Source organism: Apium graveolens, chromosome 1 (genome assembly GCF_009905375.1).
Source record: "Apium graveolens cultivar Ventura chromosome 1, ASM990537v1, whole genome shotgun sequence".
NCBI classification, from domain to species: domain Eukaryota; kingdom Viridiplantae; phylum Streptophyta; class Magnoliopsida; order Apiales; family Apiaceae; genus Apium; species Apium graveolens.
Genome location: NC_133647.1, coordinates 43,696,797 through 43,768,885, shown reverse-complemented (window position 1 = coordinate 43,768,885; position 72,089 = coordinate 43,696,797). Strand labels below are relative to the sequence as shown.

The 72,089-nt window shown below is 37.6% G+C and overlaps 2 protein-coding genes and 1 non-coding gene across 3 annotated transcripts in view; all 3 read right to left on the bottom strand.

Annotated features, from left to right (window-relative positions):
- Positions 1-26,927: 26,927 nt before the first annotated feature.
- On the bottom strand, positions 26,928-27,034 carry LOC141679869 (small nucleolar RNA R71). Its single transcript, XR_012558199.1, has one exon. It is a non-coding gene; the product is annotated as a small nucleolar RNA R71 (small nucleolar RNA).
- A 10,283-nt stretch (positions 27,035-37,317) lies between these two features.
- On the bottom strand, positions 37,318-39,510 carry LOC141663455 (uncharacterized). The gene is made up of 4 exons (XM_074469288.1): positions 39,133-39,510; positions 38,526-38,628; positions 37,780-37,941; positions 37,318-37,667 (listed from the first exon to the last, which is right to left on the bottom strand). The coding sequence occupies exons 1-4, from the start codon at positions 39,333-39,335 to the stop codon at positions 37,503-37,505; spliced, it is 633 nt and encodes a 210-aa protein (XP_074325389.1). The 5' UTR covers positions 39,336-39,510; the 3' UTR covers positions 37,318-37,502.
- A 15,641-nt stretch (positions 39,511-55,151) lies between these two features.
- Positions 55,152-72,089, bottom strand: part of LOC141663439 (mediator of RNA polymerase II transcription subunit 13) — a 20,861-nt gene continuing 3,923 nt past the window's right edge. Inside the window, exons 8-23 of the mRNA XM_074469287.1 lie at positions 71,044-71,121; positions 70,880-70,959; positions 68,565-68,643; positions 68,105-68,428; positions 67,612-67,668; positions 67,285-67,522; positions 66,191-66,436; positions 64,459-65,820; positions 63,299-63,566; positions 63,084-63,216; positions 61,299-61,386; positions 61,068-61,146; positions 59,696-59,991; positions 57,779-58,850; positions 57,008-57,379; positions 55,152-56,226 (exon numbers count right to left, since the gene is read on the bottom strand). Coding sequence (XP_074325388.1) covers positions 55,610-56,226; positions 57,008-57,379; positions 57,779-58,850; positions 59,696-59,991; positions 61,068-61,146; positions 61,299-61,386; positions 63,084-63,216; positions 63,299-63,566; positions 64,459-65,820; positions 66,191-66,436; positions 67,285-67,522; positions 67,612-67,668; positions 68,105-68,428; positions 68,565-68,643; positions 70,880-70,959; positions 71,044-71,121 — 5,389 coding nt within the window. The 3' untranslated portion in view covers positions 55,152-55,609. The remainder of the gene's footprint in view (positions 56,227-57,007; positions 57,380-57,778; positions 58,851-59,695; positions 59,992-61,067; positions 61,147-61,298; positions 61,387-63,083; positions 63,217-63,298; positions 63,567-64,458; positions 65,821-66,190; positions 66,437-67,284; positions 67,523-67,611; positions 67,669-68,104; positions 68,429-68,564; positions 68,644-70,879; positions 70,960-71,043; positions 71,122-72,089) is intronic.

The window sequence follows — 72,089 nt, the reverse complement described above, 5'->3', positions numbered from 1 at the left end:
GAACTGGTTAGAGAGATATCACCAGTATGAGTCAAAGATGATGTATTACCATTTGGCAGGTGTTATTCATATTGCAACCGTTATTCCCAAACAATCTAAACAAGAATTACAGAAGGGGGGTTGAATGTAATACTGGCTTCTTTTTAATTTTAAGAATAGTTCGTCAATAAATATATAACTGTGTTTGATTTAGCAGTGATTCGGAATGAAAGAAGTATAGAAATCAAAACACAAAGTATTTAAATACAAGTACTTAAAAACTTTCTGGTGGATTAAACTTTTCCACCAGAGATATATATTAATATGAGAACTCTGTAGTGCAATATTTGCACACAGCTGCTTAAAAGTTGAATACATAAAGAACAGAGAAATTCTTTACAGATGTAGCCTTTTCTATTTCTCTGGTAATTGCTTACTCGCTTGGATATCTTTCAACTTGTTACTCTTGGTTTATATATCACCAAGTTACATGAAAAGAAGACAAACAAATAAGACAAAATGTTTCTAGTCTAACTTTATGCTGCTTCACTTCTCTTTCCAGCATCTTTAAATATCTTCAGTTTAACATGGAAATGGAAATGCTTCTTTGTTCTCTAAAACCTGCAGATAGGCTGCCACATTCCATTTGCATACAACCAACGCATGTGACTGTCAAGTCACTATCAACTGCTCTTTTGAATTTGATCATCCGTTAAAACTCAGGTTGATCATCCGTTGAAACTCTGGTTGATCATCCGTTGAAACTTTGTTTGATCATCCGTCGAGACTTAAGTTGATCATCCGTTAAAGCTTTGTGAATCATTCGTTGAGACTGTCTTCTTGGCAGTTGACTCCATTTCATTTATACAAGATTACAAGGCATCTAATTTATACAATTAACCAACCTATCTTGCATATCAATCTAGTAGTCAACATGACTTAAACATTCTACAACATCTAGTTTACTAAGATATTTAAGTATGCAGAAATGTGCTACTAATCTTATTGTTACATAAGCTACTCTTTCAACGGATGTTTAATTGATCATTCGTTGAAAGCCACAAATTTCACCTAAAATAAAATCTGCTGAGTGTTTTGTTCAAGTTATCATCAAGTACACAACATATTCCTAACAATCTCCCCCAATTTATTTCTTCTGGAATTGTAGCCATAAATTAAGAGAAACTTGATGATAACAAAACACTCTATGAATACAGAATGAAATAAGGTAGATAAAATTTACAAGTGCTGCAATTAATTGAAATTTCTCATAAAGAGGATTTGTAGAGTGTCTTACATATCATTTTCAAGGTGCTCCTCTAGACTGAGCAAATTTAGTTCATTTCCTTTATTATCTTGACTTCTTTCCCAACTTCACATTGTTCTCCTCAATTTGATTTTGAACTTGCCTATAAAATTCAGATTCATCCTCATTTGTCTGATCCAGCTTTCCTTGCATCTCCATAAGAGTTCCATTGCTTAAAATTTTTAGCTGATCTTATAACCTGAAGAATCTTCTGATGCATTTTTCATCTTTAAACTCCAAAATCCAGTAAGGCATCAAATGTACCCTATCTCCAGTGAAAGGAATTGTCAATACTCTTGGAAGTGCATTTGGTCCCCTCCAGCTATTCCTTATCTCCTCAATATTGTTCAGTAACATCTTCTTGGCAACTATGTTGAATCCAAAGTTTTGTTTGATTGCAGAGAAGATGGTCACCAAAGTAGAATAACCTTCATTGAGAATTTTGTGAAGTGACCATGTAATCTCTTTACCACCCTTGTACCTGAAGACCAGTCTCTCTGGAAGGTGCTTGTAAGCATCAATAGCTCTAACTTCTTCTAGATCATCTAGATAGAGATCTATGTCTGAAAATTCTTTGATGTCACAAATGTAGAATTGATCTCCCTTGTTGATATTAGGATTGGGTTTGGCCACTTGCTTGGATTGAAACTTGATAGGCTTGACTGTTTTGACTGCTCTTTTCTTTGTCTTCCTTGGTTTGTCAAAGATTGGAATGTTTAGATCAGGAAGAGGCAAGTTATCCCAATCTATAGGTTCATCATTGGGAATTACAGGTTCACCATGGAAGGTAATGTTACGATCAACCTTGAATTCAGCCTCCTTAACAATAGGTATGGCCGATTGGCTTGAAGTTATAGATTAGGTTGGCATGTAGTCTTCCTTATCTTCATCAAAGTCTAGCTTCCTCTTTGAGTGAAGTTTGTATCTAAACTTCCTCTTAGTCTGCTTTGGTTCTTCTTTCATTCCTTTATTCATATTTTTAGTTATCACAGTTGGAAATGCAATTTTTGTGGTTGCAGGCTTCTTGGCTAGGTTCTTGGCTTCTAAAGTAGCTTTCTTTTGTTGTTGTTTAAGCCTTACCTTTTTCTTCTTTCTTAGCCTCTGCAAAATGTGGATGTCCAGCCACTACACAGATTAATTTACCATTCATGTAGATCTTAGAAATTATGTTCTTTGATACTGTGTCTCTGGGATATTTGGATAAGGCAATAGACATGGCAAGCAGCTTCTTTTCATCTGGCCTAGGGGTTTCATAGGATAGATCCAGTGGATTTTTGTCTGAATTCTTTGGATAATTTCTTTTTGGCTGAAAAATCACACTGGCCTTGGAGACTTGATTGATGAGGGTTGACCCCTTTCCATGTTCCCTAAGCTCATTTCATTAACTGAAATTTGTCTCAATTGAGAGAAGTGAGAAAAGACCTTGTCTTGCTTCCCAATTGGACCAAACTTCTTCTTGATATTTTCATCAAGCTTCTTCCACTTTGCAATTAGCTCTTGCTCAACTGCTGCTACATCAAACTTTTTCAATGTGTCATTTGACTCCAACTTAGCAGCTACTATCTTGATCAGATCAATGCTGTTAGGAGCTGGTGGCATAGGGAAAGAAATTGTTGGCACAATCACTTTACTGACTTGAATGTTTAGCACTTTCTCCCCCTCACTTGTTGACTCCCCTGACTAACTTGAATGGTAGAGTCTTTCTCCCCCTTTTTGTTAGCATCAAGTTGAGTTGAGGTGGAGGTTTGTACAGCCACCAGTTTCTGAAGAAGTGGAGTTTGTTGGGCTTGATGTAGATGGATTTCAGTAATTGATGTTTCTAGGGTCTTGAGCCTTTTATCTAAGGAGTCCACCTTGCTGGCTAAATCAGAGTTTTTCCTAAGTTGTCTGTTGATATCTAGCATTATTGTGTTAGGAAAGGTAGCCTACAATCTTACAGTAATATCTTTCTTGACTTAATCAATTTCTGTCTTCAGCTCAGTGATATCTAGATTTTGCTTGAGAGATTGAATTTGGTGTAGTTGAAGAGAGTTTAGATGTGTTTGAAGAAGTCTCTTGGTGTTGGCATTTGTAGTAGCTTGAAGAGCTGTCTGAGTTTGTTGAATGATATGAAAAAGAGTGGATTGAAATGATGCCCATCACATTCTTTAGAAAACACCGAAGATAGCATTTTTGATCTTGAGCTAGGGCCTGCTTCTCCCCCTTTATCCATGGAATCTCCTTCATCCCCAAATATATCTTCAGAACCACCAGTTGGATAATCAACATCATCACCAGATGTGGATGGCATGGCAGTGATGGCATCCTTCACCCTTTGCATAGAGGCAGTAGTGTGCACCAAGTTCAATATCTTCTCAGCCTCTTCATTGCCCTGTCCAGCCAGAATTTGATATGCTGGAACAGGATGAGTAAATGTCTCAGCATCCAAAGAGATAGAATCTATTACAGCTTGATATTCTTGCTGAAACAGTTTCTCCTTTTCTGCATCACTGACATTCATTGACTCACTAGTAATGGTTTCCATCATTATCTCTCCTGTACCTGCTTTTCTCTCATGTTCTCTCTATTTTTGCATTAAGGACTCCCCTTGGCTTCCCACCCTCACAGCCTCACCTTCACCTACTAAGGTGGGACTCCACTACTCACTTTTGCCAAGCTGGAAGAAATAGCTTGCAAATTTTTACTCTTTTCCTCTCCTTTTGCCTGAGAGCAACTCAGCCTCTCACTCTGTTCACTCCCTTCCCTCAATCCTAAGAGTGATTGCACAACCACTAGATCATCTACACTTGTAACACTAGTTGAAATTTGAAGTGGTGCAGTGATGTTCAACAGATGAGAAACATCCGTTGAGGTAGTTTTTGAAAGTGTCAAAGGATAACTACTGTTAAGCACATCCGTCGAGATATAATCACTTATCGACGGATGAATAATATCCGTCGAGATAGTAGAAATGACAAAGTTTGGAGTAGAAACTACTATAGAATCTTTGGTGATTGATTTGAGATTTTGCACAGTATTCTCAGTAGAATCAGAAAGAAATGGCAAGTGAGCCAACAAATCATCTAAAAGATGATGCTCACTTGCTTGAGATTTTGGCTTCTCCATGAGAGTTAAAGATGGAGAATCAGGAATTGATGTGTGAATCATGTCCACATCCAGAGAATTTGTGAGTGAGTTTTGTGTGTGAAGTGATTCTATAACTAAAGATTTTGGTGATGACTCCACATTTACAGAAGCCACATCAATTTGAATTTGAGAAGGTGTTGTAACTAATTCTTTGACTGCATTTTACATAGTGTGTGCACCCTATATATCCCCAAGGGTTTTAGATTTCTTCTTTCTGGCATAAGTCTGGGGTGAGCTTGTGTCCCTAGCCCTCTTGACTTGTGCTCTTGGCTGAGAGCTTTGTTCAATAGTTACATCCTTTTGGGAGGATGCAACTACCAATGAGCTTATATCCTTATTAAGCATTATAGTTTGTTGGGAAACTGCATTGTGGCTAGGCTGGGATGCACTCACCTCTCCATTCTTATTCTTCGGACTTCTTTGATGTTCAACCTATCCCTCACCAGACTCACTTCCCTTCACACTCCCCTCTTGGTTTTTAGTGGATTTTACAACTAGTTTCTTTTGAGAGAAACTAGAGGGGGCTTTTTTTGTCTTGGATTTGGAAACTTTTAATTTTGTGACTTGGGTAGGCACCATTTGGTCCCTGATACAGGTCCCATGGCCACAGTTATTGGCAAAGAAGCAGGTGGTTGAGAAGTAGTAGGAACAGAAATATTTACCTCACTTACCTGAGGTTGTTCCATGATTGGCATGTAAACCAGGGGAACCTCACTAAGATGGTTTGCCCTGTTCAAATCAGCAATAACCCTTCTTTCTTGAACCCAACAATCAAGCTTATTGGTTGGGTTCTCAATAATAAGATCTTCAGAAACAAAGTTAGCCAGTAACATAAAGAATCTAGCATAATATATGTTTTTAAATCTTTTCTTAATGTCTCCAAGCTTAAAACCTAATTCAAACAAAACATACTCACTAAAGTTATGATACTTATCAGTAAGCAGCATATATAACATGTTTACAAGTGAGTAAGTCACAGTATCAAAATTACTAATTTTTCCAGAAAATACTTTAATAAAGGAATCACAGAGAAAGCTCCACTCCTTTCTGAGGCTTTTTCTCCTAACATCACCTATCTTGGTGGGGTCAAGAGCATAGCCCATAGAATTGAGCAAAGAACTCACATATATATCTGTATGTGGGGTCAGTGTATTATTCTCAGGAAATTGAAAACAGGCACGAATTATATCATTGTTTATGCAGTAATTTGTACCTTTGAGAGAAAAGGTAATGGTTTTGTCACTTGAGTTGTAAACAGCAGTGGTCCATATCTCTTCAACCACTTCACAGTAGATAACAGGAGACTCTAGAATAGCATACTTCAGTTTGCAACTTTGAATGAAATCCATCACTTTGTGGTAATCCCCAAAAGCAGCAATCTCCTTATTTATTAATCCAACGAAGTTGTTCTTTTCATACACAAACCCAGTTGGGACATGAACTTGACTACTGGTTTTATTGCTGAGAATGAGAATAGTTTGCATAGAGAAAAAGATTTTGCTTTGGAGAAGAAAGAGTTAGGGAAATTGCTTGAGAAAGATAAAAGTAAAGAATAGAAATGAAACTAGCTTATATACTTTCTCAGAAATAAACTGCCAAAAAGTGAAAAGTAAAACAAAGTAACCAATCAAATTAGCCCAAAATAGCCATTTAAAATTAGAGAAAACTGTCAAAATTCTAAGATTATTCGTTGAAATATACGTACAGGTTGTAAGTAAATTCGACAGATAATGCTCAAAATTAACGGCTAAGATTGAGTGCAATTCGATGGATATTGATAAAAGTATCTAGAGTAATAATTGATACTTTGACGGATGATATAATTCAACGGATATTCATTCTCAACGGATAATGAACATCCATCGAAATACAAATTCTGACTTAGCCAAAATTTTATCTTAGACAAGAAATATCAACTTTTACTCTGGCTGCATTTCAATTTGCATAGACATCAAAATATATTAAGAGTAATTAAGCATACCTAACTCACTTACCAAACTAGTGAAGGTGGATTCATCAAGTGGCTTGATAAAGATGTTTGCAAGTTATTTTTCACTTGGAACAAAATGAAGTTCCACAGTACCATTCATAACATACGGTCTAATGAAGTGGTACTTGATGTCAATGTACTTGGTCCTTGAATGTTGTACTGGATTTTCAGTGATTGCAATGGCACTTGTGTTATCACATAAAATAGGAATCTTATTCACCTATAGACCATATTCCAACAGTTGATTTTTCATCCATAAAATTTGTGCACAACAACTGCCATCAGCGATATATTCAGCTTCAGCTGTAGAAGTAAAAACTGAATTTTACTTTTTACTAAACCAGGATACTAGCTTATTTCCTAGAAATTGACAGGTTCATGTTGTACTTTTTCTATCAATTTTACAACCTACATAATCTACATCTGAATAACCAGTTATATCAAAACCAGAATCTCTAGGATACCAAATGCCAAGTTTTGGTGTTCCTTTGAAATATCTGAAAATTCTCTTAATAGCTATTAAATGATATTCTCGAGGATCAGCCTGAAATCTAGCACAAAGACAAGTAGCAAACATTATATCTGGCCTACTAGCTGTTAAATATAATAGTGAACCAACCATGCCTCTATAGCTTAAAATATCCACAGACTTTGCAGTAATGTTTAATTCAAATTTAGTTGCAGTGGTCATGGGAGTTTTTGCAGATGTACAATCCATTAAGTCAAACTTCTTCAAGAGATCATAAATATATTTGGTTTGGCTAATGAATATTCCATCACTAACTTTCTTAACTTGTAAACCAAGAAAGTAAGTTAGTTTCCCCATCATGCTCATTTCATATTTACTTTGCATCAATTTGGCAAACTTTTTGCAAAAAATTTTATCTGTAGAGCCAAATATAATATCATCTACAAAAATTTGAACAAGTATACTAGAGCCATTAACATTTCTATAGAATAAGGTCTTATCAACAGTACCTCTTGTGAAATGATTTTCTAAGAGGAATTTTGACAAAGTGTCATATCAGGCTCTAGGTGCTTGCTTCAGTCCATAAAGTGCTTTCAAAAGATAATAGACATATTCTGGAAATTTTGGATCTTCAAAACCAGGAGGTTGACTGACATAGACTTCCTCCTCCAAATTTCCATTCAGAAAGGCACTTTTGACATCCATTTGATAGACCTTGAAATTGGCATGGGCTGCATAGGCTAAGAAAATTCTGATGGCTTCAAGTCTTGCAACAGGAGCAAAAGTTTCATCAAAATCAATTCCTTCTTATTGACAATAGCCCTTAGAAACCAATCTAGCTTTGTTTCTGACTATTATTCCATTTTCATCCATCTTGTTTCTGAATACCCACTTGGTGTCAATAGGATTCTTTTCTTTAGGCTTGAGTACCAGCTTCCATACTTTATTCCTTTCAAATTGGTTTAGCTCCTCCTGTATAGCCAAAATGCAATCAGGATCCAACAGAGCTTCCTCTACCTTTTTAGGATCTTCCTGAGATAGAAAGCTGCTATATAGACATTTCTCTTGAGTTGCTTTTCTTGTTTGCACTCTTGAGGATGCATCACTAATGATTAATTCAGATGGATGATCTCTAGTCCATTTTCTCTATTGTGGAAGATTAGCTCTAGATGAAGAGGCCTCATTGTTGTCTTGATGTGTGACAGAGTTTTGATTAGAAGAACCTCCCCCTGAGTTTGTGGATCTTTGACTTGTAGTTGGGGTCCTTTCTGATTGTGATCTGTATTAGCCCTCAATTCCTATTGATGGTTCAACGGATGTTGAGTTTTGCCTTTCGACGGATGATGCAGATTGTCTTTCAACGGATGATGCACTTGGTCTTTCGAAGGATGTTGAATTGTGTGCTTCATTAGTTGTAGATTTTTATGCATTGTCTTTAGACATTTTATTGAAAAATCCTCTAATCTAATCTACTTAGCATTTTTACAGACTCAAAAAATACAATTACAGAATATAATGGGATTATCATAACAACTTATCATTAGAGTTGTCAAGATGACTTAGTATTGTTATGTATAGGCATATTTTGTACAACAGTTTTAGTCAACACCGGGAGAACAAATACTATCTTATAACTAAAATAAACCATATCCTAGTATTCTTCAAATAATATAATATTCCAAGATGTTGGGAGATGTACTAGCGTATTTAAAATAATATTCTCCGAATAAATATAACGATTAGGGGCATTGGGAGAAGCATATTTTAAATACGAGACTAGACTTACATTAGAAAGCAATATTCATGTTAAAGCATTATGGTTTTTTATAAAAGATTTTGAAATTGTGTAAGTCATGAAATATCCATTGATACGAGTCGTCATTTTGAAAAATAATAAAACCGTATTTAGAACGACCAATACCAGATATAAAGGATTGCCTTATAAATGCCACTAAAAAATATATTAAAATATCAATAAATGATTTTTTAGTTTGGTCAAACCATAAGGCATGTTTATTTATTTTAAAGCACATATTTGAACGTAACTGACTCGGGTTTGACCAATATTTGACTTGTCACTAAATGGGACCTTGACTCCTAGTGGGAGGTACTAAGTGACTTATTATTAATTTCTTGATGATTTAATAAATATTAAAAAAAGATGGCTTTCAGTACGAGGTCTTTTGGGAGTGACCCAAAGTAACCGGCGTGGACACAGCAGAACGAACAATATCATATTAATGTAGAGTTAGGCCTTTTTAGCAAGCCCAATAATGTTGACTTAATTTCTTTGATGGATGGAGTAATAGTTTCATTACCAAATCGTATATTCACCGAATCATATATTCAGTGTTATCATATGTAAGTTAATGTAAGTTAAAAACAGGTAGGGGTACCATTCATATATGCAAAACGAGAATGTTAAAATTTTAAACCAAATAAATTTAATATTTTTCTAAAACTTTTGAAAAAATACTAAATACATACATCTTGACATCCATATCGTTGAATCTTCAAGAATTTTTTTACAAAAAAAATCGAAATACCAGTTTGGGATGAAATACTAGTTCGAAGTATAGTCAAAATAACTAGTTGACTTTTAAAATGCCAAATCGATTAGAAATAATTTTGAATATTTTGGGATATTTATAGATCTTGACATTAATATAGTTATATTCCCAAAATATATATATTAAAAAATCAAAATATCAATCAGAAAAAAACACTAATTAAAACCAGTATTCAGATCACTAGTTAACAGTTTAAATCTGAATCCACATTGATTAATCCCAAATTACATATAAAGCAACTAATCATTATATTAACAAACAAAATTATTAAACCTTTTTAAACTTACACAGGCGATTACAAAAAATTGCTAACCTTAATAACAAATTAATTATGTTAAATGTATTTTTAGTTTGTGGGGAAAAAGCCACACTTCATTATTTTGGAGGAGAAGTCTAAAAAAATAATATTTTAACTTACCAATGAATTAGTAACAAAAATGATTCTAACCAACCTGAAATTGTACCAGTTTAGTAACAGAACTAGTCCAACAGATCTGAAGTTACAACGAAAGAATTACCAATAGATAGTGTTGTTGGTAGGGCATTAATAATTTCTTGGTAAACGGTCATTATTGCGTTACTACTCCATTAGTACTAATCCTTTGCATATTTTCGTAGATAAATGTGGGTGGGGGAGATTTAGCGCCTATTAATCCCAACTGATATTTTGTTGGCAATACATTCGTTGGTGAACCGTTAGAGCATCTCCAACCATGAAGAGCCCTTAACTAAAAATTGAGTTGTCATACCAAAAATAAAAAATATATCCAATCTCTTCAAAAATTCACACTCCAACCATACCCACCCCTTCTCTATAATTATAGCCGACGTCTTATGGATGATTATATTTGTCGATCCACTACAGGCATGTAAGAAATCTATACTAAGATTATACATCAGTTATTATCATATTAAAGTGATATATTTTATTTATAACGATCTAAAATATTAAATACCATTTTTAAATTATAGCCGATCAATATAGTAAATATCGTCGAAGCTAAATGTTCAGCAAATTTTACATAATGACTTAAAGTTACAATTTAGCGAACCATTATATCCAACCCGATTGAAGATTCTCTTGCCTATTATACTATTGTTAACATTTCAATATTTTGACATTTATTAGCAGTCCGCTAGTAACAGTTTTCCGTTCATAATTTTTGTTTGGTAAAAATTCTTGTAGTAAGTTGCTGCCCACACTCAACTGTATAATCAAATACGATACTGGTGTTACACATCCATCATTTATGCCACGATGGTCTAGTACTCTTGGGCCTAGTTACCTTTGTAGCCTAATACATATAGGCGAAATTACAAATCTGAATAAGAGAAAGGTACTGATAAGTGGATTATAAATCTTCAGAGTTCTGACCAACCTAATTGCCATTCATTATTACAGGATTTTTTGTGTGGAGCGGGTGTGGGATTTAAGATCCCCATCTTGAACCTGAGAGCCCTAAAAACAAGTGCAGAAATTAGATGAACTTTTGGAGACAGAGAGCTACAAAGGTTACAATACTAGCGTGTGCATTAAGAGACTCTAGGAATACAACTTTTCCTCTTTGCAAAAACATACTCCTATCAGAAACAACATTGGACAACTTTATGAAGTTCAGGAAGCCACACTTTAAGATGATTTCCTTTAAGATGACAACCTAAAAAAAAGACTTGCTTTGACAATTGACACTAATAAGCTCAAATTCTCCAGAATTTGAGCGCACAAAATGTTTGTGAAGTTGGTGATTACAGTACGTTCAAATCCCATAAGATATTACTATAGATAGATGCAAAGACAGTATAGCATAGCCTTCATATATTTCCAAAAAAAACTAATCATATTTAGATAAAATATAATAGCCGCAATCATTTTCTGTCCAAAGGTACTAGCACAATGTAGATAGTAGTCGCAATCGGATGCTTGACAATCTAATCCTACATATGATTTTCTTCAGCCTCAAGACCCTACACTAGTATATATAGCGCCATAATTAAATCTCATTTTTAACATGCAAATTTAGGAGGTATGATTGGTAGATGATGCTATACACTTAATTAATGCAGCTGGAGCCTAATCATAAGTCCTAACCACCACCACCATCGTCCCCAAAAGGATGTTGTAGAACAAGATTCAAAAATCTCTAGCATCATCACCATTGGCAGGCCTTGTGCACTCTGTCTGTGGTACAAATGTGTTGGAGCAAGAGACATATTTACCATGTAAAACCAAAGTACGGAGTGGAGTATGACAAGTCTCAGAAGGTGAGGAGTATCTTTCTACTTTGTGGTGACAATCAAAACTCGAATTCATATACAATCGGTCTGGCTTTTATTGGAGCACTTCTTGTCATCTTGGTAATAGACGCGTACTGATACTTGTTAGCTTAAAGGAAAAATATTAGAATCTAACAAGTTCGCACTCCTTGCACCTCTTTTTGTTCAACGAAATGGGGGATACCCTCTTCCGAGAATGTGCTAACTGACCCTTGTTACCATAAACACTTGGTTGACCGCCATTTTTTATGGTTCCGAAGATATAGAACACAAATCAAGTGCACTGCTGTATATAGAAATAGATGTTCCTTTTACACCTCGTACTGTCTTTGAGTCAAGAGATTCAAAGAGTAGCTTCAGCCATTACTTGTGCCTTGCACCTCTCCAACTGCTGACATTTTTCTTAGATATATTCTTTATCCAACACTTAAGTTATATTATCTCCTCTGGAATAAATTTTTTGGTATATTTGTTATTTATTTTTCCTGTGATTAATTGTCATCAGGGTGAGAGAGGCTAAAACTCTGCTTAAATAGTATACCAAAATAACCACTGAACTCTGAGTAACCACATCAAGAACTTCCGAAGCAAAGAAACAGATGCTTTGGTAGGGATTGCAATTTGTATCGAATCGATGGATACCCAATCCGTACCGAACTTCCATCCCTATTGATAGTACATATAGCTCCACCAGGACTACTCCTAAGCCCCTAACTCCATGCAGCTCCGGGGAGGGCTACTCCTAGGCCCCTGACTCCACGCAGCTCCTGGAAGGAGTAGTCCCGCACACTACCACTCCTAACTAGCTCAGTCCCACAAGCATAACCTTGATAAATCCCAGCACGTTGGCCCAGACACGTGACGGGGACAGCTGTCACACGTCAATCATGGGAGTAATCAAGGCACGTGTCAGAGGATCCTCAGAACATTCCTCGGCCAGTCCCGCGCTGACACGTGGCTATGATCTAAAGGTACCAACCCCAAAACCCTACCCTTGGATTATAAATAGCCCAAGAAGGTGAGGTTTTGGGGTTAATCACTCTTTCACACTCACATACACACACACACACAGCCACCCTGCATTCATATTCATCTACATCCTCCCAAAAAGGTAGTTCTTACTCTCACGCCGGAGGCGCCGCGGGACTCCAACCCCCCTTCCGGTGTTGTTTTGTAGGAACTCAACCACAGCTACACCTCTACAGCGGAGAAGGATCCAGGACGCCGTCGAAGGAGCAGCCCTGCCACCAGGAGTTATCATTTGGCGCTAGAAGGAGGGGTCACTCCATCCTTGGGTCTCGGTGCCCCTGGATTCACCTTCATCAACAAACTTTTCAAAGAGTCCATTTATTCAAACTTGTAAGAACTCAAGCAACCAACCTTTTCCATAAGCATGGATGTTGTTTATTTCGGCCACATTTGTGTGTGCTCGTTACTTTAGGCCACATTTGTGTGAGCCCGTTTTGTTGATTTAAGCCACGTTTGTGTGAGATATCGTTAGTTTTAATCGTTATTGCTCTAGTTTGAATATGGAATTTGCGTTATACTACATCGTTGAGTAGTCCCAGGAAATTGTTTAAACTGCTCCCAGGTAGCTATTTTGTTGTTATTCTGGGCAGTTTCTGCAAATTTCATAAAGCAACCTTAGACGGATATTCTCTGTGGCATATTGTTGTTATTTGTTGTTGGTATTGTTGAGAAATGGCAAGACCGGGAAAGAATACCTCTGGAAGACCATCTGCTAGTACTCAGGTCCAGGAGCCGGACCACTCCCAGGCCCTCGACCCGGGAGCCGAGAGAGAAACATTCCAGGAGCAGTCACTACACACTCCTGTAGTGGAGAGAATTGTAAACACCAGGGATGCCAGGACCCTCATAGAGCTCAATCAGTACAAGTACACCAATGTCCCGGTAGCCGAAGAACACATGGCAAACCTTACAAGCGATGAACTGGCAGAAGCAATCAGGCTATATAGGTAGGAGCAGACCCGGCTCCAAGAAGAAGCCGAACTAGAGGAAGAACCGGAGGAGTCTGGGGACTTCTAGAAATCAAAGAGGTCTGTGTTCGACCGAATTGGGGCCAAAGGGAAGAAAAGCAAAAAAGATCAAGGCAAGAAAGAAGTAGAAGCTGCTAAACAGAGAAAGTTGGAAGAAGTCCGGGAGCAAATCAGGAAAGAAGAAGAAGCAAAGCTTGAGCTAAAGATCCAAAAGAGAATGCAATTAGAAGAAGAGAAGTTGTTGGCCAAGTCTAGGAGCAAAAGAACCCGGAGAGACCCTACTCCGGAGCTGATTTCTGATGATGAAGAAGAAGAGAAGCAGAAGGACCTCAAAGACATGGTCTATGAATTGCAGAAGAAGATGGACAGAGACTCAGGGGTGGAGATTGGAGAAACACTCACTCCTTTCAGCCACTCCTTGGAAGCTATCCCCCGGCAGCGGGACTTGAAACATTACAACTTTGACTCCTTTGATGGTCTAGGAGACCCGGAGGAGCACCTAAACTACTTTGAGCAGATAGCGCATATATACTACTACAACAACTTGACGAAATCAAGGTTCTTCGCTTCAACTCTTAAGGGAGGGGCCCAGAGATGGTTCAGCAGAATCCCCTCCCGCAGCATCCACTCTTGGAAGGAATTTCGAGTCTCCTTCCTTCGGAGATTTCGGGCAAACAAAACGCACGAAATGCATATGTGTCACCTGGAGACAATCCGGCAGCATGACAATGAGTCCCTTTCTGCATACATGAGCCGGTTCCAGGAAGCAATCAATAAAGTTTCAAGTTTAGATGAGAGGGAAGCTTTAAGCATTTTCAGAAGAAACTTGGATCCAGAGCACAATGAGAGATATATAGTGGAGCTAATCAATAAGGAGCCGCAAAGCCTGGCAGCAGCTTACTCAATGGCTGTCAGATTCATTAAGGAAATAGATGTGCTCCAGGCAATGAGGATGACCCGGAATGGGGGGTCCAGGAGTAAAAACACTGATGACCGACCGAAAGGGGGTTACCATCAGGACAAGAAATTCAAGCAAAGCAACCAAAGCCAAGAAAGACAAGCCAACCCGGTTTTCCAAAGACTTGGTCCTAAGCAGGAGTCGAACAGCGACCCAGGACCCGTGAAGCAAGCTCGGGAGCCGAAGCAGGAGCCGGACTGGACTCCTCTCAACATGACCCGGGAGGAAATCTTGAAAGAAGTCAAAGACAAGCCTTTCTATTATCCTCCGAAACCAATGCAAACTCCTCCGGAGAGCAGGCCCTACAATAAACAGTGTGATTATCATGAGACCCATGGCCACAAGATCGAGAATTGCTTATCACTCAAGTACTTCATTAAGGACCAAATGAAGAAGGGGGATATGAACAAGTACTTAGTTCGGGACAACAGCAGAGGGGAAGCGCAGAAGAAAGGAAAGAATGTAGTCAATGTGGTCCTAGGCGGATCCTACTCCCCACCCCGGAGCCCCGACTTCAGCGAAGAAGTGCTCTCAATCCAATCACTCCCAGACCTGGTGATATCCTTCAGCAGCAAGGACTACGAAGGAGTCAACCCTCATCACAATGCATCTTTGGTTGTCACTCTAGACATTTTTGATAATGAAGTAAGAAGAATGCTCATAGACAATGGCTCCTCGGTAAATATCCTCTTCAAGCACACAGTAGATATAATGCAGTTAGGAAGCGTCCGCTCAAATGAGTGCCGGGAGGACCCACTCTATGGTTTCGGCCACAACTTAGTCCCGATCCAAGGAACTTTGTACCTACCAGTCATTTTTGGAACTGCTCCTAACCAAGTGACTCATGTAATCAAATTTTATGTGATCAACGCTCCTTCCTCATACAACAGAATCATTGGCAGATCAGCTCTAACCATGATGCAAGCAATAACTTCAATCTCCCATCTCAAGATCAAGTTCCCAACCCCGACGGGAGTCGGGGAGATTAAAGGAGATTACGGAGTTGCTGAAACATGCTACAACCAGGGGTTAGTTATGGCAGAAACCCATCAAGATAACAAGAGGAAGGCTACGGTCCTTCGCAAGCAACAAAGCATGAAGAAGCACCGACCCCGGACATGGGAAGAAGCAAACAAAACAAGTCCAGAAGAACTGGCAAGCAACCAAGTCATGGTACTGGACAAGACAAATCGAGTCCTAGACCAACCTTGTCCTACCATGCAAGCAACCAAAGAACCTGAACAAGCAAACAACTATCTAAAGAAGAACTCTGAAGCCCGGATTCATCAAATGATTTCAAACAAACAACAAGCAAAAATTGAAGCCGCAGTTGAAACAGAAGAAGTCCAGGTAGACGAAAGTAATTCTAGCAAAAAAGTGAAAGTTGGGTCAGGACTCGAGGAGTCCTTCAAGGAGAGATTAGTATCCCTGCTTCGGGAGTACAGAGATGTTTTTTCCTGGAGTCCAAGAGACATGCCAAGATTACATGAGTCTATAGCAATGCACAGCTTGGATGTCAACCCCAACAGAAAACCAGTCAAGCAGAAGAGAAGAAACTTTGCTCCGGAGAGGCAAAGAGCCATCGACGAAGAAGTGGAAAAGCTACTCAAAGGAGGGATCATCAAAGAAATCAAATATCCGGAGTGGCTAGCTAATGTGGTCATGGTGAAGAAGTCCAACGGCAAATGAAGAATGTGTGTAGACTACACGGACCTGAATGATGCGTGCCCGAAGGACCCATACCCTCTCCCAAATATTGATCAACTGATAGATGCCACCTCAGGACATGTCATGCTAAGTTTCATGGATGCCTTCTCCGGATACAACCAGATAAAGATGAACCCAAAGAACATTCCTAAGACAGCATTCATAACTCACAGAGCAGTCTACGCCTATGTGATGCTACCCTTCGGGCTTACCAGCGCAGGATCCACTTACCAAAGAGCCATGAACAAGATATTCAAGTCCCAGATTGGGAGGAACTTGGAGTGCTATGTCGATGACATGATTTCCAAATCAACAACTATACCAGGGCACGTGGAAGATCTGAAGGAATGCTTTGACAACCTAAAGAAGAACCAACTTAAGCTGAATCCAGAGAAATGCACCTTCGGAGTAGGAGCAGGCAAGTTCCTAGGAATCATGATCAGCAACAGAGGCATAGAAGCCAATCCGGAGAAAATAAAAGCAATCCAGGAGATGAAAGCTCCCAGGATCCAAAAAGATGTGCAGAAACTAGCAGGATCCCTAGCAGCACTCAGGAGATTTGTCTCAAAACTAGCAGAGAGTTGCCTACCTTTCTTTGATTTACTCAAAGGAGCAACCAACAAGAAAGAGGTAAACTGGAATCCGGAGTGCCAGAAAGCATTCGAGGAAATCAAGTCCTACCTCTCTCAGCCACCAGTCCTAACTAAAGCTAAGCCAGGAGAGCCTCTCTACTTATACTTGTCAGCGGGAGCACAAGCCGTGGGAGCTGCCCTAATCAGGGAGGAGAATGGAACACAGCAACCAGTCTACTATGTAAGCCAAGTCTTAAAAGATGCAGAAACAAGATAGCCAAGATTGGAGAAGTTTGCCTTTGCTTTGATTACAACCTCAAGGAAACTCAGGCACTACTTCCAAGAAAGGGAAATCAGAGTAGTGACAAATCAACCACTAAGGAAAATAATCCACAAGCCAGATATCTCGGGAAGACTTGTCAATTGGGCTGTGGAATTGAGCCAGTTCAACCTAAGCTTCATTCCCAGGACTACAATCAAAGCTCAAGCTCTTGCAGATTTCATAATCGAATGCAACTTCCCAGAAGAAGACCCGGAACCAATGGACATGGACCAGGACCCAAAAAATGATACAAGTCCGGGAGCCTGGACCTCAAAGGTAGATGGTTCTTCAACAAGCGAGAGGTCAGGAGCTGGACTCATACTCAAGAGTCAAGAAGGATTCAAGATTCAGACAGCTATATCTTTCAGCTTCCCAGCAACAAACAATCAAGCAAAATATGAGGCATTAATCGCAGGACTAAAGCTCTCCCGGACTCTAAGGGTCCAGGATTTAAAAATATACAGCGACTCCCAGATAGTGGTCAAGCAAACAAATGGAGAATACATAGCAAAGGACCCTACTCTGGCGAAGTACCAAGCAATGGTTCAGAGCTACTTAGCTTCAATTCCAAGCCACCAAGTCCTTCAGATATCCCGAGAAGAAAATGAAGAAGCGGATATCCTATCAAAATTAGTCCGGAATTCATCAGATCTGGACTGCTCAGTCTACTTCGAAGAACTCCACAAACCATCCATTGAATCCGGAGAGGTCTTGGAGATAGAAAGCACTCAAAATTGGATGACTCCCTTCATAAACTACTTGGACAAAGGGGAGCTCCCAGAAGAAAAAGGAAAAGCTCAAAGATTGAAAGTAAAAGCAGCCAAGTTCTTCCTCGAAGAAGGAGTACTCTACCGCAGGACCTTCTCATCTCCTATCCTGAAATGCATTGGCCCAGAAGAAGCAAAGTACTGTTTGGCAGAAGTGCATGATGGGATATGCGGAGACCACATGTCTCCAAAGGTCCTAGCTCATAAGATTATAAGACAAGGCTACTACTGGCCAACCATTCATCAGGATGCAATAGAATTTGTCAAGAAGTGCAAGGAATGCCAGTTCTTCAGCAATGTGTCCCGGATAAGCCCAGTCCTACCATCCTCAGTCCTGTCACCTATCCCTTTCGCTATTTGGGGTATTGATATTATGGGACCCTTCCCTCGAGCAAAAGGAGACCTCAGGTACCTACTAGTCTCTATTGACTACATGACAAAATGGGTTGAAGCAAAAGCAATGAGGACAATCAATCAGCAAGACTGCATAAAGTTTATGGACAATATTTTGATGAGGTTCGGGATACCGCGAGTCCTAGTATCAGACAATGGGCCCCAATTCATTGGATCAGAGTTCGAGTCCTACCTCCAAGAGCGCGGGATCAAGCACAAAAAATCATCAGTGGCATATCCCCAAGGAAATGGTCAAGTAGAAGTAACCAACAGAATCCTGCTCCGAGGTATCGAGAAAAGACTCAAAGAAAGCAAAAGCAAGTGGCCAGAAGAACTACCAAGCGTACTTTGGTCCTACAGGACAAGCCCAAGGACAAGCACCGGAGAAACTCCATTCAAACTAGCTTATGGAACAGAAGCAATGCTGCCTATTGAAGTGGGCTCTCCTTCCCACAGAGCAATAAACTTTGAAGAAGAAGCAAATGAAGGACTCAAAACAAACATGGAACTAATTGATGAGGTCCGGGACCAAGCTGTGGAAAGGATGGAAAAATACAAGGAGAAAACAAGAGAGCACTTCAGTAAGAAGTCAAGAGTCAAAAACTTCCAAGTTGGAGACTTAGTTCTTTGAGACACTGAAGTATCAGATCCCACAAACACCAGAAAGTTAATGCCCAAATGGGAAGGACCATACAAGATCAAAGAAGTCCTCAGGCCGGGAACCTACAAGCTCCTAAACATGGATGGCTCAGAAGTCCCAAACACTTGGCATGGACTAAGGCTAAGGAAATTCTACCAGTAGTAAAGCAAATAAAGCAACCAAAAAACTTGTAGCCAATATGGCAAGCAACCAATCTGTCTCTCCTTCTATCTTGTATGAATGATCAATGAAAAACTTTTTCTTTAACTTGCATATTTTTCAAAAGCAACCACTAGTCGGAAAAGCTATTAGTCAGGACTAGAGCAACCAATTTTTACTTAAAATTAATTTTCTAACTAAAAGCAACAATTTGTCCGGACAAGCTATTAGTCAGGACTAGAGCAACCAATTTTTACTTAGAATTAATTTTCTAACTTAAAGCAACCACTAGTCTGGACAAGCTATTAGTCAGGACTAGAGCAACCAATTTTTACTTAGAATTAATTTTCTAACTAAAAGCAACCACTAGTCCGGACAAGCTATTAGTCAGGACTAGAGCAACCAATTTTTACTTAGAATTAATTTTCTAACTAAAAGCAACCACTAGTCCGGACAAGCTATTAGTCAGGACTAGAGCAACCAATTTTTACTTAGAATTAATTTTCTAACTAAAAGGCCTCCACTAGTCCGGACAAGAAGGTTAGTCAGGACTAGAGCAATAAATTTTACTTGGAAAAATATTCTAAGGCAAAAACAAACTACAGAAATAGAGTAAAATAACAGCAAGAAAAGCAAATATTAGCGATTCACCGGACTCAAACGAACCCGGAGCAAAGTACGAATATTACAAGAATCAAATGTATCAAAATTCTTAGACAAATAGCAAGTTCATAAAAAATAAAGTCAAGAGTCCGGAGCACTGGAAGGAAGGAAACTGGGACAGGGGCCGTCGAATGGCTCCGGTTCCCCTAATCCGAGCTCAATATCTTCCTTGGCCTTAATAAACTCAGAGACAAAGATATCCCAATCGGCCTCCGGATTAGTCTTGATATGCCTTTCAGCAATCAGCCAGCAGCGAGCTATCTCCGGAGCACCAGCATTGGCAAGGGCTCTATCATACTCCTCAGACCTTTTAAACTCAGCAATAACTTCAGACTCCGGACGCACAGCGGACATCTGTCTCCGGAGCTCAGCTAACTCTGATTTCAAGTCAGAAGCCTCCTTTTCAGCATTTTCCGCCCGGATGGTTACTTCATTCAGGTGCTTGTTCAGTCCGGACAGAGAATTGTCTTTCACAATTATCTGATCCCGAAGCTAGCTAAGCTCAGCATCCTTATCGGCAACAGCAGTCCGGAAGCCTTTGAGCTCATTATATGCAAGAGAGGCTGAACCGGCCATATACCCACCAAGCTGCAAAAAATGGAGAAACTTAAAAAATATTCTAAGGCAAATCAAAGCAACAAGCAATAACAGAAAGCAGAAGTACCTGACCCCAGAGCCGGGAACACTCCTTCATAGTCGCATCGAATCCGGACTCATTCATCCTCCTCCACTCAGTTTGACTAGGAATCACAGCCATGAAACGAGCTACTTTTTCCTCCAGCCCTGGACCACCTTCATCCGGACTCTCTTCTCCAATATTCTTTCCCTTGCCGGCCCCGGACGCAGAGCCAGCTTCAAAATTTTCAGCGGGGAGGTTTTGACCCAAGAGTCCGGAGCCTCTTCCTCCTCCCAGAATCTCCACCCGGAGCCTCGCCTATAGGACCGAGGTCCTCCAGATTAGCAAAATCATCTCCAATTTCCACTTCGGCATCCAGCTCCGGACCAGGAGGATTCACAAAAACTTCAGGCTCCGGATTGGGAACCGCATTGCTCTGAGATCCCCCCTCCGCCGAGGCGTTAGATCCGGACCCAGCAGCAGCATTCTTCTTGGGTAACTTGAAAGCCTTACCCAAACCTTTCAAAGCATCACTGTATACAGAGGACGACATGTCCGGATTGTAGTGTGGCAAACCTGCAAGAAACAAAGAAAAAACACAAGTTAAAATAAACAAACAACCAAAGCGAACGGAAGCAGATAAGAAATATATGAAAGGTCCGGACAGGAAGCAAAACTACTTACAGCCTAATCTATGCATAGTCCTATGATTCATAAAAGTGTCTCGGGTCATTTGGAAACCCAGAGACTCACAAAATGCAAACATTAACCGGATAGCTTCACCCCGGAGCACATCCCTACGAAAACGAGTCTGAACCCCTTCTGAAGCAATATGGGGTAAGTAGTGCAAGTCTAAGCCCCGGAGCATGATCAACTCCCCATTCCAATACTTCAGTGAAGATTGCTGGATGACAGGCCTATAGGAACCACAATAGCCGCACTCTGGAGCCCGGAACCGAAGTTCATATAAAGGGAACTGACTAGACCGGACCAGATGAAAGATATGATGCCATAGCTTGAACGTGGGCTGAATCTTGAACTGATTGCAAGTAGCAATAAACCAAGTCATCCATTTTATACCATTAGACGTAATCTGTATCGGAGAGAGCTTGTACACATTTGCACAGATGCTTCAAAAACAGATGCCAATGTGGATTCCACCCGGACCGGAGATGCTCCAGCCACACCGGAATAAACCCATCAGCCGGTCTATGATGAGCCCTCTCGTCCGGAGTCGGCCACCTCCACTCGACCATGGGGTCCAACTGAAAGGCAGCCCGGACCGCAGAATCCTGAGCCGCATAATTTAGGGCAGCGTACTCATCCTTGAGCTCATAGTGCTCCTTAGACACTATGCTATCAGCAAATTTCCTATCAAACGCTTCCCTATCATAAGGCCCCGGATCAGCGTTTTGCTGCCTAGCGTATCCGGACCTAATGCTCCTAAAATAAAAGTTGTTCTCTATCTCCTCGCTCTTACTAATAAAATAACCCAAATTATCCACCCACAAACCCTCCGGACTGTAGGGTACCTTTCTTGAAGATATCTTAGCAACTGTAAGCTTCGTTATTGCCTCAGAGTCCGAAGTGGAAGCCCTCTTCCCCATCTCAACTCGTTCAGAATCAGCAGAAGACTCAGAATCTGAACTAGATGGCCCCGGATAACAAGTTATGAAGGCCTTGGCAAGAGGTTTACTCCGAACCATAAACCTAAAACAAGTGACAAAGGTTTGTCTAAAACCCTACAGTTTATTTATCTTCAAATCTAGATGGTCCGGACTACCCTATTATCAATTTTATTACAAGTCAAAAACAGATAGTCCGGAGATCCAATCCAAAATAAAACAAAAATACAAAACTAAACAGTCGCCCGGGGCGACTGGGAACCCCCGAAGCTAAACATACAATCCTAGCCTATTAGTCCGGACTAGATATATAAGTCCGGCCCCTAACGAAAAACCCTAATTCCAGAAACACTATCAACCAAAATCAAAACACCAAAATATGCCAAAAAAACCGTATACATACAGATATACACAAAAATTAAACCAAAAACTAAACACAAAAAGCATACAAGCAATATAGAAGAAACAAAAAACCCAATCGGAAAACAAACTAAAAGAAAGGAGCAAACAAAGAAAATAAGAAAAGGAAACTTACAAATGAAGAGATTACGGAGAGATTGGAGAAGACCGGACAACGGCGGCGCAACAGCAAGAAATCCCGACGGAAAAACTTCAGAGAAAAGAGAGAAAACTGAGAAGAGAAGATGAAGAAAAGTAAAAACTAAAGAAAGAGGGCAGCCCCTCCTTTTATAGAGGCAGTAAAAAATCCAATAGCCACGCCACATGGCACAATCCTAGCCGACCATCATAAGCAGTAATTATTAAATATTAATTATTACGGCACGTCTCTCCATATCCTTGCAGTTGTAATAATTCAAATAATTAGGGGGGAAACCCCAAAAACCGTTTCAACTTCCAAGTTCGGACTCCTTCCCACTCAGCAATCCGGACTTGGGGGCAAGAAAAGCTCAACTCCTGCCAAAGACAACCACATTAGTCCTGATTCGCAGAACTCAACGCAATCCGGACTGGGGGGCAAGAAAAGCTCAACTCCTGCTAAAGACAACCACCTTAGTCCTGATTCGCAGAACTCAACGCAATCCGGACTGGGGGACAAGAAAAGCTCAACTCCTGCTAAAGACAACCACCTTAGTCCTGATTTGCAGAACTCAACGCAATCCGGACTGGGGGCAAGAAAAGCTCAACTCCTGCTAAAGACAACCACCTTAGTCCTGATTTGCAGAACTCAACGCAATCTGGACTGGGGGCAAGATAACCTCAACTCCTGACAAGGAAAACCACCTTAGTCCTGATTCGCCGAACTCAACGCAATCCGGACTGGGGGGCAAGAAAATCTCAACTCCTGACAAGGACAACCACCTTAGTCCTGATTCGCCGAACTCAGCGTAATCCGGACTGGGGGCCAAGAAAAGCTCAAGTCCTAACAAGGACAACCACCTTAGTCCTGATTTACCGAACTCAGCGGAATCCGGACTGGAGGGCCAGAAAAGCTCAACTCCTGGCAAGGACAACCACCTTAGTCCTGATTCTCCGAACTCAGCGTAATCCGGACTAGAGGGCAAGAAAAGCTCAACTCCTGACAAGGACAACCACCTTAGTCCTGATTCGCCGAACTCAGCGGAATCCGGACTGGAGGGCCAGAAAAGCTCAACTCCTGGCAAGGACAACCACCTTAGTCCTGATTCGCCGAACTCAGCATAATCCGGACTGGGGGGCAAGAAAAGCACAACTCCTGACAAGGACAACCACCTTAGTCCTGATTCGCCGAACTCAGCGGAATTCGGATTGGGGGGCAAGAAAACCTCAACTCCTGACAAGGATAACCACCTTAGTCCTGATTCACCGAACTCAGCGGAATCTGGACTAGGGGGCAAGAAAACCTCAACTCCTGACAAGGACAACCACCTTAGTACTGATTCGCCGAACTCTGCGCAATCCGGACTGGGGGGCAAGAAAATCTCAACTCCTGACAAGGACAACCACCTTAGTCCTGAGTCGCCGAACTCAGCGTAATACGGACTGGGGGGCAAGAAAAGCCCAAATTCTTCTACACAACAATCAAAAGCTCACGTTCTACAGACAAACACAAATTCACTCCCCCATCTAGAAAATCCGCACAAGGGAGTGGGGGGCATATGATAGTACATATAGCCCGTGGTAGGACTACTCCTAAGCTCCTAACCCCATACAGCTCCTGGAAGGAATACTCCTAAGCCCCTAACTCCATGCAGCTCCGGGGAGGGCTACTCCTAGGCCCCCAACTCCACGCAGCTCCTGGAAGGAGTAGTCCCGCACACTATCACTCGTAACTAGCTCAGTCCCGCAAGCATAACCTTGATAAATCCCAGCACGTGAGACGTTGGCCCAGGCACGTGACGGGGACAACTGTCACACATCAATCATGGGAGTAATAAAGGCACGTGTCAGAGAATCCTCAGAATATTTCTCGGCCAGTCCTGCGCTGACACGTGTAAAGCATCCACTCCAGCCAGGTGTCCTCCGCTCCCAAAACCAATGGCTATGATCTAAAGGTACCAACCCCAAAACCCTACCCTTGGGCTATAAATAGCCCAAGAAGGTGAGGTTTTGGGGTTAATCACTCTTTCACACTCACATTCACACACAGCCACCCTGCATTCATATTCATTATTATCCTCCCAAAAAACTAGTTCTTACTCTAAAGCCGGAGGCGCCGCGGGACTGTGATAAGTGGCATTTTATACCACTTAGAACGTCTTAAAATGGCTTAAATTGGTGTCTTGAAATCAAGTATTTTGTGTATTTAATGCATTTTTCTAGTGTTTATGCATTTCAGGGTATTAGTTGCATTTCGGGGGAGGAATCATCAAGAATAAGCCTTGGCATGTGTTCACCATTGCGAGAGGAAAGGAATGGGCAGATTACGGCGAAGAAACGGAGCAAGCTTGGAATTTTTCCAGTAGGGTCCTGCGCGCCCGCGCAGCAATGCTGAGCGGCCGCGCAGTAGCCTACGCGCCCGCGCAGAAATGCTGAGCGGCCGCGCAGGGTCGGGGAAAAAAGCTGAATTATTTTAGACTTCTACTTCTGTGTGGCTTCCAACTTCTATGTAATCTGAGTTTTATGGGACTATTATATAGGTAGATTTGAGACGTTTTCATAGAGATTATTAAGGAGATTATGTTTTAGATTGTGTTTTACGCAAGGAGCGAAGGAGATAAGGAAGAAGACCGATTTAGCACACCGCAACGAAGAGGAAGCATATATTCTTGTGATTCTTGTTTCGTTGTAACGTTGGATGCTAGTTTTCTTGCTTTGACTTATTTACTCTTGTGACGTACTCTGTTTTAATATAATTAGTTTAGTTATTATTTTCTTGTGTTTGTTTATCATGATTTCATATGAACCCATGATGGCGATGAGTTCTATTATGGGCTAATCGTGATCATGGGGTTACAACGGATTTATTATGGAATTCTTTAGTTAATTGTTTAATATTTTAGTGTGTGATGATTGCATGATATCTAGTATTGGTTGTGCGTATTCGTCTTATGTGCGTCGCGAACATTTAAGATAGGGTGTTAATCTCTTGTGAAGCGACGGTGGATCTTGAGATTTAAAACTTACCATGCTAGCATAGGTTCATGTACGTTGTGCATGATTAGTGGGTAATTCTAACAGTTTTATTTGCCCTATGTAATCAAAAGGAATAACTTGTGCTTAAATCGTTGTGTTGTCAATTTCTGTAGACATATAGGAACTCAACATAATTGATGACTATTCAACTTCTATCTTAATTGTGGATGCTTGGTAGAATGGTATTAGTACAATGAAAGTTGGCTTTTATCAGTTTCGTGTTATTCGATTAATGTCATCACTGTCACATGCTAAAGGTAATAACAATGGCTATAGAAGGAAGTAATAATGAAGTTGTGATCTCATGAGTGTTTTATTATTGATAATTTGAAGTGTTAGTTAAGTGGTTAACTAAGTAGTTAATTATAGTTAATATTTGATCAACAATTTTAAGTGTTATTATCTTAACATTGAGAAGTAATCATACATTGGTGAGTGAGTTTAATTAGACAATAATTTAGCCTGAGTCTCTGAGGGAACGAACTAGAAAGTATTCTATATTACTTGCGAACGCGTATACTTGCGTGAATATTAGTGCGTGTTTTCGCCCTAACAAGTTTTTGGCGCCGCTGCCGGGGACTCGGCGTATTTGTTTAGTTTATGTACTTACCATCATTGGTCATTAGGACTCAGTGATTAGGACGTAGTAGTTACTTACTCTTTTCGGTTGTGTTTCAGGTACTTTAGCAAGCGTTTATGTAAACTCGTTCTCGTGCTCGCAAGAGGACTTTAGATACAACTGAGGAGACAAACGCAGTTCTTGATATTCCGGAGAAGTTAGATTTTGAGGATTCGGATTCAGGTGCTGAGCAGAAAGAACCAGTAAACATGGGAGATCGTATTGGTCAAGCTGATCCAGCTCTTATGGATTTTTCTCGGCCTAAAATTGATGATATTCAGTCAAGCATCCTTCATCCGGCTATTCAAGCTAACACCTTTGAAATCAAGCCGGGCACTATTCAGATGGTGCAGAATTCTGTTTCTTTTGGAGGAGCGGCAACTGAAGACCCCAACATGCACATAAGAAATTTTGTCGAGATCTGCAGCACTTTTAAGTATAATGGCGTGACTGATGAGGCTATCAAGTTGAGGCTTTTCCCATTCTCACTGAGGGATAAGGCTAAAGACTGGTTACATTCTGAACCAGCTGGGTCCATCACTACGTGGCAAGATCTTGCGCAAAAGTTTCTGGTGAAGTTTTATCCAATGGCAAAGACTGCTGCTATGAGGAGTGCTCTTACTCAGTTTGTGCAGCAACCTACAGAATCTATGTGCGAGGCTTGGGAACGCTATAAGGAAATGTTGAGAAAATGTCCACATCATGGAATGCCGGATTGGATGGTAATCACTGGTTTTTATAATGGTTTGGGGGCCCAATCTCGGCCCATGCTCGATGCAGCAGCTGGAGGCGCCTTATGGGCTAAAAGCTATACTGAGGCGTATAATCTTATAGAGACGATGGCTGCAAATGAGCATCAAAACCCAACTCAGAGGATGACGTCAGGCAAGGTAGCAGGTATTCTGGAAGTTGATGCAGCCACCGCTATTGCAGCCCAGCTCCAAGCGCTATCAATAAAGGTTGATTCTCTGGCTACGTATGGAGTTAATCAAATAGCTATGGTTTGTGAGCTTTGTGCAGGTTCTCATGCTACGGATCAGTGTTCTCTTGTCAACGAATCTGTTCAGTATGTGAATAATTATTAGCGACAACAGCAGCCTGTGCCAGCGACCTATCATCCTAATAACAGAAATCATCCAAATTTTAGCTGGGGGAATAATCAGAATGCTATTCAGCCACCATATCAGCAAGGGGTGAGTAAACATTTTAACCCACCTGGATTCCAGCAACCACAGCAGTATGCTACAAGGCAATCATATCCTCAACAAGGAAGTGCAGCTGCACCTACTAGTGCTGATTTTGAGGAACTTAAGTTGTTGTGCAAGAGTCAGGCGGTTTCTATCAAGACCTTGGAAAATCAAATCGGTCAATTAGCCAATGCAGTGCTCAATCGTCAACCTGGCATTCTTCCCAGTGACACGGAAGTACCAGGCAGGAAGGAAGCTAAAGAGCAAGTCAAGGCTATTACCTTAAGGTCTGGAAAAGTAGCTGATGCTGAAAAGGCAAAAGAAGTCGAAGCTGAAGTTAGAGATGAAGAATCTAAGCAAAAGGAGAAAGCGGCGGAACCAAGGAAGACTACTGTTGAACACACTCTTCCTGAGGCTAATACAGGGGAGAAACAGCTCTATCCTCCACCACCTTTTCCTAAGAGATTGCAGCAACAAAAGCTGGATAGACAGTTCGGGAAGTTTCTGGAGGTGTTCAAGAAACTTCACATCAATATACCTTTCGCTGAGGCTCTGGAACAAATGCCTAGTTATGCGAAGTTTATGAAGACTATTCTTTCAAGGAAGGTGAAACTGGATGACCTTGAAACCGTTGCTCTCACGGAAGAATGCAGCGCTGTTCTGCAACAAAAGTTACCACCAAAACTGAAAGATCCAGGAAGCTTCACCATTCCTTGCACCATTGGCAATCTAACTTTTGACAAGTGCCTTTGTGATTTGGGAGCAAGCATTAATCTGATGCCCTTGTCGATCTTTAAAAAGCTGGATCTGCCTGATCCAAAACCCACATACATGTCGCTACAATTGGCGGACCGTTCCATTACTTACCCAAGGGGCATAGTTGAGGATGTGCTCGTCAAGGTGGATAAGCTCTTCTTTCCAGCAGATTTTGTTATTCTGGATTTTGAGGAAGATAAGAAGATTCCCATAATCTTGGGGAGGCCTTTCTTGGCTACTGGCCGTACCTTGATAGATGTGTAAAAAGGGGAACTTACTATGCGGGTCCAAGATCAGGATGTGACCTTCAACGTATTCAAGGCAATGAAATTCCCTACAGAAGATGAGGAGTGCTTAAAAGTGGATGTGATTGATTCCGCGGTTACTTCGGAACTCGAGCACATGCTAATGTCTGATGCATTGGAAAAGGCCTTAGTGGGGGAATTTGACAGTGATGATGAAGATAGCAACGAGCAATTACAATATCTGAACGCTTCTCCCTGGAAGCAAAAGCTGGACATACCATTTGAATCTCTTGGTACTTCTGACCTTAAGAATGCTGAAGGGAAGCTCAAACCATCAATAGAGGAAGCACCTACCTTGGAGCTCAAACCACTACCTGAACACTTGAGGTATGCTTTTTTAGGTGATTCCTCTACGTTACCTGTTATTATTTCAGCTGACCTTTCAGGTAGTGAGGAAGATAAGCTCTTAAGGATTTTGAGAGAATTCAAATCGGCTATAGGATGGACCATAGCAGACATCAAGGGGATAAGTCCTTCATATTGTATGCATAAAATTCTGCTAGAGGAAGGTAGTAAGCCAACTGTGGAACAGCAACGAAGACTGAATCCCATCATGAAGGAGGTGGTGAAGAAAGAAATTCTGAAATGGCTAGATGCAGGCATCATTTATCCTATTTCTGACAGCTCGTGGGTGAGCCCCGTACAATGTGTTCCTAAGAAAGGAGGTATCACTGTGGTCGCAAATGAAAAGAATGAGCTCATCCCTACTCGAACAGTTACAGGATGGAGAGTATGCATGGATTATAGGAAATTAAACAAAGCAACAAGGAAGGATCACTTTCCTCTTCCATTTATTGATCAAATGCTTGACAGATTGCGGGACATGAGTATTTTTGTCTTCTGGATGGTTATTCCGGGTATAATCAGATTTGTATTGCACCAGAGGACCAGGAAAAGACTACCTTCACTTGTCCATTTGGCACATTTGCTTTTCGTAGAGTTTCGTTTGGGTTATGTGGCGCCCTGGCCACCTTTCAGAGATGTATGATGGCTATATTCTCTGACATGATTGGAAATAACGTCGAAGTGTTCATGGATGACTTCTCCGTCTTTGGACACTCATATGATGAATGTTTGAATAATCTGCGCGCCATACTCAAAAGATGCGTGGAAACTAATTTGGTGCTTAATTGGGAGAAATGTCATTTTATGGTGCGTGAAGGCATTATCCTTGGGCATAAGGTCTCTAGCAAGGGTCTGGAGGTGGACAAGGCCAAGGTGGGAGTCATTGAAAATCTTCCCCCACCCAATTCTGTGAAAGGAATCCGTAGTTTTCTTGGTCATGCGGGTTTTTATCGGCGATTCATCAAGGACTTTTCAAAGATATCTAAGTCGTTGTGTAATTTGCTTGAGAAAGATGTGCCTTTCAAATTTGATGATGAATGTTTGGCAGCATTCGAGACTCTCAAGAAGAGTTTGATCACTGCACCAGTTATTACAGCACCAGATTGGACAGAACCGTTTGAGATAATGTGTGATGCGAGTGATTATGCGGTAGGTGCAGTTCTGGGACAGCGCAAGAAAAATCTCTTCCATGTGGTCTACTATGCGAGTAAGACTTTAAATGGTGCCCAATTGAACTACACCACTACTGAGAAGGAGCTTTTGGCTATAGTCTTTGGCTTTGAGAAATTTCGATCTTATCTGCTTGGTACGAAAGTAACAGTATTCACTGATCATGCAGTTATTCGCTATCTGGTTTCTAAGAAGGATTTGAAGCCGAGACTCATTCGTTGGGTGCTTTTACTTCAGGAATTTGAGTTAGAGATCAAAGATAGAAAAGGTACCGAGAATCAAGTAGCTGACCATCTCTCTAGGTTGGAGAATCCCGATTCTACTTCACAAGATAGGACATTAATCAATGAATCTTTTCCGGATGAGCAGTTGTTTGCAATTCAGGAGGAAGAACCATGGTTTGCAGATATTTAAACTATCTTGTCAGCAATATAATGCCTCTTAATTTGACATCCGCGCAAAAGAAGAAGTTTCTGCATGAGGTGAAGTGGTATATGTGGGATGAACCATATTTGTTTAGACAGGGAGCTGACCAGATCATCAGGAGATGTATCCCGTTCTGTGAGACGGAGGGGATATTACGAGACTGCCATTCCACGGTTTATGGTGGACACTATGGAGGTGAGAAGACGACAGCTCGTATTCTGCAAGCAGGTTTTTTCTGGCCTACTTTGTTCAAGGATGCTCATCAGTTTATTTTAAGGTGTGATCGTTGCCAAAGAGTGGGAAATTTGTCAAGGAAGGATGAGATGTCATTAAATGTGATGCTTGAAGTCGAGGTCTTTAATGTGTGGGGAATCGATTTCATGGGGCCTTTTATCTCGTCTTGCAATAATCAGTACATCTTGCTGGCAGTCGATTATGTCTCAAAATGGGTCAAAGTTAAAGCTTTACCGACAAATGATGCAAAGGTAGTACTAAATTTTCTTCATAAGCAAATTTTCACAAGGTTTGGAAGGCCTCGGGTAATCATAAGTGATGAAGGATCGCATTTTTGCAACCGTAAGTTCACTTCTATGATGCGGCGTTATAATGTGAATCATCGAGTAGCTACTGCCTATCATCCGCAAACAAATGATCAAGCGGAAGTGTCTAACAGAGAGATAAAGCGCATTCTAGAGAAGGTTGTTTGTCCGTCAAGGAAGGATTGGTCTTTAAAGCTCGATGAAGCTGTTTGGGCTTACAGAACAGCATACAAAACTCCACTTGGGATGTCACCGTTTCAGTTGGTGTACGGTAAGGGATGTCATCTACCGGCGGAGCTTGAGCATAAGGCCTACTGGGCATTGAAGAAATTGAACCTGGATTTAGATGCAGCTGGTAAGAAAAGAATGCTTCAGCTTAATGAACTTGATGAATTTCGACTTCAAGCGTACGAGAATAACAAAATGTATAAGGAAAAGGTGAAGAGGTGGCACGATAGGAAGCTACATCCTAAGTTATTTGTGTCAGGGCAACAAGTTCTTTTATTCAACTCTCGGCTCCGACTTTTTCCTGGGAAGTTGAAATCAAGGTGGTCTGGACCTTTTATTGTCAAAACTGTGTTTCCACATGGAGCGGTGGAAATTTTTGAGAATGATTCGGACCAAGCATTCAAGGTTAACGGTCAGCGGTTGAAGCACTACTATGGGGACATGGCAAACCGAGAGGTGGTTAGTGCCATTTTGTTGACTACTTGAGAAAGGTACGGAACGTCAAGCTAATGACGAAAAAGAAGCGCTGCGTGGGAGGCAACCCATGAATTGTTGTTACAGGAACCCTTAGAAGTTAATAACCTATCCAAAAACACAAAAAAATCAGAAAACAGGGGCTGAAAAAAAAAATTCCAGAGACCCTCTGCGCGCATGCGCAGCTATGCTGAGCGGCCGCGCAGCTTGCTGCGCGCCCGCGCAGAAATGCTGAGCGGCCGCGCAGGGGTCGAGTTCCAGAAAATTTTTTGCAGTTCAGAAAAAAAAAAACAAAAACAAAAATACAAAAATAGTTTTAGCCCATAAATCCACGAATTGTTCCCACTACCCCATGATTTTATCCCTTAATTCCCAAACCCTAATCTAATCCACACCCTATATATACATACACCTATCCTACATATCTCCCACAAAACTTCCTACACTTAAACCCTCTCACAAACATCAAAAATTAGTTCTTACACACTTCTATTCACGAATCAATGGCACCCAAGAGAGCACGCACTATTGACAGCAGCAGCACAGTTCATACTGCTGATTCTTCGAGGGGCACTGCTGCAAGGCCTCGGTTAACTGACAGAGCTGCGGAGGAGGAGTACACTAGGCTGTTGGGGAAGCCGATTCTGAAGGAGAGGGGGTTTTTACCATCAGGGAGGGATGGTGAGTTGTTGCCCATGATTGCAGAGAAGGGGTGGATAGCTTTTTGTGAGTCACCCGAAGCAGTACCGATGAGCGTTGTTCGCGAGTTCTACGCGAACGTGAAGGCTAAAAAGAATGGGTTTTCTGTAGCCTGTGGGCTGACGGTTGATTATCATCCTGCGGCGATTCACCGTGTGATTGGACAGCGAGAGAGGAAGCCCGAGGAGGAGAACTGGAATGAAAAGACTGCTGAGGATTTTGACTTGGATTTGATTTGTGCGACTCTCTGTCGACCGGGCACAGTTTGGAACCGCAGTCCAGCCAATAATGAGTATCGTCACTTTCCGGCGATCGCCATGAACAGGTATGCCCGTGCATGGAATGCATTTATATGTGCTAATATTTTGACTTCTTCACATGCACACGAGGTCACAGTTGAGAGAGCACAGCTGTTGTGGGGAATTCTGAATGAGGAATACTATGTGGACCTTGGTGAGTTTATCTACCAAGGAATTCTGATGTTTTTGAGGGGAGCAAAGCATATGAACATCCCTTATGCATCCACGGTTACGAAGCTATGCCGAGCAGTGGGAGTGAACTGGCCGGCTCATGAGCAGTTGCAGTTGCCAGCAGCTCCGATAGATTCTGGCACTCTGAATGGGATACAGGAGTGGACCGGTGGTGAGCCTGAGGAGCATGGGCTGGGTTATCGTCTTCCAGGAGGGCGTCCAGCACGAGGTGCTACTATGGCTAGGCCAGGGCATGGTGAGGCTGGTTCGTCGAGAGCTCGGGAGGGTGCTGGGATGGGTGATGCCCAGTATAGGAGGTTTTCACGGCGGATGGATGCCATGTATGAGACGCAGAGTAGGTTTGCTCAGGAGCTCACCCTTGCGTTAGGGACTGCTTTTCGAGGCCTTGGAGCTGATATCCAGTGGCCAGTTTTTGGTGAGGACTCTGCATACCCGCCGCCTGATACTCCACCCGCTGAGGGTGATGATGATGACTCCGAGTAGGTATACCCTGTGTTCCTTTCTACTACTTTCACTGAGGACAGTGAAGATTTTTAGTCTGGGGGTGGTAGTTAAAGGAATATTGTGTGTGTGTCATTTAGTTGCATATTCATGATAGTTAGTTCATATAGTTGCATAATTTATGCCATATAGTTTTTTTTATGAATGTCATGTAGCTCATGCATTTACTATGATCCCTTTTGCAATGATTTATCGACTGAATTGTGATATTGATGTGAGTGTAGTGATAGCATTAAAGTGATATTAAGTTGTGTAGGTTGATATGCATGCTAGAAACAAATGTAAATCCACTGAGTCTTAAAGAATGCGTAAGGGCTAGATTGTTTTTATGATTTGGTTATTTTCAAGGTCAATCTATTTATTATGCTTAGAATTCGATTATAGGTTCTTAGTGATAAAAACATGAAAAAGAAAAATTGTTTTGGAGAAAAAAAAATATGGAAGTTGTTGCTAGTTGTGGCTAGGCGTCAAATGGCTAGTAGCCGGCTCGCTTATGTTGCGAGTAGTCTAGGGTTGAGTAAGATGAAGCGAAACGCACTTGCTCAGAAGTTATGAAAAAAAAAAAAATTCGGCATAATTGATCAAGAGTGGGCTCTTTGGTATTCGAGTTATTAAGTTCTTAGGGGACTTTGTGCCTAGTGACCTAAGGCTTTTAGAGTCTGGGATCCGCTAACCTAACGCTCGTTACATGGATACCATTGTATAAGTCTTTTGTGGACCTCACTCATTGCACGGTCAAATAAGCATTTGAGTTGTAAATAAAAAGCACAATTCCGTAGTAAGCTCCAGAGTTCTTGTAGTGTTGTATATCACTTTGTGCCTAGAATTTTTATTCTTTGTATAATCGTAGGATTGCCTTGAGGATAGTCTAGTCATAGTAATTGGTCTAGTTCCGAAGCATATCTGTTAAGCATTTGCACACACCACGTTTCTGGCTGTTTGTCCGGTTGCATGAGTTTATTGATCTTTAGATGTCTAACTGCATTCGTTGAGATGTGACAATTTGGTTGGTTAATTGTAGTAAGGGGGATCGTTGCATTTTCATATAGATTGCATTCATGCATATTTTTATTTGTTTTGAGTCTGTGACGCTTGAGGACAAGCATCGATTTAAGTTTGGGGGTGTGATAAGTGGCATTTTATACCACTTAGAACGTCTTAAAATGGCTTAAATTGGTGTCTTGAAATCAAGTATTTTGTGTATTTAATGCGTTTTTCTAGTGTTTATGCATTTCAGGGTATTAGTTGCATTTCGGGGGAGGAATCATCAAGAATAAGCCTTGGCATGTGTTCACCATTGCGGGAGGAAAGGAATGGGCAGATTACGGAGAAGAAACGGAGCAAGCTTGGAATTTTTCCAGTAGGGTCCTGCGCGCCCGCGCAGCAATGCTGAGCGGCCGCGCAGTAGCCTGCGCGCCCGCGCAGAAATGCTGAGCGGCCGCGCAGGGTCGGGAAAAAAAGCTGAATTATTTTAGACTTCTACTTCTGTGTGGCTTCCAACTTCTATGTAATCTGAGTTTTATGGGACTATTATATAGGTAGATTTGAGACGTTTTCATAGAGATTATTAAGGAGATTATGTTTTAGATTGTGTTTTACGCAAGGAGCGAAGGAGATAAGGAAGAAGACCGATTTAGCACACCGCAACGAAGAGGAAGCATATATTCTTGTGATTCTTGTTTCGTTGTAACGTTGGATGCTAGTTTTCTTGCTTTGACTTATTTACTCTTGTGACGTACTCTGTTTTAATATAATTAGTTTAGTTATTATTTTCTTGTGTTTGTTTATCATGATTTCATATGAACCCATGATGGCGATGAGTTCTATTATGGGCTAATCGTGATCATGGGGTTACAACGGATTTATTATGGAATTCTTTAGTTAATTGTTTAATACTTTAGTGTGTGATGATTGCATGATATCTAGTATTGGTTGTGCGTATTCGTCTTATGTGTGTCGCGAACATATAAGATAGGTTGTTAATCTCTTGTGAAGCGACGGTGGATCTTGAGATTTAGAACTTACCATGCTAGCATAGGTTCATGTACGTTGTGCATGATTAGTGGGTAATTCTAACAGTTTTATTTGCCCTATGTAATCAAAAGGAATAACTTGTGCTTAAATCGTTGTGTTGTCAATTTCTGTAGACATATAGGAACTCAACATAATTGATGACTATTCAATTTCTATCTTAATTGTGGATGCTTGGTAGAATGGTATTAGTACAATGAAAGTTGGCTTTTATCAGTTTCGTGTTATTCGATTAATGTCATCACTGTCACATGCTAAAGGTAATAACAATGGCTATAGAAGGAAGTAATAATGAAGTTGTGATCTCATGAGTGTTTTATTATTGATAATTTGAAGTGTTAGTTAAGTGGTTAACTAAGTAGTTAATTATAGTTAATATTTGATCAACAATTTTAAGTGTTATTATCTTAACATTTAGAAGTAATCATACATTGGTGAGTGAGTTTAATTAGACAATAATTTAGCCTGAGTCTCTGAGGGAATGAATTAGAAAGTATTCTATATTACTTGCGAACGCGTATACTTGCGTGAATATTAGTGCGTGTTTTCGCCCTAACAGACTGCAACCCCCCTTCCGGTGTTATTTTGTGGGAACCCAACCACAGCTACACCTCTGCAGCGGAGAAGGATCCAGGACGCCGTCGAAGGAGTAGCCCCGCCACCAGGACTTATCACCTATGTGTTGGATTCAATATCACAAAGGCGGTAAATACATCTGCTTGGAAGACAATCAGATAAGCAAGTTGTCTAGGTAAATTTTTGATCCAACAAATTTACGACTAATTCAAACAATTGTACGTTACTTTTTTCTCGAAAATAAAGAATTACCTTCTAAGTAGCTATATATGTTATTAAAAACTTCTACAAAACAAGAGGAGCAGGATCTTGTTCTTTCATAGTAGAAGCACCTGCCTAGAAGCCGCGAGCATGCATGTCATCTGTAAGTACACCAGCTTCATTGTACTTAAATGTGTTGTAGGTAAGATCACTTGGCAAGCAATCACCAGCTATCATTTCTTTGAATAGTGTATCTGCTTCATCGAGTAACCCTTCTTGACATGATCCTTAAATCATCATGTTGTATGTCTTGACAGTAGGTCGCAAACGCAAGGAAGGAAGACCGTAAAAAAAGACTCTTGGTTTTTCAGGACGTCTATTCTTGTTCAATCCGTCAGTCAGAGTATTGAAAATGCATATATCAGGATTTACACCAACACATTGAGGGCAGTGCTTCAACAAAACAGTGGTTTTGACAAAGACCATGCAACAATCTTGTCCAAACCACGCAACAAAATTGTGTGCTTCAAGGAGCATGACAAGAGAGCATCATTGTGTTTATTGAAACCAGCTTTGGATTTTCTCAAGAAGTAATGGTTGAAGATCAAGCATGACTTGGATCTGGGGAATTAGGAAATATATTGAGATTTGGGGTTGGGATTAGTGTTATCGGAGTATGACTAAAGGTCTCGGAATTCACTCTTACATAACACTGCCTGCCTCAAAGATCTCCGAATTCCAGCAGTGTTAATATGAGTGAAGAAGGGTAGTGAAGTTTATGAATGTTGTAAGAACGAATACCATAAATAAATATTTTAATTTCAGGATCATTTCGTTATTTAAGTATGAAATAGTGAAATGGCAAGAAGTACGGGAACAGGACGCACCAAAATGGGTTCAACTCGGTGTTTTTTAATCTGAGGACCCAGGGAAAGCTACATAAAATAATAAAAATAAATAAAAATCAAATCAAGGGGTGATAGATATTATGTGTACATGTTCAGTTCCCATATTTTTAACTTTTCTCGGCGGAAATATTCGACGTAATACTACAAATCCAGCGGAAAGAAGGAGGATTGTATATACTAACAAAAAGATTACTGCAACTAATCTTAATAATTAACCCATCTCACTGCAGGCAGGGTTTTACAACTATAATTTCTTCACTCAATATGTTGTTAACAAATGGAGTGCATACACCAAACCTGTAAAAGAACAAATGGTGTGCCGCGAACATTTTGTTCAAGATTAATAGAATTGTACATGATCCAGTCTCTGAATTCCATTCTTGTCAAGTAATGGATCGATGATGCTTCTCCATGTTTTATAATCAACAGGTGAGCCCGGATTAGGTAATACAAATCCGTTAACAAAGAAAAATGGTGCCCCAAAGACCCCTCTTGAACAGCCATACTATACAACAGAGCATGATAGATGCCGTTTAGTGTGAAAATGTTACGTTTAAACTGAAATTATTAAATATTAGCTAGAAGGAAAGATACACACATAAAAGATCCAATATCACCTTGAAAGAAATTCTTGTTGCTTGATCAGTTGTTCTGTCCTTGAAGCCATCTTGAATAGCAGATATATAGGACAGACCAGTTGCCTCAGATGCAAACTTTGCGACATGATCTACAACAGATGCCCTTGACAAGTTGAAGGTTTGAGCATTGTAGAACCTCTCCTGTCCCAATTAATGACATGGACCAAATCACTTTAAATATGACAAAATAGACAATGTTTGTATTAACAGGAAAACAATCCCACATAATCATATTTCTCTGTGATATAATATAGACAAGTAATGGAGAAAGAAATATTGTAGGAAAAAATGTGATTTTCTTCAGTAAAGCAAACTAATGTGCTTGGCAAACAACATTTGGTGAGCCCGCAAGCATACTTTGAAATGCCCATATGCTTGTACTGACACATGAATTATATAAAAATACTCTTCTCAAAACCATTTTGACAGAGCTTGTAAACCTAAAGCTTGGGAAAAAAGTGATCCAAGTTACGAGCAAATATTAACATATACTATATACATATTCAGTATTTATAACAGTCGAAACGCTGCAAAGTGTGCAATGATTGATGTTTGATAATTGAATGAAAATTTTCACATTCTTTGATTAGGATTGGCTTGAAATATAATCATATATTCATATCTACCCTAGTTTTGTTTTGTGTTGCACAAAATAAGACATAGCACAAAAGGAAGCTGCTTCTTTGTTTTTCAATATAAGGTTACGATGAGCATTTATCAGGCACCTGGTGCTCAAAGAACTTCTCCAATAAACTGAAAGTAGCAGAACTGTTGATCTTGTCTACAACATGCAGAGCACGTGAAGTGACAAAGGCATTGTCATGGTAACTGCAAAATAAAAAGGTATCATCTAAGAAACAGGGATATGGGTGCGGGGATACACATAAAATAATATTACAATCATGTATTTGATGTTATAAACATTAGAATTCATCAACAAATCTAATAAATTTATGCAAAACTGAATCAAATACATGATAATCCCCCAACACACAACAATTCAAACCAAAATCAGTTATGTTTTTAGTAGCAATTGTGAAAAGGATGAATTTTAGTTAAGATTTGTAAGCATCCAAGTATCCCAATAATTCGCCGGGGATTCTTTGGGTTATCAAAGAATCCATGCTTCGAGTTAGGGGTATGAAACAAAATTCAACACTTGCATAAAAAAAAACCCATGTATATCATTTAAATATTATCCTAAAAGCTGAGACTGTTATGAATATAAAGTTGTTTGTTTCATTAGATACTGTAAATAATCAAGAATCTACTATATTAAAAGAAATATATAAATAGAGTATCTAAAAACAAAATGAAAGGTGGGGTACTAACGGTAAAGGAAAGGGATGGACAATGAGAAGAATAGAAGAAGAATGGTGATGAACAAGTTGTTTAAGTGGAGGCCAAGAGTCTCTGCTGTCTGGGCAAACTGGGTCAACAAAAGCTTCGATGGAGATGAAATGTTGTTGAGTCTCCGGCAATGAATAAACAAACCCATCGTACCTGCCTGGAATTCTTACCTGTGCTTCATCCATCTCCACTAATGATAACAAGATGACGATGATGATGTTCAGGCCAACAATTGGTAGCTTCCTTTACACTGTTTTGAGCTACCCATTTTTATGCCGCTGCTTCGTTTGCAGATCCTATCTTTTGTTTAGAGCAACCCCCTAAACTCCTAAATTAATTAATTCTACAAGTCAAAATTCGGAGAGGAGAATATGTTAGAAAATTAACTCTAACAAACGTTTTCAAGGCCACTACTTAACTAAAATATAATTAACTCAAAATCTGTTGAACAAGTGGTATTAGTTATACTAGCTTTACAAATAAATTTTTTTTGGATCATAATATTATTAGTATATGTATAAATAATTTAATATAATTTTTTTTGTTATTAACGAAATTCGAACCTGAATCTTGGATAGCGTATAAATAATAATATAAATATTTGTTGTTGGTGGTGTTCAAACATGAGAGTTTTAGTAGTGTATAAATAATAATATAAATATTTATTATTGGTGTGGTTCGAATCTGTGAGTTTGAGTAGTGTGTATTTTTTTAGTATTTGAATCTAACGGTCTTCATCACTTGATTAAAAAGGTCTGACGGTTATAAATGGGGATAACCAAACCAATTAAAAAAAATGTATACCAAATTATACCTCATTCCGGTTATTATATTATATATAGTATAGATTCATTAACAATATTCAAAATATTATTTTTTTGTAAATTACAAATATATATTAGTGAAAGTAAATTAATTAACATTATTGTATTTATGTCAATATTTTAAAGTAAATATTATAAAATAAGAATAAAAATTATTATAGTTGGTTGAAAATATATTAAAAAATTTAAAAATTAATTGAAAATCATCTTAATATTATTATATTAGAATTTTTTATATTTAGCAAAAAATAAAGGAACAATTTATACTTAATATTATATAACATTAATATTTTATAAATAAAATATAAATAGTACATCAATACATATAATAATGACAAATATACATAACTTTTATAATCATAATTAAGTATTTGAAAATTACCTTAAATATTGAAAAAATGACTTAAACTAACATGTTATATATATATTATAAATAAGAAAAATTATAATAAGATATGACTAGGGTTACATAAAAGAATTTAAGCATGTAGATGACGTTAATTAATATAGATGATTGCATATGAATAGCAAATGTAGCTTGTTTATTTTTTATTATCTAAAATTATACAAACAAATGTATATTTTACATATTAGATATAATAATAGGGTGACAAGTAGATATTATACCTAAGAGCAACTCCAAAATATTCTATATTCGTTATTTTAAACTGTAATTTAAGAAATGATCCTAAAAAATGTGCTTGAAGAGAATCTTAGCCCGTCCTTATTTCACTAAAGTTCTTTCTTCCTCCATTACTTATAAATAACTAACATACCCCTTCTTCTACTAAGTGCTAAATTTCATTTAATAATATAATATTAGAGCACTTTGTTTATCTCCCTATTATGTAGTGTTTGAAAATTACTTTTAATAATATACTATCAAATAATGAACTAATATAAAAAATATTGTTGAAATTCAAAATTCTTATCAATGTTCTAAATTACTAAGATCCAATATTTTATATTAAATATAAGAAATGAACTAACACTCTATTAGAATTACTCTAATAGGTGATTAGCTCGGAGATACTCTAAATTATTCTCAAATTTTTAGGAGCCACTATTTCCTTGTCATACTTAGGATTCTCTTTCCCTCCTTCATTATTTTTATTATTATATACATCTTTTCTTAATTTTATAACAATATAATTTTTCTTATCCTAATTTTGAGAATAAATTTTATATAAAAATTATTTAGGAAGTTTAAAAAAGTTTCAAGGACAAAAAATACATAATTTTTTATATAGTTAAGATTCAATATTTTATACCTGAAAAAAATTTAATATTTTATATTACTTTTAAAAAAACGTAACTAGAGTATTTGAATTGCTCGTACAATGATGAAAAACCTGTCAGAAAAGCCATATATAGAAGTAGTGTGCAATTATAAATAACGTGTGCATCCGCTCTATGTGAAATATCTATTTTCAAAATATAGATGATTGCATATAAATAGCAGATGTAGCTTGTTTATTTTTTATTATCTAAAATTATACAAACAAATGTATATTTTACATATTAGATATAATAATAGGGTGACAAGTAGATATTATACCTAAGAGCAACTCCAAAATATTCTATATTCGTTATTTTAAACTGAAATTTAAGAAATGATGCTAAAAAATATGCTTCAACAGAATCTTAGCCCGTCCTTATTTCACTAAAGTTCCTTCTTCCTCCATTACTTATAAATAACTAACATACCCCTTCTTCTACTAAGTGCTAACTTTCATTTAATAATATAATATTAGAGCACTTTATTTCTCTCCTTATGTAGTGTTTGAAAAGTACTTAGACTTGGTCGATAAGTCTTAGACTCATATCGGACTTTGGAATCCTAGAATGTAGAAAATTGATTCTTTATCCTTTGAGGTTTCTTGGAAGACAATCTTCGGGGAATAATATTCTATTAGAATACCATTGGGTAGCTGATTTTACCCATATTCATTAATTACGAAATTAATAAATATTTAGGGTTTCGAGTCTTGTTAATCGGGCTTCTCTTACGGACCAAATTAGATCTAAGTAGTGTGACATTAGTTACGCAATTAGGGTTTATTTTATTTCATATCAGAAAATCTATTGTAATATCTTGTAGTTTTTAGAATTTAATTAATAATAGAATAATAGAAAAAAAATATTAAAATTAGACAAGGACTAGGATTTAAAAATGAATTAGACTAATGGGACTAAAATTTGGATCAAACTTAAATACAAATAACTAAGAGCTCAATATGATCAAACGAACTGGGTGTTGCGTGCCCAAATTAAGACACTACTAAAGGTTGTTAACCTTCTTGTAGTCACAATACACACAAGTGATGGCGTCCCATCCAACTCCTATCACACAGACAGGTATAAATTGTGTCCCCTATAGTTAGGGTTGTTCATCTCAGTCAGAATAAAAAAATATGAAATGAATTCAAAATAAAATGAATAATAAAGGAATTCTAATAAATAACTTGTTAGGGCAATCCACGGATCAAAACTAAAAAGGTTTCAAAGCTAATATTTCTGGAGAAAAATGAAATCCTGAAAACAAGATTCTGGCATAAAATGGCTAAGTGGTGATGTATCACCAATAAACTATCCACCATATAAGAAAGGTGGAAATTTCAATATTGCAACTTGACAGAGCTATCAAAATCTGAAAAAGGCTTCATGACAGCCTCTGGCACATTACGTGATTGAAAACGGGTGTTAAGGAATATATCCTCTAACAAGTACCTCTTTTTGAGAGATGTCAAAAGAAGTTATAGAAAGAGAAGGTATTGATAAGGTCTTAATACTTATCTTCTATTTGAGCTCACCTGATGACTCGTCATCCGATTCCAAACTTTTATTCTCCACGTCTTAAGGTTATTGATACCCTACGCCATTGTCAACTCGTAGTAGGCTTAAAAGATTCCACAATAGACGTTTGCGGCTGTCATGGGTTCTATCCAGCTCAGCATAACTATCACAAACAAGCACGCCTATCTTAACTTAATCATTGGTACTATATCCAATAGTCCAATACGAACTTGACAAGAGCTCAGACGCCCTTACATAACTATACAAACTCCTACAACTCTCGTTTCTCATTTACTATAACCTCAGCTCTGATACCAACCTGTAACGCACCCAGATCCGAGGTCGGGGGATTTGGTCGTCAAAATGAAACCTCAATCCAAATCAACCTGTTTAACGGTAAACAGTTCTTAACAATTGAAAAATAACATCTACGACCCCAAAACTACACCAAGATCTTTTAAGGTTACAGTTCTAGAAACAAGATATCCAAATTTCACAAATAAATTTCTCACTTTCTTTTAAAACTCTTTTCAACAATTCTCAATTTTAAAACTTAACCCGCTAGTATAACTTCGAAAATAAGTATACTAGGCCGAACTATAAAATAACATAACTAATATATATACAAACAACTTTATACAACAGAACTTACATTAGCTTCGCAACCTTGTACCAACCACATTCCAAAAGCCTCTTATTTGCTTTCTCGAATTACGCACCTAAACATCACAAGTCATTCATCACTGGAAGGTTAAATTTAAAAACAGGCAAGTATGAACGAAAAAAATGCTCAGCAAGTTCATTATAGGATATATATATATATATGGTATTTCTGATATATAACCGACGTGTGCAATCGAGTAGAACATTTAAAATCAGAATTGTTGAATCAGAAAAATTTTAGTTAAGGAATCCCATAATTTGGTTTCTTAATTGTATTCAAAATCCTTTTTTATAATTTTGAGCGAAAATGCTTCAGCAATACTATGAAATCTCGACGAGAATAAAACTCGTAAAAGTGTTTACGGGGATATCATAAACAACAATAACATGAAACAGTGATTATGGACTTTATTCAAAACCGAACTCTTAATATTAATACTCATTTTGATGTCATATCAAATTAGATATCAATACTAACTTTGATACTCACAACATCCCATATTGAAGTCAACATCAATCATATATATCAATACCACCTTTGATATTTAACAACAAACTAAATATCAACATTAAGCAGAAAATGAATCACAACTGCATTTCACCTTTAATCCAAAAAAATTACTTGATAAATCATTTATTATATGATTATCAAAATAATTTAGAAATTTAGATTGGAACCAATTATGCACTATGTTGTTCCTGATGATCAGTCATGAAAGAGCACCGGTATCCCGCAGCCATATCGTAAATATAGGTACTGGTATCCCACAGCCATACGATACTTATAGAATATCCAAAAAAGGCATATATTAGCCTTGCAAGATATTACACCTTTGTATAATATAGCTCGCGCTGGACCCGTGCATCGGCCTCTTACGCAACCAGTAATCATCCAATCTTAAAATATTTTATTGAAAAGAGGTCATAATAATTGACACCCTTATAAATTGTATTCCCCCATTCACTTGGGCAGGAATACTCGCAACAAAATCATCTTTCTCAAAATCTAAAATATTTGTAAATCCAGTGATTGGATTAGTAAAAACACTTAACTATTCTGAACATAGAATAGGAAAAGAGTACTTACATAAACAGAATCAATCACTTTGATATGTAAAGCATTTAACTATTATGGAATTAGAAATGTATAGAGAAACTTGCATAATAGAATTCAAAATAAATGTCACTTGAACGATAAGTGAAGATAGGGATACTTGCATAATCATAAATAAGTAGTTTCATATGTAAAACATTGAACTATTCGGGAATTAGAATAGCATAGAAAACTTGCCTTTGGTTTTTTTAGCAGTTAGGCACACTCGCAGTAACATAACCATCTCAGTCTAACATCTCAAGACATCACCGTCTTTCTATTTCGACAACTCACTGATGTGTTGCTCCTGTGATTGCCAGAAGCTAGATATCCAATACCATTCCATTTTATTCTCTCCAATGTCTGGTCCTGATCAACTCGAATGATTCGCGTCTATAATTAAAAGATAACACTTTAATCATTTAAACGACAATTAATCGATGAATTGCAGTCAAAACCCTATCGTCTACCCTTACGATAGCCCACACATAAAGAAAACAATCAAATACAAGAATCTTTACCCACGTACGCACGTAATTCACATAGAACGTGAACACATAACTCACGTATCACATAATTCAAATCACACATGACTCAGTTCGTCAAAAGATTCGACTCAGTATGTTTAAAACTGAAATCGGGTCAAAAATATGATTTATCGATCACTAATCGACTCAGAATGATTCGCAAAAAAAGCGACCTTTCGAAACAAAAGATTTTAGGTCTCAAAAGTATTTTTATTGGAAGCATAATATTTTTCTTAGTCTAGACGCGTTTGTTTCGTATTAAACGGATGAACGGTCTATTTACTACGAATAAAATAAGAATAATTCAATTAATAATATTATTAATTGAATATTCAATACCTATATATAATTTTAAAAGCTCAAAATAATTTGAGAATATTATTTGGTTCAATTATAAATAATTACACTTCATTCAACTATTTATAAATAAAATTAATTGATTAAATGAATTAATCAATTAATTAAATGAATAAATAATTAATCAAAACAAATTATAAATAATTGAATCAAATTATGATTTTCGAAAATAATATAAGAAAATAATTTGAAATTGAAATAAATATTTAAGAAAAAAATTTCGAAATAACGTCTTTGTAAAACGGAATTTTCCCGGGGTTATAACCCCTCAAAATCAATCCCAAATAATACAACCCAACTATATTCTAATAAAACTACTAAATTTAAAACATACAGTAATTTATATTTGCACGTATAAACAAGCCATAAACGAAAAATACGGCCATCTAAAAAAAAATTCGGACCAAAAGTGACTTCTCCAACAACTTCTAAAAATTACGAAATAAATATATAAACACTAACATGCTATATTATACCGAAGTAAAAAAGCGAAATTTCGAAATCGTTACCCAAGATAAATTCTGATCACCCCGAAGAGAATATCTGATGTCCAAAAAACATCTCCAGAAAAATCCGAAATTAATAGTCATAGACATACACACGCTGAAATGCCATGTGGAGTAATCTACACTGCCAAACTCTTTTTCTACGCCCCGAAAATTAATTAAAACAGAAAATATATATGAATACTAAATAGCTACTAATACATGCATGTAATTTATGATAGAGTAGTGTTTTCACACTATTTGTTTTATCTTTTTCAACTAATTTATAATAAGTGTAGTGTTTTCACACAATTTGTTTTATCTTTTTTTAAAAAAAATTACATTTAAGTTTTCAAAATTCTAAAATTAAAATAAAATGCAGGTCAAGATTACAAAATGTATAAGTCAAAATTCAGAGAGGAGAATATGTTAGAAAATTAACTCTAAACAAACGTTTTCAAGGCCACCGCTCAAAACCATTAACTACTAAAAATATATACTATATTTTTATAAGCGAAAGGTAGTTTCGTTTGGTCGATTAATACCTTCCTAAAAATTATGATAACACCTTCCAAAAAATTATGATAACACCCTACAAAATAAAGTGTAAACAAATATAATTTTATTAATAACAATAAATCAAATATCTAATATAACTACAAATTCTACGAATTCTTATCCAACTTAATATCTAATTGCACTCAAATTTTTTCTTACCTCTTTTGTAGAAACCAAACACTTTTAAAAATTAATTTTAGTAATTCATAATATAATATAACAATAATATATTTAATTAATCAAGAAAAAAATAAAAAAAATATTTAAAAATAATAATAATATCAACCTATCTATCTATATTATACTATTATAAGCAAACCACGAGATTCTCTAGGTTCAGCCTGAAATCTAGCACAAAGACAAGTAGCAAACATTATATCTGGCCTACTAACTGTTAAGTACAAAAGTGAGCCAACCATGCCTCTATAGCTTGAAATATCCACAGACTTTTCAGTAGTGTTTAATTCAAGTTTAGTTATAGTGGTCATGGGAGTTTTTGCAGATGTGCAATCCATTAGATCAAACTTATTTAAAAGATCATAAATATATTTGATTTGACTAATGAATATTCCATCACTAACTTTCTTAACTTGTAAGCCAAGAAAGTAAGTTAGTTCTCCCATCATGCTCATTTCATACTTACTTTGCATCAATTTGGCAAACTTTTTGCAAAGTTTTTCATCTGTAGAGCCAAATATAATATCATCTACATAAATTTGAACAAGTATACTAGAGCCATTAATATTTCTAAAGAATAAAGTTTTGTCAACAGTACCTCTTGTGAAGTGATTTTCTAAGAGAATCTTTGATAAAGTATTATACCAGGCTCTAGGTGCTTGCTTCAATCCATAAAGTGCTTTCAAAAGATAGTAGACATATTCTATAAAATTTGGATCTTCAAAACCAGGAGACTGACTGACATAGACTTCTTCCTCCAAATCTCCATTCAGAAAGGCACTTTTGACATCCATTTGATAGACTTTGAAATTGGCATGTGCTGCATAGGCTAAGAAAATTCTGATGGCTTCAAGTCTTGCAACAAGAGCAAAAGTTTCATCAAAATATATTCCTTCTTGTTGACAGTAGCCCTTAGCAACCAATCTAGTATGTTCCTGACAACTATGCCATTTTCATCCATCTTGTTTCTGAATACCCACTTGGTGTCAATTGGATTCTTTCCTTTAGGTTTGGGTACCAGCTTCCATATCTTGTTCGTTTCAAATTGGTTTAGCTCTTCCTGCATAGCTAAAACCCAATCAGGATCTAACAGAGCTTCTTCTATCTTCTTTGGTTCTTCCTTAGAAAGAAAGCTTCTATACAGACATTCTTCTTGAGTTGCTTTCCTTGTTTGAACTCTAGAAGATGCATCACCAATAATGAGCTCAAAAGGGTGATCTCTAGTCCATTTTCTCTGTTGTGGTAGATTAGCTCTAGATGAAGAGGCCTCATTGTTGTCTTGATGTGTGACTGAGTTTTGATCATAAGAAACTCCCCCTGAGTTTGTGGATCTTTGACTTAAAGATGGGGTTCTTTCTGTAAGTGATCTGTTTTGACACTCAGCTTCTTTTATTGTTCCGACGGATGATGCACTTTGTATCTCGACGGATGAAGCTGATTGTCTACCGATGGATGAAGCATTATGTAACTCGACCGATATTATGTGCTTCATTAGTTGTAGATTTTTCTGCATTGTCCTTAGCCACTATTTTTTGATCACTTTCATCATCACTATCATCACTAACCATCTTGACATTATCAAATTTGAGGCTTTCATGGAAATCTCCATCTTGCAGTCCTTCAATATTTTTATCATCAAACATAACATGTACAGATTCCATAACAATGTTGGTTCTGAGATTGTAGACTCTGTATGCTTTTCCAACTGCATATCCAACAAAAATTCCCTCACCAGCTTTGGCATCAAACTTTCCATGTTGATCAGTTTAATTCCTTAAAATATAACATTTACATCCAAAGACATGAAGAAAGTTCAATGTTGGCTTCTTGTTCTTGAACAATTGGTAAGGTGTCATGCATTTTGCTTGATTAACCTAAGAAATATTCTGAGTGTAGCATGCAGTATTTACAGCTTCTGCCTAAAAATAAGTTGGTAATTTTGATTCTTCTAGCATTGTTCTTGCAGCTTCAATAAGAGATCTGTTTTTCCTTTCCACCACTCCATTTTGTTGTGGAGTTCTTGCTGCTGAAAACTCAAGCATGATCCCATTATCTTCACAAAATAATCTCATCACAATATTCTTGAACTCAGTTCCATTGTCACTCATGATTGTTCTTACTTTGAAATCATGATGATTGTTAACTTGTCTTATGTGTTTGATGATGATTTCACTAGCTTCATCTTTGGACTTTAGAAAATATGTCCAAGAGAACTTTGAGAAATCATCCACAATTACTAGACGGTATCTTTTCCTTGAGATGGACAATACATTGACTGGTCCAAATAAGTCCATGTCCAGTAGTTGCAAAGGTTCTTCAATTGTTGAATCAAGCTTCTTTCTCAATGATGCCTTAATTTGCTTTCCTTTCTGACATGCATTACACAGTCCATCCTTTGAGAATTCCACTTGAGTAATACCTCTTACCAAATATTTTCTGACCAGTTCATTCATAGTCTTGAATAGACTGGTGGGACAGCTTCTTGTGCCATAGCCAACTTTCATCTTGACTTGTCTTGCTAAATAGACAGGTGACAGATTCTGCATTTAATGAGTTGAAGTCAACTAAGTACACATTTCCTTTTCTTACTCTAGTAAGAACCACTTTGTTGCTTTTCTTGTTGGTCACAACACAGGCTTCAGAATTGAATATTATTGAGTTGCCCTTATCACAAAGCTGGCTGATACTCAACAAGTTGTGCTCGAGTCCATCCACTAAGGCAACTTCCTCAATGATGACATTATCCTTTGAGATTAAGCCATATCCCACAGTATAACCCTTGCTGTCATCTCCAAAAGTGATACCTGGGTCAGCTCTTTCCTTGAACTCAGTGAGCAGGGTAGAATCTCCAGTCATGTGCCTTGAGCACCCACTATCCAAATACCAAAGATTTTTTTTGTTTCCCTGCACACAACAAAATTAAATCAAGTTGATTTTGGTACCCAAGTTTCCTTGGGTCCTGTTTTGTTAGCCTTTTTCTAAGGTTTCTTAGGCTTGTCCTCATTTGACTTAGACATTTGAAGTTCATCTTTAGTCAATTGAGTAGAGCCCTTAAAACCAATCATCATTGCAGAATTATCATGCACAGGCTGGTTAACATGGAAAGGCATATTCTGTGTAAACATGTTATTCCAGTATGGCATGCTAAATGACATCTGTGGCATACTAAATGCAGAATAGTAAGGATTTTGTGCAAATGGCATATTAGCAAATTGTGCATTCAAATTGTGTGCAGGCATAACATTCACAAGCATTGTAGGAATACTGGGAAATGAAGGAGGTGTAGACATGGAAGCAAACATAGCAAGTTTGCAATTAACAGACAAATCATTAACACTACCACACTTAACACAGATTTTTCTTGATGCATATGTATCAGGTGTGTAGTTGTTATGTTTGTTAATTTCTACTTTCCTATTTCTATTGTTTTTCCTTTAGACTTTGCTTTCACTTCAATTCTCTCTAATCTGTCATTTAATTTCTTAATGGACAGATGCCCTACATTGACTCTTTTATTCTATTTCACTTGACTTGTTTCTCCTGGAACAAAGTTCTTAGAAAGTGATCCATATTTTTCATTTAATTTAGCCAGCTTGGCTTTGCTGACTGGTTTACTTTCATTCAACGGATGTGGCTCATTGTCTTTCGACGGATAATCCTTGTGATTATTCGACGGATATTATTCATCATCCGTCGAATCCACATCCGTTGAAAGTCCTTCAACCAAATTGGAATCAAGTTTTTCCTCGCTCTTTTTCCTGGCTGCATCACAGAAGGATTCTATACCTTGAACTTTAGTGTTTGAGCATGGACATCTCTAGATGATTTTCATGCCTTAATTACTTCATGTTCTCGTTCAAGCTGCTTTATTAAAATATCCTCTTTCTTTTAGGATTCATTCAATATATCTTTGGCAATCTTGCACTCTATTTTCAGTTTTTCAAACTCAACAAATTGAGTTTCTAACACAATGTTTCTTTCACTTAAAAACAGATTGTTCTTTATAAGTTTAGTGTTTTCTTTAATGAGAGACTTGAGTGTAACACGCAGATGATATAATTCAGTAGACATGTCATTTATGGTATCATTACACTCAGCTTTAGATAAATATGCTAGATTAGTGGTGATTACCTGATTACTTGATGAACTGACCTCTGTTTCATCTAATTTGGCCATAAGTGTTAGATTGACATAGCTTGTACCATCATCCTCTTCTAATCCATCTGCAGCCCAGTCATTTTCATGTGTGATGAAAGCCCTTTCCTTTTGTTTGAGCAACTCAAAATATTTGTGTTTATAATCAACAGGCTCAAACTTCCTTTTTCCAGAGTCAGACTTTCTGCATTCACTAGCAAAATGACCTGCCAAGCCATACTTGAAATATTTGAATTTGGACTTATCAACCATGTTTCTGTTTGACTTGGCTGCTTCAAAATTCTTCTTGAATTTGAGCTTGGAAAATCTCCTGGATAGAAAAGCAAGATTCTCATCTATGTCATCCATGTCATCTTGACTAAGATTGTCTTCATGTTTAGCTATTACCCCTTTTCCCTTGCCTTCACAAACTCTAGGGTTTGGTGCAGATTCAACAGTTTCAACCTTTATCTCCTTCTCCTTTCCTTGCTCAGCAACTAATGCAATGGAACCTCCTTTCTTTCTTCCTTTCTCCAGCTTCTCATCTTGTTCTATTTCAAGTTCATAGGTCTTTAGAATCCCATACAGTCTATCTAAGGTGAACTCCTTGTAATCTTGAGAATTTCTCAATGAGACTGTCATATGCTTCCATTCCTTTGACAGAAATCTAAGGAATTTGAGGTTTGAGTCCTTTGTTTGATAGACCCTTCCATGCAACTTTAGAGCATTCAGTAGTTTTTGAAATCTACTGAAAATGTCAATGAGTGACACACTTTCTTCACTATGGAAATTCTCATATTTTTTAATCAAGAGTTGTATTTTGTTTTCCCTTACCTGCTCAGTTCCATCACAAATAACTTGTATTGTGTCTCATACCTCCTTGGCAGTTTTGCAGTAATGATGTTATCAAACATGTCACCATCAACACCATTAAACAAAATATTCATGGCCTTCTTATACTTATGAACTTGTTCAATATCTGGATCAGACCATTCCGCTCTAGGCTTTGGGACAGATGCTTCATTTCATGTAGCAGCTCTCATAGGGACATGTGGACCTTTCTCAATACAGTCCATATATGCTTCATCTTGAGATAGGAGATGCAGGTGCATCTTCACCTTGCAATGGTGATAGTTGTCTTTGTCTAGAAATGGATTCTTACTACAACATCTTTTCTGCTCATCTTGTTAGTTGTTGTGATCTTTAAACTCTTTGTTCTACAAGAGCTTTCTCTGATACCAATTATTATTCCCAAACAATCTAACAAGAATTATAAAAGGGGGGGTTGAATGTAATTATGGCTTCTTTTTAATTTTAAGAACAGTTCTTCAATAAATATATAACTGTGTTTGATTTAGCAGTGATTCGGAATGAAAGAAATATAGAAATTAAAACACAAAGTATTTAAATACAAATAATTAAAAAACTTCCTGGTGGATTGAACTTTTCCCCCAGAGATATATATTAATATGAGAACTCTGTGATGCAATATTTGCACACAGCTGCTTACAAGTTGAATACACAAAAAATAGAGAAATTCTTTACAGATGTAGCCTTTTCTATTTCTCTGGTAATTGCTTACTCGCTTGGATATCTTATATATCACCAAGTTACATGAAAAGAAGACAAACAAATAAGACAAAATGTTTCTAGTCTAACTTCAAGCTGCTTCACTTCTCTTTCTAGCATCTTTAAATATCTTCAGTTTAGCATGGAAATGGAAATGCTTCTGTGTTCTCTAAAGCCTGCAAATAGGTTGTCACATTCGATTTGCATACAACCAACGCATGTGACTGTCAAGTCACTATCAACCGCTCTTTTGAATTTGATCATCCGTTGAAACTCAGGTTGATCATCCGTTGAAACTCTGTTTGATCATCCGTTGAAACTCTGTTTGATCATCCGTCGAGACTTAAGTTGATCATCCGTTGAAGCTTTGTGAATCATCCGTTGAGACTGTCTTCTTGGCAGTTGACTCCATTTCATTTATACAAGATTACAAGGCATCTAATATATACAATTAACCGGCCTATCTTGCATATCAATCTAGTAGTCAACATGACTTAAACATTCTACAACATCTAGTTCACTAAGCTATTTAAGTATGCAGAAATGTGCTACTAATCTTATTGTTACATAATCTACTCTTTCAACGGATGTTGAATTGATCATCCGTTAAAAATTACAAATTTCACCTAAAATAAAATCTACTAAGTATTTTATTCAAGTTATCATCAAGTACATAACATATGTCTAACATCAACTTAGTGATATTACTTATTAGTGAAAGATCAAAAGTGATTTGGTGAGTTTCTCCGGAATCTATTATCCAAGAAGTGTCACGAGCAAAGACACAAGCATTATTGATAAGTACAGAGGCATTGTACCTGCCATATGTGTTGTGTTATCTTGAATCCAGGAAGTGTTTGGAGAATCATAAGTATCAGAATTTGATTCCAGTTTGGACTGCAACTGAATAATAATCTTCTGATATTGCTTATCTTAGAGATCATCTACTGGTGTTGTAGTAAGGAAAGCTTTAACCTTACGCAAAGGTACTTAATTAGGTCAAAATTTAGGCTTTGGTTGACCATGTAAGCGATGCCAATCAGGATATCCATGAAGGATAAATCATTTGTCCTTAGTATGACCTGACCTTTTATAATGATCACAGATTAAAACAGCATCGGTAGAATTTATGGTAAATTTTTGAGAACCAGCTTGATTGAATTTAACACACATTGCTTAATTATCAGAGGTAGTAAATTGAGCGGTGAAATTGCGTTGATTTTCTTCTTGTAATAGCATTGAGTAGGCATGCGCAATATCAAGCAATGGACTCATTAACAGAATCTGACCTCTAGTGGATGTAAATTTTTCACTAAGTCCCATTAGAAATTGGCTTAGCTTAATATGCTTCTCATATGCATCCAATTTCTGTGAATTATGACAAGCACATGTACTTTTTGCATAAATATATCGAGAAATAGGCGAGAGACTATCGAGTTCTTCAAGAAATCCACGAAACATAGTGAAATAAGTTTTGATCGATTTAGTACCTTGTGAGAGAGATACAAGTTCTTTACGTAGTTGAAACATGCGAGGTACATTCGTTTGAGCGTGCTACTAAATCAAGCCATATCTGCTTTGCAGTAGTCATGTAAACAATGCTTTTACGAATCTCAGATGAGACTGAATTGAGAATCCATGAGATAACCAAATCATTGCTACATTTCCAAAGTGCTGCTTGTACAAGATCGGATGGCTGAGATAAGGATCCATCAACAAAACCGAGTTTCAATTTTGCAGAAAGAGCCATCTGAACTGATCTCCTCCAATGTTGATAGTTGTTATCAGTTAACAAATCGTTAACAAGTGATAATCTCTGAAGAACTAAGATAGTAAGGATGATTAATATCAATTGTAGATGATAAACTCGATGCATTCGATGTGTTTGATGTATTCGTCATTATTGAATTAGTTACAGCGGAAGCATACAATCTGTGCATAGGTAGAAGAGAAGAGAGATTGAGAGAGATTTAGAAAGATTGAGAAAGATCGAGAGAAAGAAGAAATGAAGGTTTAACGATGATACAGAGAATCATGATCATGCTCTGATACCATGACAAAAATAGAGATCAAAGGAGATGAATATCATATGAAAGTAACAAACTACATTGCATTCCATAATCCATCAATCTGATGTACGATGCAAGGCCTCATTGTGTTTATATATACATTCTAATATCCTAACAACTTGGAATTGTATTCTCCTGATATGAGATCATGCTGAAGTCACTATCATGAGCTAGATGATTCACTCTCTTCCTAAAGAGTTTGATCAATATTTGATGTATCAACCACCACCACTACAGTTATCAAGTACATCACAAGTGCCTCATATAATAAACAAACGAAGTTTCAAAAAAAATAGAAAAATTAACCAAACGTATTAGTTCAAGATGCCTGCCTGATTCGCTTAATTAACTAAATCAGTATAACGTCGCTCATTGTCTTAACGTATTAGTTCAAGCTAACTGCCTAATTGTCAGAATTAAGATTAACCAACAAATTCATATAATGGACTCAAGTTACTACCAACATTTATCCAGAAAATAATTCGTTCAAGACAAACAATCAAGTTATTTATATGATTTGTTCAATTATTATCATAGTAATACAAGGAAACAAGTTGTCAATTTAAGTATGGAATAATATCCTAGCGAGTTAAAAAATCTTGACCGTCACACTATGCCAAAGGAAAAAAAAAACAAAAAACGAAAAAAAATTAATCCTGACCACCACATATAATCTCCAAAACAGCAAGTTTCTTGACTTCGAATTTCAAAATATAAATTTGGAATTAGCAAACAAAACATGAATTACCTTGAACCAACAGCAACTTTATACAACGGATACAAAAAAAGTCAAGTTGCAACAAGATATCAACCTCTATTACAAACTGAACTACAAATGGATTTCATTAGATTCTTAAGATTTCTCTAAATATATAATACTAACAGCACACTTTTCATCTAAGATCTGATTCGCTGATCTTCGAGAGAGCAACAACAAAAATTACTAGTCCCAAAAAGAGCACAGCTAATATTAGTTTATGACTATAATCTGCCAACTATATAATCTGCTGGGAGTAACCATATACCATAATGGCTATTTTATCTAGTATATACATAACCATCGATCTGATCTCCCATGGCAGGACACCTATTAGCCATGTGATTTTCTATGGCTGTCTTCCACAGCAGGACCTAATTATGTATTTAGCTAGCATGGTACAACTAACTCTGCACAATCAATTGTCTGAGTTCCTGTTTATCATAAGTTTCACTCCACCTTACCTGCTTTCTCTGGAAACCTAGAGACTTCCCTATCAGCAAAATGAAGAAGCCTTTGTAATCTCAAAATCATGTCGCAGTGAAAGGGCAAGGCTGTTCTCCTCTCCAAGTATGCTGGACTGACAGTCATCCATGATAAAGCATGAAGTTCTGCTGCTACAGTCTCGAGAATCTGATGAGCCTCTCTTTCAAATTCTCTACTTTCCACGCTCAAACCTCTCCCACCACTCTTGGAAACACCTTTGACAAGTTTTTCCTGGGTATTGCTGTTCCCACCATAATAATCAACTAGGCTCACAGATAGAACTGAAGGCCACTCTTCTTTTATGCTACTGGGAGTCTCTTTCCGCATTGAAGGTACAGCTTTTGAAACCACAAACCCTGTAGACAGAGGAATTGCAGATCCCTTGCTGTGTAGGAGATGTGCTAGTGGAGGAGATTCAGAGGTGAGGCAGGTAGGAAGCTGAAAAGGAGCAGGAGAAAGGAAGCGCATACTAGGTGATGGAATTAGGATATAAGACGCAGTGGTAGAACCAAGAGATTTGACGGGAGTAAATCCTTCAAGGTAGCCTGACTGACCCATAACACTGCTTCCTTGAGTTGCCCCTGTTAGATCATTAAAATGCGAAAAAAAAAAGTTGGCAGTAAAGCTTTTGCAACGATTCCATAAGAATTATGTAAAGTACATAATTTGTTTCAAAAGAGATATTTTACTATGTAACTATCCTACTGTAGTTCTTCTCCATTTCAACTTCTTTTTACATCTTCCGAAACTTAACAATAGCACACAGACACACGGACCTATTTCTAATGCTAGATCTTAATATAGAAAACAAACTAGCAAAAATAAACTGTAAAATGCTATTAGAATTTCTAGTATGCTTCTGAAATATTGCATAAATTTATACACGGGCAGGAACATTCACAGTTCCCTCGTAGAAGGTGGTACAACACTTGTAATAATTGGCCAACTGAAACTTAAATGAGCCTAGGCGAGGATTGTACTTGCTAGGTATTCTTTTCCAAAATTAGAACTTAGATGCCAAAGTATAAATCAGAACAATACAAAATAGGATACATATCAATTATCATTTCTCCAACTTAACATATGACTTTAAAGCACCACTGAATATGGACAAAGAAACTGGGGCTGATAGATGTCTCTGATATAATTAATATACTAAGAGAGCTTACTGCCAAAGGCATATTTAAAATACAGATGAATGAGCATACATAAAGATAAATACCTGCATAGTTCAAGTTCTTCATGTAAATTATAATGCTTAACAGTGATAATAATGTTTAGAATTAGAAAAACAACATTCCTAAAATGCCTAAAACAGTTAAGGTGGCATAGAGATTGAAAATAAGAAGATTAATAAAATACCTGATGATGCTGAATCTGCTTGAAGAACTAATTTCAAGGAATGATTGACTGAAACTGACACAAAACTGATGCTTTGCACCCACTGAAGCAGACCCCTAGAGTTGTCAACTGAAGTATGACCACCTATAAGCTGCTTTCTAGCAGAAGGTTGTCCCATACTGCTTTTCATGTAGCTAGAAGCCTTGGAGTGAGAACTATACAAAGGACTAGGTGATGAGGGCATCGTTCTATCTTGAATCATACTCAACTCTTGTTGTTGCAAAGTATTACCGTTGCTCTTTGGAGAGATTCCATCAGGTGTGGATCGTCGCAGCTGAATAGGCCACTTCCTCACTTCAGAACCCCCAATTGAGTATAAAGCTTTTTGCCATTCTGTTTAAATATATTGGCCATCAGGACTTTAAAAGGTGGGCTTACACCGAAGTCAAAAAAAGTGATAAGCACTTAACAACCATAACGAACAGTTTCACAATATAATCACAACTGCGAGGATATGGAAATGTACAATCATACCAGCTTACTAAGCAGTAGCAGCAGAAAATTATGTTCTAAATATGCTTTGATAACAACTATCAATTACATTATTAATTAAAATAATTCTTCCATTGGGTCATTTGTTAGGGCAAAGGTTGCATTCCTGATTAAAAAATTTACTGCAGAAATACTGGAACAGAAGAAAAAGCGGGGACTTCTTATTCCAAAATAATTAAATAGTTTTAGAGCAAGAAATAGAAAATATTTGTATTACAAGTTGAGTAAAAGAAGGAATACCCTGGCATTCCAGTTCAAAGAAGCATCCAATCCTTGTAATCACAAAATCTCTAGGCTTGGTTGTTCCAGTATCAGGTGAACATGCTTGAAGTATTTTACAACCTTGCTGAAGAATTTGGACAAAAAGGAGTTGTAGACCCTTAGTATCCTGTCTACTACTGATCCCACCAAAGGGGAATATATAGTTGTCAAGCAATTCTCCCTTTGAATCAGTCCATATGCAAACTAGCCAACGCCAGTCCTCAGTCCACCCATAGCAACAGTGAAGGCTTGGAAGTGGCTTTTGATGACCAGATGTGTAGCTTTCCGTCGTTGGTCCATTAAACTGCGGGCTTGGGCCAGTATCTCCACTAGTACCATCATCCGTCAACATCTTTGAGGACTCATATGCTATGTTCCCAGATAACGGAGATGGCACACCTCGCTCTGGAGATCCTGGCTCGGCAAGAATAAAAAGTGGCTCAAACATATATCGCACTTCATCTTGAAGATGTAAATCCCCTATTATATTAGAATCATATCCTAGTCCTCCACTCCTTGGCATTTGCCAAGAACTGTCCCAGTTACCAGCCCTCAAGTTAGCATCAAGTTCAGCCTCTCTTTGTGAAGAGGGCCCCGTCATTCTGGAACCATCGCAATCTTTCCACATCCCTGGGACAGAAGTGACTTGCATCAAAGCTGAATTAGATCTTCCTGATATCGTGGATGATGGAATCGCATCAGTAGAGGAACCTCGTGAAACTCTTCTAGCTTTATTGTAAACAGTAAAAGCAATCTCCTTGAGAAGGAGAAGCTCATTTAGAGTGGGAGTTGTAACCCTAAATATAGCATCAACACTTACAACCTGCAATACCAACTTGGGAATGCTAAACCCCGAGAGAGTAACGACATTGGATATCGATGTTTCATCAATGGCAGTTAGGCAGCTTAGTGCCTTTCCGACATGATTGTGTATAACATTTCTCCTTTCCTTGTCTGATGAAAGAACAACTGATCCAATAGCAGCTGAAGCCTCAATGACTGTTTTCAGAACTGCAACAGGCTCAGGGAAGGGGCACACCACATAGATTACCTGATTCCACCAACCAAATTGTATGTAATATTAAATAAATATATGTAAAAAGAAATTTAGTCATGCTCGAAATATTTTAAGATAAAAAGGAAACAGGCTCGTCATTAATTTTGAGCATACAAATGGAAAAAAATCTGTTAATAAACTTGGATTTTAATAATAAAATCATGGAATAAATTGAAGTATGATGGAACAATCACAATACTTAAGATATATACATATAGACATTAATAACACAAATAAATAAGTAGCAACAACAATTCTCGTTTGAGCTTAAATTAAAAAAGGAAAGGTTTGCTTGGAGATTTTGGCACCTCAAACCCTGGGAGAGGAAGAGAGGGTGGGGGACGTTAATACCACAAATAAATAGGTAGTGACAACAAGAGTTATCGTTGAAATCATGTAACTCTTGCATCCAGTTCTGTAAGAAGAATACAAGCATGCAAAATAAAGGCACTTTGAAACAAACCCATGACAATCGGTGGATAGAAGATTGCCTCTGTGCAAGTATAGAGACAAGAACAAATCTGATTTGATCTCCATGAAAGATGAGAATGGTACTATCAGATCATTTCACTAAGCAGTAAATTCACTGTGGTTTAGACACAAGTTTAACTCTACAAAGAAAGCATGAACTTGAACTTTGGAAGAAAAAATAGGCACCAATAAGTAGACTGACATGACAAGATCAGAAAAATAGATCAAAAGTCAATGAAGATTGGTCAAGAGAACAGCAAGATAAATAACAGGTAAATTCATATAACAAACTATGGGGTCAATGAGCAAAACTAATAAATAATCTACAAAACTGAAACTAAGTTAACAATGCTGTAAAAGAGACATACCATACAAGGCCCATTGATTCCTTCTTTGGCATTAGTGGTCAAACAAGTACCATAACTCAAAGTCTTAAGAGCATTTGAAAGGGACTTTAGATAACTTGTTACATCCCAACCACTAGACAAAGATAAGAAGTAATCACTGATGGATCCCACAAGCGATGAAGTATTACTTTCTATCCTCATTGATTGAGGACAGTCAAGAAGTACAAAACCAGACGCTGACAATTTCCTTGAGTCTACCTCCATATGATTTCCCAAACTTTGAGGTGAATGAGTTCCCAATTTACAAGTCTCATACACTGAAAAATGACAAAAGATAAAGCTGAAGGCATGATCCACAGACATTCTTCTAGAGAACAGATACATGCGCGCACACAAAAAATAGCACAAGAAGAATGTGGTACACAACAAGCATGCATAGAACATTTACAGTTGTAAAACGAAAGAATCTATGACTATCTTAAATACTGTATCAGATCAATTCAGATGTACATACAGACAAAAAACAGAGGCACTGAACTACCTTGTACAATTATATAAGAGAATATTGTAGGGTGGTAGCTATACTAATAAAGAGCGGTGACCCAGTCACAGCCCAATGCATCTAGTTACCCCTACTCTGTCCCCGAATTTGTCGAAGAACAAAGATGTGTATAATAATATTTTTTTGCCATAAACAGCCTTAAAGTACATGAGTTATTTATTGGACATTTAACCATGCTAACTGATCCCAAGCAAACAGAGTGTTGGTTACTTTTTCAATTCTTTTTTTTTCTTCCACTGGCCAACTCGAAGTAATGATTACTAGCTTTTTATGCTCATGTGTTCCTATATTATATGTAAAATGTTCTGACACTTGTAAAATATTCATGCTCCAGTGCACATATTCTGTCATGCACCTTCAAGAAGACAACTGGGTTCCTTATTTACTACTTACTCCTTATCAAATGAGATGAACTATTTTGACTGGAAAATGTTGATTAGTTACCTTTAAATTTCAAATAAATGCAGTTGTATGCATACCACATGAACTCATACAGTACTACTAATCAGAAAATCTACCCCTGGACATTTTCCAAATTTAGATTTAATTCTGAGAAAATTATGACTCATAAGAGTTAAATGGATAAACCAAATTAGACATATCGAGACATTGAAACTAATCGTGTTTTTTATTTCCTTTAGAGAAAATAATTAATTAGGTACAAAAAAGCATGTAAAGAAAAATACAAAAACTACTAAAAAGATATGATTTGCAGGAAAAGATCTTCATTCTATCTGTATCGGCATTCAAAATACTTTTATCAGTCATCTTGTTCTATAACTCCCAGACCACTTAATATTATTACCAATATCAAATTTAAATGAAGCTCACCCGTTCCAAGTTGTTGGAAAAAATCAGCAGCAGCAGTAGCAAGGGGATCAATGTCTGGACATACAACACAATATGCCATCTGCAAAATTAAGCAATCACAAAGTCAGATAGGAGCAAATAATTACTCATTCACAGAAAGAGAACTGCAAAATAAATTGGGCAGTAGCATTAATAACACAATAGCAGGCCGCTTTAAGAGTAAATTGCATCAAGTTGAATTTAGAATCCCACGTGTTTTTGCATTGCGTAAGGTTCAAAGGGTGCCTTTTCCCAGAATTGTAGAGAGTTAGCTGCTGTCTTGAGCCAATCATCCTGATACCTGCAGCATAAACGGGTATAATCAAATTAATTCTGGACAAAATAAAAAAAAGTTTAAACTGACTTATTTGTAACCAGAATGTAAAACAGCTTACTTTACCAATAGTGTCACTAAAAACTGTAGTAGGATGGTAAGGATGCTTTAACAATATTTCCACAACAAAAAACTGGCACCGAGACCCTTATAGTTTGTTCGATTACTGATGGTGGCGGAGTTTGCTATGGAGTTATCAGATTCAGTAAGCAAGATTGTACCTTCATGGTTACAATTATAATCGTAATGACAGCTAAACTGGTAGCATCGCATTTTTAATGCGACGGACATCGATCCGATTCCGATAGACGGCTTTTCTCCATTTATTTTCTTCGAGCGTTTACATGATTGAAAATTCCCTTTTGAATTCCGAAATCAAGTAATATTGAAAAAAATATTTTTTATCTTATAGGAACTTACAATAATGCCATGAAAATAATCCCTTTTATCCACTTATTAAAATAGCATATTGCAAGGTAAATGACAATGAAAGGGTAGAAGGCAGAAGATAGAGCAAAGTGCGTACACTATAGTGTGAGTGTGATGCAAAGTAGCTGAAACTGGTTGTAGAAAGACTGTAGCTAGCAAATTTCATCTATCACAGTGGTAGACCCATATCTTTTGATACTCAATCAGCAAGAATGTTTTAATTATAGGTTTGTAACTTCAGTGCAAGAACAGTGGTTCGCAGATAAGTATTGACCAGCTGGGGGGGGGGGGTAACTAACTAGTAAACTAAAATCGGCTGAAAATTCGTCTGTAAGGCATCCTTGCACTGAAAAAAGCAAGCTTGTGGCAAGCTTGTGTCCTGGTTCAGTAAAAAACAAAATTCAGTTTCTACTTCTACAGCTGAATATATTGTTATCGGTAGTTGCTGTGCACAGATTTTGTGGATGAAAAACCAATTGTTGGACTATGGTCTATAAGTGGACAAAATATTCCTATTTTCTGTGATAACACAAGTGCAATTTCCATTACTGAAAATCCAGTACAACATTGAAGAACAAAGCACATAGACATCAAGTACCACTTCATTAGGGAACATGTGATGAATGGTATTGTGGAACTTCATTTTGTTCCAAGTGAAAAGCAGCTTGCAGATATTTTTACCAAGCCACTTAAAATTATTTAATACATCGCTTTTAAAAAGAAAAAACTGATGTCACTGCACTACATATGCATACCTTGGTTTGAGTCTTTAACACATCACCTAAAAACTGTTGTCTATTTTATTACTTTTATGGAGATATTTTACATTGGTTAAAAACTAATATGATAGTATGTTACAAACATCGGTTCTACTTCGAAACTGATGTTATAAGCCATTTTTAACATCGGTTTGGAACCGATGTAAAAAATATATATGCTACATGCAACTTAAGCCTTTTATATCAATTTATATGCACCAACGTTCTGGGTGAATTCTTCGAAGTGGCAACTCATAACCGGATATAAACTAATCTGATCCCAAGATAGATTACACTGAATGCATATCATTTTATAATTTAATTTCATAAATTTTGTTACCGAGTTCAATGATCTTATATCACAGAAAATAAATCAGGTTTAGTATCTTGTGCCTTGAGCCCTTATCTCATAAAATATAGTATATAATGACAGAACTTCAATTTTAACCAGTAAATAATTTAAAAAGACATCCATACCCAACGAGCATAGCAGGAAATGGAAGGACAAGCAATGTTGGCCCTAGCCTTGAACCAAGTTGCTGCTCTGACTCGGATATACTGGTATCTTGGTTTGATCTTCTTTCACTTGTTTCATCAATCTTAGAGCAATCTGTTCCACTAGACAGTGTCAATAACCGAGAACCGTTACACTGACCATGTAGAACTAAGTAATAATACAAGAATAACACTACCTTTCAGAGACGATGCACCAACAGACTGCAATGGGCTTACTGGTTCAACACCAGAAAGTGTAATATTACTAGCAGAATCCCTGCATTCGCTTACACTTGCAGAAGATTCAGCTGAGAAAGCATCGCCTAAAGCTCCAGCATCACCAGACTGACTGCGGCCACAACACCAATCAGTAACAAGCAAAGGACCGTCAGAAGTGCCAAAGGCAGTTTTTATTGCTGTTTTAATGTCAGACTGGATCAAAGTAATAGCAGATGATGCCTGGACCTGAAATTTTACATACATCTGCATAAGAATCATAGTTTGAATTGCAATCGTTATTGTCTTCATTATGAACATTCCAAATTATTTTCCAAATATTGAGCCCCGCAAGGTAATTTGGACATTTCAAAAATCTTAAATGGATGTTATCAAATGCTTTGACTTATAATTTTAGTGACAATGTTCTATAATTTATAATTTTAGTGTTAAACTGACAATGTTCTAAAATTTGCAATTTTACTTACTAAGAACAACAAGAGTTGTGTGTGTATACCATCGCCTCAAGTACACATAATAATATAGAATAGAATCCGCATTCACTTCCTTCGGACAGTAATGATGTTATATACTAATATAAAAAAATATCTGGATGTGTACAAACAAAGAAATGCCAGAAGTAGCTTCCTAGTTCCTACATAGCGACCAAACATGTAATATTGTTAATTAATGCAGATGATCGAGAGCATAGCATATGATTGTCAACGTGTATTTCCAATCCGTGTCCAAGCTCTTGCTCCCGAGGAGAGATTTCACATGCGAGAATCGAAACCCCAAAAGGCCTACTATAGTTCTCAGCATTGGTGCAGCTGAAGGTATAAATTCAAACTGCATAGATGCAGTTAAGACTAATTTTATGAGTGGGAAGAAAGAACAATAATAATAATACAACACAGGCCTAAAAAGGGCAAGTTGATGATAGGATTAGGACCACACTCAAACAGAAATAGACAAAACGTGAAGCGAGCACTCACACACATAGAGAGGGAAAAAGAATGAGCAAATAGAATAAGGCAAAAAGTAAAATGCAAACTACTTATTCAATAGAAATAGATAACTACTCTCAGTATCTCAATGCGAAAGTGACGAGAAAGCATCAAACAGATATCAAAAAGCTTACATCAGCGGAAAGCGGATCAACAAGCTCCACACCTGCAATATCAAGTGAATGCGAAGATGCCAAAACCCCTCCACAGCCTGCATGCACCATAGATGGTCCACAGGAGAAACCACGTCTCCACTGCTCTTGTAACGCAAGCCAACCATAAGGGCCATCATTGCAATCAGCGTCTAGGGCCACATCAACAAATGAAGTAGCTTGCTGGACAAGCAGTGAAATCGCATTAAGAAGCTCCTGAAGCGGTTGCTTCTGCGCATACGAAAGCAAGCTCTCATCATTATATGAGTTATGCGGCAAAGCTGCGGAAACCTCCATACTAGGTGCAGGGGGTTTTAAACCTTTAGAAACTCCAACAGATCGCCAAACACCAACAGCTGCATTTAGGGGGCCCTCTAGCATACCTCTATCTATACCACCAGCTATTCTAACCGGTATAGTTTCTTTCTTCTTCACCTCATATTTTCCAGAAATGTTATCCAACAAGATGCTTGGGTCATTTTGCAAGCGATCCAGAACAGAACTCCCAGATAACCTACTAAATCCAGCCGACTGAAAGCTGCTGGAAGATAAAAGTGCATGCCGCATTTTGCACATATAAGCCTGGAACATGATGCATTCTACTTCGCTCGCAAGAACTGTTTTTGTGGATAAGAGGTAACTGTCAGATGCTGCTGTGCTTTCAGTGACCTTATTCTCGACAGGGATGATAGAGGTTGTAGACTTGAAGTCAGAGAATGTCGATGGTGGCACATAGTCACGTGATGTGATGCTACTGCTACAATCCAATAATCTTTTATCATACTGCTCTTTCGCACTTTCAACGTGAGAGTAATGTTTTTTTGTGTTGAAAGGATCATGTCTACCAGAAACCCCTTTCACATTAAAAGACATACCAGCCTTCTCATCAGATCCAACTAAGAAAGGGGAAGGTGGTGTAGCAGAATAAACATAATTGTTTGAGGTTGAAGTCTCACTGTTGGCTTTTCTTGATTTTGGAATGTAAGGACTCGCAAAAATTGATGATGAAATGTCACTTCTGAGTGTCTCAACAGCCCCATATTCAGGTGCAAATGTCATTAATGCTTCGGCTTTTATTAAATGATTAAACTCACCCATAGAAGATGCTGGAGTGTAGTCCATCTGATCAGAAGATTGAGCATCATTGGGGATTAATTGACTTTTGCTTACTGACTCCTCTATGACAGGCGGAGGTGGATTGAAGCTCTCAAAAGATGAAAATTCTACAGGCAAACTCATTTGCTCTTGAACATCCAACATCCCAGTGTATGGGCTGTTGCTAGCAATATCTCCACCATCTGGTGTAGCAACCACAAGATCCTGGGAATCAGTAGTTCCTGGTGGCTATACCGCAACATGAAATATTAGTTTCTCTAATCTGAAAAACAATAATAAAACTCAAAGAAATGGTGCCCTATCTTGATGCACTGAATCATACAAATATGATTATAAATGTAGACCAATCAGATAGCATGTTAGGCCAGCCAACATATGAGAACCAATACTGAAGCCGACTCAATAATGAAGCCAGATTTCTTTTCAGGAAAGAATACAGGTATTGGAAATGTGAACAATGTGCAAACGTACTAAAGCTAATCCACTGATGAAAAGGGTATATGTGCTACAGTAATATAATATAAAACATATGATTACAAAAGATGAACGATTGCATTCAATTCAGTCCAGGAAAAACAAAAGTGAAATGAAAAATTACCTCCCCAAAAGGCAAATTATCATTTTCGAAAAAATCACCAAAATCTCCAAATTCTGATAAAAGCGATTGAATATCCATTCCGACACCCCTGTCATCATCGTCCCAATCCCATCCTAGATGTTCTTTTGCTACTCCACTGCTAACTGAAGCATTTATTTCATTAGATCCTCCTTGCATGCCAATATTGCTTAGGGCTCCCGCCTGACTAAACGAGTCTGTCATTCCTGCTCGAGTTCTCTTGTTTCCCTGCATAGGTATCTTGTCATTACACTGATGTCGACCTTACACAATGAAATAAAGAGTAAAGACTATCAATCTACTACACAAGAACTAAAACACGGCAACCATACATAAATACTGACATCTTCAAAGCTTGTTACCCTCGTATAACTCAATTCTGGCCGCCATTAAAGGTGGTTCTCCAGTTTGCATATCATTATTACAATTAGAAATCATGGCATTGTCCACTATACCTTCAGAAATATGATTTCCTAAACCCATGTAAACTTCATGCTGACTACTTAAATGAAGAAGCACAGATAATTTAACAGGTACACAGAATGCTGAAGAACTGCATATTAATTCAAAGTTTCAAACATTTGAACCAAACTAATGAAGCACTAGTTAACTGGAGTCACAAGCAAGAAATTAAGTTTGATAACTATAATTTCCAATTCATAGTCAAAATACAGAACTAACACCACAAGAACAGATATGAATATATGATCCTTCATTACACATAAATGGGAACATATAGTTCATATCCCTGACCTGAAAACAATATATATATATATACACACACATATACACGAGTACGTCAACAGGTTATACCAGCTAATATAACCTTTTTTTTGTCAAGAGCTATTATAACATTATACTGAAGTACAAAACTCTTATAAAAGTAAGAGTATCCTGGCCTAGCCCAAACAGATCATGTTACAAATATTGACCCATTGGATAATGAGTCCTACACGCCTATTCAAACATATGCCATACTTGTGTGCATACTCTGTTTACTGCACATCCATGATTCCATAAGCATAAGAACAAACTATAAGTATTCAAATGCCTATATGTAGATTGTAAAGACATACCAATCTGCGGCTGTCATTGTTACTTTGATCAGCAGAAGACAAGCCAGACTGCCCGCATGTTAAAGAATCGGCATCTGCCTCAAGGTCTCCAGCTCCTGTGTTCATCTTGTAATCACTGTCACTGGATGTACTGCTGCTGCTGCTGCTACTATTACTGTTGCTACTACTACGATAACTTCGAGTGTAAATTCCACTAGATCCCATCCAAGACCCATCCATATTCGCAACAATGTCATGACTGCAGGAATTGAAACTAGAGTGAGATGAAACATATAATAGAGGAAGCATCTTTTACTTGCAATAAAAAGTGTAATGAAGAACACAGACCAGACCAGGAAAGATGAACCAGATAATGATGGACCCATCCAATTTTGTAGCCAAAATCTGAAAATACAAAAGCTGATATTAGTTTAGTCTAAAAAAATGTTTAAATACAAATATAATGCAGACAGATCACTCGCAAACAATTTTCCGAATTTGTCAACAATACAAGTTTCTTCAGCACAACCCAGGTGCTAATGTTGACCTAGAAAAACAAGAAGAGACTTGTATAATGTTCATCAGGTCACAGAAACAGAAGTATGACATCATCATGGGCTCCCACCTATGGAACATTTGAAGCTACACATGATGTATTTGTAAATAAGTTTTCCTAGCTGACCTGAATGCTAGTATTCCCATTTAGGTTTAACAGTGTGGCATGCACCTGAATACTCACACTCCTAATAATAGCAGCGAACTCCTTTGGGGGTTTAATGTCAATCCTACCTTTCAAATGCCTATTAAATGCAAAGTTTCAACTGGTACTTCACTGATTCACCTTTTCAGAGAAGATCTAGCGAATGATGTTTGCACAACCGGGACTAGCACCGCTTCAGCAGGATAGATAAACGTTTTTTCACAAACTGGCATATGGCGTGCTAAACCTTTTTGAGCCTCTCTTGTCACGGAAGAAGATTCAGAAATGTTCTGCCCAGATATATTCTTATCTAAGTTCGCTTGCAGCATCTTGTCATTTTCGGCACTAGAACAGCCAATGGTAACTTCAAGATAGCAACTTTGCCCTCTCAGTTTGCAACTAGAACCTTGTGAAACTGAGCTAAGAAGACCTATTATCCCATTTGAAGACTTTAACTTGCCAGAACTGTAAAGACCAGTACAAGAAAACAAGAAAAAACTAAATAGGGCTGCCACAAATTGCTTCAACTACATCCATTTTGTGCACAAGAGAATGACTGAAGGCTAGTGCAAAAGAAGCATAAGTCAGAAACTTGTCTAACCTTGTATAAACTTGCTGCACAAGATCCCCCGGACAGCATCCAGTTAATTTTCCATGCATCCCGTGAGGTGAGACAATAACTGCAGGAAGAAAATATTAGACCGAAGCCCAAAAGTAGGGAACAACAGTGTACAAGATAATCATTAAACATAGGAATTAGGGAGGTAAATTCACAAAATCCTTATAACACAATTTGTTAAAACAGAAAAAGGTTGAGATTACAAAATTTAACTACAAGACAGCTGGAGGACCAGCACCGAAGCCATAAAAACTGAACAAGGAAAGTGAATGCAAACATGAAAAAAGCTAATATGAAAAAATAAAAGATTTTAAGAAATTTATCCAACAATATTTGTGAGATATTTGCAATACAACATCAAAAGTTAAAAAATATATATCAAATTGATTGACAATTTAAATTAATCCTGAATTAACAAGAACTGGCAACTAGACTACAAAAGCGTTAGAACATGGCACCTACTACTTAGGGTTGTACTTCGAACCGAACCTGCTCGAGCTCAACTCGAGACTCGAGCATGATTCGACTCGAATTCATTTTCGAGCTCGAGTTTGAACAAGATTTTGAACTCGATAAAAACTCGAGTCGAGTCGAGTTTTACTCGACTCGCCTCGAACTCGACCCGGGTTCGACTGGGACTCGACTCGAACTCGAAATATATATACATATTAAAAAATATATTTTTATATATTTATAAGTAAAAATAAAGATAAGAATAAGATTAGCTACTAGTTTTTTGGTTACTTCATATGTGACATTTGATTTTTAATATTTTCATTTTAATATAGAAGTAAGAAATGCATGGGTTAAGATTAGGATCTCATAAACGTTTTTAGTTACACTAATTTATAAATTAAAAAGTTGTTTTTCAAAAATTGTTAATTAAATTATAAAATTAAATCATAATTTGTGGGTCTTAATTTCATTACAAAAAGTAGTATTTCATTATTAAAAACTTAAAAAAATATATACATAGGTCATAAAATATAACTTCATTTTCTTATAAATTTGTATAATTATTTATTCTCTACTAATGCTTTTAATAGTTGAAATAAGGGTTAAGAGATAAGTGTTTTAAATGTAATACTCCTTTATATATTATATTTGAATAAGTCTCGGGAATATCTCATATGTGCATTGTTAAACATTGTAATTTAATTTTTAAAATATGTTTTGGACTAACTCTAATAAAAATATTAAAATAATAATTTAGCATGACTTTAAAAGTAAGTTTAAAAAATCGAGTAGTTCGAACTCGACCCGAAATCGACTCGACTCGAAAACTCGATTACATACTCGAACTCGGCTCGGTTAAAATACGAGTCAAATTCGGTCAAGATTTTTGGGCTCGAATTTGTTTAAACTCGACTTGACTCGATAAAAATAAGCCCAAACTCGAACTCGATAATGAAATACTCAACCCGACTCGGTTCGAATTACAGCCCTACCTACTACTAGATAAGTTGCTGATCTAACATGCAAGCAAAATCATCACCAAAGTGCGTGATTTCAGCCTTTCTAAAAAAATTTGTCCGCGACTAACTGTACAACATGAAATCTCCATGCTTGATCAGGTTATAAAATCATATCAGTTCTTTTGACACAAGCTTTCACAATCTTTTTTTAACAGTTAGCATTGTTGTGAAATCAATTTTCTTAATATATATATATATGCCAATCATATGCCACGCATGTGCCTGAAGTGATAGATTAGTTATCATGCATTTACCAATGGACTAAAATAATACTCCCGCCATCCCTTTTTAGTTGTCACGATTCCTTTTTTATTGGTCAAATTGACCAATTTTTGACCAAAGATTAAACATATTATATTATTTTAAAAAAACTGAAAATCATATATTGAAGTAGATTAAATGTACTTTCCAATGATATATTTTTTTATTTTGTTCAATTATAAAATATTAATAAACTTCGGTAAAACTTTGGTCAATTTGACTGCACAAAAATCAAATGTGACAACTAAAAAGGGATGAAGGGAGTCATAGTTTAAACGAATGAGATATATAGTGCAGCACACCCACGATAACAATGATTTCCCAACTCCCCTTAGCATCATTTGTGGTCAATAACAATGTTTATGTAACATCTATTAAGATCAAGTGTTATAAACTTGCAAAACAAGTTGCCTTCCTAATATCCTAATTCATTGCACAACATGACAAAGTTTAAAATAACATTCTAATTACATACAATATCCGAAGGTATAGAAGAAACATATAAGATGTGTAGCATAATTTTATCCACTAGAAAATAGAACAGCACAGAGTAATTAGCACCTGGAAGCCCATTACGAGACAAGCTAGAAGAACGTTCTAATATTGTTTCCATATCTCCGCTTGTGATGGTCCTAATATGCCTGAAGACGAGAGTAATTGTGAAAAATGATCCAAGAAACATGACAATGGAATCCAAAACAATATCAAATGTGAGCTACACTGACTTGGCTGATACTACAACATGCACAAAGACTGCCTCTTCACTGGCAGCAAAAACGAACTCAACCACAAGTTGTCCCCTCCTGTAAAAGCATTAATCATGAAACCAGTAAAACAGAATATCAATGAGATTACCCTGCTCCTCAAACAGCTACAACTTCAAAAAAATAACCGGTTTAACCACACAAGCCAAAGATAGAAGTTTTTAAAAGAATCATATGTTTAAAGGATAGCCAAAATTTTCAACACATTCACAGACTAAGATATAAGGTTTTGGGCGAACAAATTGCGGTTGGTAACTCTACAAAACAGAGTTATTACATTCTCTTTAAATTGTGTTTTAATATAGAGGAGGATTTCAGATAGGAGTTTTAGTAACACATTTTACTACTTACACAAGAGTAACTGTTGGTTAGTAGCGTAGACATGCTACCTCTTTTCGCATAATGGGGGCCTATCTGGCTCCTACTTATCATAGCCCCCCAACTCAATTTCAGAACCAACTGGCTGTCATTTTCTAAATTGCTGTTGGTTACAGATGTACTTTCTTATTCATTATAACTAAATAAATTAACCAAATTTCCCAATTTGGTGTTCATAACCGAGGTGTTATTGTTTAGTTTTCCAATACTAACCTAAAGCAGTCCTCACGAAACATAAACTAATATATTCTACTCTATCACTTGTTCGTGATAGTGTGAACTTGCACATCTTTCTTCTTTACAGTACAGCGGATATTTCTTTCATATCATCATATATCAGGAGCAACCCAACTGATAGTGAGTTGCCGGTTTTTCAAATGTCATAAAGGCATTGTCTCTGCATCAGTATACAAGCTTTCAGGTTTAAGCACCTACACAAGTGCTTTTTTACCTAGAGTCGCGGGCAGCGTGCACTAAAAACCAGTGGTCGCTTGAGAGTAAAAAAAATTCAGATCTTTTTCTCTACATAATGAACTTACAGGATAAGCTATCTTTTCATGGCGTGTCAATAATTAGTGATGATGTAGAACAAGAAAATAGACGGAAAATGGAATAAAAAAGACAAGTAT

Bases quoted from the DNA above. Each gene is read 5' to 3' on its own strand.
- LOC141663455 (XM_074469288.1), bottom strand. From the start codon at position 39,335: ATGGATGAAGCACAGGTAAGAATTCCAGGCAGGTACGATGGGTTTGTT. The intron at 38,629-39,132 runs GTTAGTACCCCA...TTTATTTTGCAG, and splicing joins GTCCATCCCTTTCCTTTACC to TTACCATGACAATGCCTTTG. The intron at 37,668-37,779 runs GTGATATTGGAT...TCTGTTGTATAG, and splicing joins CAACAAGAATTTCTTTCAAG to TATGGCTGTTCAAGAGGGGT.